Raw genomic sequence first — 72,089 nt, 5'->3', positions numbered from 1 at the left:
GGTGGTGAGAGTGAGCATCCTTGTCTTGTTCCAGTTCTCGGGGGAAATGCTTTCAACTTTTCCCCATTCAGCATAATGCTGGCTGTGGATTTGTCATAAATGGCTTTTATTACCTTAAGGTATTTCGCTTGTACACCAATTTTGCTGAGGATTTTAATCACAAAGCGATGCTGGATTTTGTCAAATGCTTTTTCTGTTGCTATTGAGGTGACAATGTGATTTTTGTTTTTAATTCTCTTTATGTGGTGTATCACATTTATTGGCTTGTGTATGTTAAACCATCCCTGCATCCCTGGTATGAAATCCACTTGATCATGGTGGATTATCTCTTTGATTTGCTGTTGGATTTGGTGAGCTAGTATTTTGTTGTGGATTTTTGCATCTATGTTAATCAGGGATATTTGTCTATAGTTTTCTTTTTTTTTGTTTTGTCCTTTCCTGGTTTTGGTATTAGGGTAATACTGGCTTCATAGAATCATTTGGAGAGGATTCCCTCTTTCTCTGTCTTTTGAAATAGTGTGAATAGGATTAGTAACAATTCTTTGAATGTCTGATAGAATTCACCTGTGAATGCATTTGGTGCTGGACTTTTTTGTTGTTTTTGGCAATATTTTTATTACCATTTCAGTCTCACTGTTATTGGTCTGTTCAGAGTTTCTGTTTCTTCCTGGTTTAATCTGGGAGGGTTGTATATTTTCAGGGATTTATCCATCTCCTCTAGGTTTTTAGTTTATGTGCGTAAAGGTGTTCATAGTAGCCTTGAATGATCTTTTGTATTTCTGTGGTATTGGTTTTGTAATTTTGTTTTATTTTCATTTAGTTCTATTCTCATCTTGGTTATTATTATTTTTTTCTTTTGCTGGGTTTGTATTTGGTTTATTCCTGTTTCTCTAGCTCCTTGAGATGTGACCTTGGATTGTGTATTTGTGCTCTTTCAGACTTTTAAATGTAGGCATTTAATACTGTGAACTTTCCTGTTAGCACCACCTTTGCCATGTCACAGAGGTTTGATATGTTGTGTCACTATTATTGTTCAGTTCAAAGAGATTTTTAATTTCCATCTTGATTTCATTGTTGACCCAATGATCATTCAGGAGCAAGTTACTTAATTTCCATGTATTTGCATGGGTTTGAGGGATCCTTTTGGAGTTGATTTCCTATTTTATTCCACTGTGATCTGAGAGAGTGCTTGCTATAATTTCGATTTTTTTAAATTTGTTGAGACTTGTTTTGGGGCCTATTGTATGGTCTATCTTGGAAAATGTTCCATGTGCTGGTGAATAGAATGTATATTCTTCATTTGTTGGATAGAATATTCTGTAAATATCTGTGAAGTCCATTTATTGTAGGCTACAGTTTAAGTCCATTGTTTCTTTGTTGACTTTCTGTTTTGATGACCTGTCTAGGGCTGTCAGGAGAGTATTGAGATCTCCCACTATTATTGTGTTGCTATCTCATTTCTTAGGTCTAGTAATAATTTTTTTATAAATTTGGGAGCTCCAATGTTAGATGCATATATATATTTAAGATTGTGATATTCTGTTGGACTAGTCCTTTTATCATTATATAATGTCCCTCTTTGTCTTTTTTAACTGCTGTTGCTTTAAAGTTTGTTTTGTCTGATATAAGAATAGCTACTCCTGCTCATTTTTGGTGTTCATTTTCATGGGATATCTTTTCTCACGCCTTTACCTTAAGTTTATGTGAGTCCTTATGTGTCAGGTGAGTCTCTTGAAGATAGCAAATAGTTGGTTGGTGAATTCTTATCCATTCTGCCATTCTGTACCTTTTAAGTGGGGCATTTAGGCCATTTACATTCAATATTAGTATTGAGATGTGAGGTACTATTCTATTTATCATGCTGTTTGATGCCTGAATATCTTGGGATTTTTTTCATTGTGTTTTTGTTTTATAGGTCCTATGAGATTTATGCTTTAAGGATATTCTATTTTTGTGTATTTTGAGAATTTGTGTCAGATTTAGAGCTCCTTTGAGCAGTTCTTGTAGTGCTGGCTTGGTAGTGGCAAATTCTCTCAACATTTGTTTGTCTGAAAAAGACTGTATCTTTCTTTCATTTGTGAAGCTCAGTTTCATTGAATGCAAAATTCTTGGCTAATTGTTTTGTTTAAGGAGGCTAAAGATAGGATCCCAATCCCTTCTAGCTTGTACGGTTTCTGCTGAGAAATCTGTTGTTACTCTGGTATGTTGCTTTATGGGTTACCTAATGCTTTTGCCTCATAGCTCTTAAGAGTCTTTCCTTTCTCTTAACTTTAGATAACCTGATGACCATGTGCCTAGGTGATCTTTTTGCAATATATTTCCCAGGTGTTCTTTAAGCTTCTGGTATTTGGATGTCTAGATTTATATCAAGGCCAGGGAAGTTTTTCTCAATTATTCCCTAAAATATGTTTTCCAAACTTCTTCCTTGGGAGCACCAATTATTCTTAGGTTTGGACATTTAACATAATCCCAAACTTCTTGGAGGCTTTGTTCATTTTTTAAAAATTATTTTTGTGCATGTGTTTGTTGAATTGGGTTAATTCAAAAGCCTTGTCTTCAAGCTCTGAATTTCTTTCTTGTACTTGAGTCTATTGCTGAGACTTTCCAGTGCATTTTGCAATTCTCTAAGTGTATCCTTCATTTCCAGAAGTTGTGATTTTTCAAAATTTATGCTATTTATTTATTTCTCTGGAAATTTTTCTATTTACATCCTGTATCTTTTAAAAAATTTCTTTAAGTTGGCCTTCACCTTTCTCTGGTGCTTTCTTGATTGGCTTAATAGTTGAGCTTCTGATTTATTTTTCTGGCAATTTAGAAATTTCGTCTTGGTTTGGATCCATTGCTGGTGAACTAGTATGATCTTTCAGGGTGTTAAAAACCTTGATTTGTCATATTACCAGAATCATTTTTCTGGTTCTTTCTCATTTAAGTCAATGTAACTCCCATTGATTCAATTTGCCTCTATTGCAATAGATGTTAGCTCTTCCAAATTCTGGCAAATTTTATCCAATAATATTTCTTATTCATTCCTATAAGATTAATATTCTCTAGATAAATAGTTCCCTCTTCTGCTGTCCTAGCCCATTCATATTAAGAAAACTGCACTGTGATCGTTATATCATCAATACCTGTGAGCACTCTGAATCTTCCTATTTTACATGAAGTTTGGTCTTCAGGTGTCCCTAGTGAAATTTTTCCATTAGTAAATCATGATTTATTAACCAATATGAATCTTGGCTTGTCATGCAGAGCTCTAAGAGAACATCTAATTTCTTCAACCTTATACACCAACATGTTTTAGAAAGTTTGATTTTTTAAAATCAGAATAATTATCATAACATTTTGAGAGACACTGAAATATAGATAGGATTACTTTCGTGATAGATTGTCAGAGCAAAATTCAAACACACCTTCCTTCTTAAATTCTAAGTTTTTCTTATAACTCACTACCAAAAAATGGTGTTTAAATAAATTCAAGTTAAATTAATTGTTTTTAAATTAATTATTAAATGCTTTAATTAAAATCATTTAAGTAGCAGATTAACAAACCAATCTTCAACTTCTTTCTGCACAAACTTGATTATATTAATACATGAAGAATTTTAAACTCTTTCTTAGCTTTAGAATTAACAATCATCAGTTTGAGTCAAATTCAATCCTCATCATTTCCCTAGATATTGCAAGGGTGTTTAAACAATTCAAGGTATGCACCCATTTCAGTGGGGATGGGGATGATTAAGATCTGGAACACAAATCAGTGTATGTACTAACTTGCCAAAAATAAACAAATAAAGCCATCTGGTTGATAACAATGAGATCATATCAGCAACAAAATTGTATGTCAGATATATCCATCCTTCTATTGCCACAATGCCAGTTAGAGAAACTTCCTCTAAGCAATAAATGTCTCCCAAGATCAACATAGATATTTTAGCTGTTTGTATTTATCCTTACTTATAATTATAGATGTGCAAAGAATCAGAAAAACAGTCTTTTCAACACCATCTTTTATCAAAAAGAGAAACTGAGGCCTAGTGTTGTTAAATAACCTGTCTGAAGGCAACTGTTAATTAGAAGTAAGTCTTGGATGAAAAATTCTATCTCCAGGGCTGTTAAGCTTTATATTACTCTGTCTGACTGTATTATATTTTATTTTCACTATTGTCATCACTCACTATTCATGTCGGAACAGTGTGGTTAAAATTTATTCTTCTTTCACCCTGCAATTTTGCCATAGTATGCTTATTATTTCATTTTTCAAAGAATTATATCATAAACAAAATGAATTAATATAAACAGTGTTTTTAGAAAACCAGATTAACTTTTGGTAATAAAACTTTCATCAATATTTTTTAGACATTGTCAAACTTCCAATAAACAAAACCTTCAATGAAATTGTAATGATTTATCTCTTCAACATACTGATTTTAATTCCTTTGGATATATATACCCAGAAGTGAGATTGCTGGATCATATGGTAATTTTATTTTTAGTTTTCCATAATGGCTGTACCAATTTACATTCCCACCAACAGTGTAAAAGGGTTCCCTTTTTTCCATATCCTCACCAGGATGAACCTGGAGGACATTATGCTAAGTGAAATAAGCATGGCACAGTAAGACAAATACTGCATGATCTCACTTACATGTGAAATTTTGGAAATTTGAACTCACAGACATCAAGAGTAGAAGGGCAGTTTACTAGAGTCTGGCAGGTGGGGGGCAGTGAGGGAATGGGGAAAGGATAGATATTGACTAAAGAGTACAAAGTTTCAGTTAGACCATTGGTTCTGAAAATCTATTGCACAGCACGATAACTATAGTTCAAAGTAATGTATACTCCAAAATTGCTAATAAAAATACCTTTTAAATACTCCCACCACAAAAAATAAGTAGGTGAAGTGATAGGTATCTTAATTAGCTGATTTAATCATTCCACAATGTATACAGATATCAAAACTATATATAAATATCATATGCCCTATAATATATACAATTAATTTTTTCAATAAGAAATCAAATATTAAAAATTATAATGATTTAACTGACAACGCATTATTGGAACTGTATCTGATAAAATACACAGGAGAAATTGGAGTAACTAGAAAATTACAGTGCTTAAATGTCCTGATAAAATTGTCTTAGTAAGAGAAATAAGACAGATAATGATATAAACAATAAGTAAATAGACCATGAAGCATTATATACATTAAGAGATTTTGCTAATGAGTTTTAAACGATATTTTTCAGAAACTCAGAGCTATCAGCAAAATAAGATTACTGGGTAATTCTGCTAAGTAAAGCAATGCCCTCAATGCTGATAACATATTTATGGCATGTTTATGAAGATACATATTAAAATGTTAAAAATCATGATGCTGTAGCTGAAGTACACTTATATAAGTATTAAAAGCTGTAATTATGAAGGCCACAAGTGAAATAATAGATCTTGTTGATTTTCAAGGTAACATTTGCCAACATAACAATTTAGTTTATTCCTTAAGGCACTTCTATACTGAGGTCTGCAATCTTTCTCCCTCTCTCTTTCCCTTTGGGCCTCTCAAATCACACAGGGAGCTACCAGGCCGAAAACGAGGACTACACTTTCAGCAGGCTTCCAATGGCGGTGCTCTAACATTGTACACAATACACTGTTGAAAGTTCATGGCTGTTCCATACTTTATTCAACAGAAAGAAAAAAAAAGAAAGCACATTAAATCCACATGTCCACATTACTCCCCTCTTTCCATTGCTATGTTTATCCAGGATATTAAGCAAGAATAAATCCATGTTATCATTGTAAGAATCATGAAACTGTCTTGAGGCATCTAAGCAATATAAGATCAGGAAAATATTACACTTCCATCCCAGGCTTTACACCTTTTTAATAATTATATCCCAGTTTCCAGCTACATATTCCAAGTTATTTTTTGAAAAATCACAATATACATCCAGGACAGCACGTTCTCATGTTAAAAAACGGGAACATAGGCCAGGTGCAATGGTTCATGCCTGTAATCTCAGCACTTTGGGAAGCTGAGACAGGAGGATTCCCAGGAGTTCAAGACCCCATCTCTACAAAAACTAAAGAAATTTAGCCAGGAGTGGCTGGGCGTGATGGCTCACGCCTGTAATCCCAGCACTTTGGGAGGCCAAGGCAGGCGGATCACATGGTTAGGAGATCAAGACCATCCTGGCTAACACGGTGAAACCCCGTCTCTACTAAAAATACAAAAAATTAGCCAGATGTTGTGGCGGGTGCCTGTAGCCCCAGCTACTCGAGAGGCTGAGGCAGGAGAATGGCGTGAACCTGGGAGGTGGAGCTTGCAGTGAGCTGAGATCGAGCCACTGCACTCCAGCCTGGGCGACAGAGTGAGACTCCATCTCAAAAAAAAAAAAAAAAAAAGAAAGAAAGAAATTTAGCCAGGAGTGGTGGCCCTTGCCTGTAGGCCCAGCTACTTGTGAGGCTGAAGTGTGAAATTCAGCCTGAGGTTGAAGTGAGCTATGATTGCACCACTGCACACCAGACTGGGTGACAGAGTGAGACTTTGTCTCTTGGAAAAAAAAATTGAGACATAATACACATTACTGAAGTGTTGTGATAATTAATATGGAATGGTCTTAGCTGAAAAACATGTTATAATTAATCAATAATTAATAGTATGTTGAGGGGTAGGGAGAGAAGTGAGAGTGTGCTTAAGGTAATGGGCAAGATATTTTATTTGTAGAGGTATGAAAATCTCAGGACTTTATATTCTGTGCATGAGAGATCTTTAATATGTTGCAGAGTTTTAATTTTAAACCGTAATTTCTATACACATGCCTTTAAATCTTTTACTACACAATTCTTGAACTTTCTATAGGTAGGGTAACAACCTGGTTACATGTTTTCTGCCTCTTGAAGTCTGCATGGTTTTTTTAACTGTGATTTTCATGGTCAACATTTACAATCTGTGCTTGTGTAGAGAGCACTTTTTCCTGTCCAAACCATTTCACACACAGTATTTAATATGATTTTTCAAAAACTTTTGTAAAGTAGAAAAGACAGGTATTCCTATTTTAGACATAAGCTTTGGGAAGATTAGAGTGTAACTAAAATTTACTCAACAAATTCTGTCAAATAGAAATATAATTTGAGCCATATATGTAATTTAAAATGTAAAAAGAAACAAGTGAATTTTAGTACTTTTTATTTAACTCAATATATCAAAACATTAACAGTATAAATTGTATCAATGAGATATTTTATACTTTTATATTCATATCATCTTTGCAATTCAGTATTTTATACTTACAGCATATCTCAATTTAGATATTACATTTGCATCAGAAATAAATTTTTTTCTGTGCAAATTAAGTAAATTCCCTAACTCTTGAGTCACACAGTATTAATATTGAATTCAAAACAGTATTATATTAATTAAAAAGCAATGCTACATTTATACATATCAATAAAGTGTTCAAATTTTTCTTGTAGATTTTCACAGCAAATTTAATTAATGCTGCTGATCAAAATTAAAATATTTTGCAGGTTGATGTTAGAAAAGGTTTAAAATTTTTTATTATGGAAAGTTTTGATGTCAACATAAATTCCTGCACCTAGTAAGTCAAAAATAAGATGTCCCTTTTCATGGAGTTTCAGTTAGCTTATTCATCTGCAATGTGATAGCAGGGCAAAGACAAATTTTATCACCAATTTTGGGGCCTTTGAATATTGAATATTTGTCAAGCATCTGTTTACTTTCAGGCAAATTTTGTAAAGCTCTTTTGATAATTCATCAGCATGGCAAAGAATACGAGACCATTAAATAAATCATCTTCTATTTCTTTCAATAGCTTCATAAACTGGAGATGATTCAAATCATTTGCACGTGTATACTGAACGATTTAACAAGTGTATTTAAGACATTTTGCATGGGTTGTTTCAGAAAACGGAGAACAAATATTTTGAATATGGATCACATTGTGAAATATAGCATTAAGGGAGACATCAGTGTTTTGTTCTAAATTTCATTAAGTAGCTGGAACATTATCTGCTGGGATAAAACTCACTTTTTCATATATAGCTAAAATTCTTCTTTGATAATTGTAAGAGATTAAAAATTATCAATGATGCAGGATAATCAAGCCCCTAAATTGAGGCTTATTCAGGGAGGGTTCTTGGCTTTGCCCAGGAAAGATTTCAAGGGCAGGCTAGTGGTGGTAAACAGCAACTTTTATTGAAGCTGCAGTGTAAAGCAGCAGCAGAGGTACTGCTCCTTGTGGCAGGGCTACCCCACAGGCAGTGTGCTCAGAGTCGCAGCTCAGAGGCAGTTCTGCACTCATAGTTATGCGCACTTTTAATTATATGCAAATTAAGGGGCAGTTTATGCAGAAATTTCTATGATGAGGGTGGTAACTTTGGGTAATCCCACGGCAATAGTAAACTGACATGGCACACTGGTGAGCGTGTCTTATGGGATGCTGCTCCCCTCACTATGTGTTAGCTAGTTCTCAATTTGGTCTGCTGTCCGAGCCCCGCCTCCGGAGTCTAATACCGCCTCCTACCTCACCTACCATCATGAGTTCAATATTTTGGGCCACAAATTGACATTTCTCTATAAGTAGGCAAGTCCAATCTGGTCAGGTCAGAGACAAAATTTCAGAGGGCTTCCTGGACCCGGCAGCGAACAGCCCAGAAGCAGGGCCCGCCTAGCCTCGGGAGCCTTTGTCCTGGGGCAGATGGTCAGCGCGGGCAGGACAGGAGGGGCCCTCTGGACCACTCCCCGAGGACCCAGGGCTCCCCTAGAGACAGGGCCTTGGATCCTGGGACAGAGGGAAGCAGAGGCCTTGCGAGTTGGCGATAGCGGCGTCCGTGACCTCCACCCCCTGAGCTGCGGGACCCGGTGACTCCCAGGAAGAGCGCGAGCCTCTGCCGGCCGCTCCAGCAGCCGCTCCCTTCCCGCCTCCCGCTCCCTGCCGCGGGCGGCAGGGGACTGAGGGTCAAACCCGAACTCCAGCGGTTCCCCTCAGGTAGTGGGACCAACCCGGAGCCCCAGCGCGGCAGGACCCGGCCCGGGCTGCCCCAGCCGCGCCTCGCTCCCGGCCACAAGTTTGCCTCGTGCCGGCCAAGTTGGTGAGTCTGGAAGCTTCTCTTGGGCTCCAGGAAGAGGGTCCCTGCTTCTGCTTCGGCTCTTCCCCGCACGGCCAAGTCGGGGGCGTCACCCCCAGTCTGTAGGTGTCGCTGGATCTTGCGCCCCCTGCAACACCTGTTTCCCAGAGCGTCTGGCGGGGACTCCGCGTTAGCGAAGCGGCGCGCACACGAACACACACGCCCTGACCACACAGACACACACACGGGCCAGGCGAACACACACGCCCTGACCACACACACACACAAACACACACACACGGGCCAGGAGAGAGGCGTAAGGCCCCGTTTCACAGACGTTTGGTGGAGCTGCAGCGGTATGCTTTAGGTGAGTGAGGTCCTGGGGCTGGCACAGCCCAAAGGAACATTTTGGCATCTACAGTCGAAGGGATTGTTTATAAACAACCGGGTGGAGGATTGAGTGCGAGGCAGGGAGATGAAGGAAATTTTATTTTTATTTTTTTCCTTTTAGACTCCTTAGTCCCATTTAGTAGATCTCAGGCTTGCCTGCTGGAAATTAACCCTTAGTTTCTAACTGAAACTTGTGGAGCGATTATGACAATTATTTTAAGGGAAAAGGCAATACATATCATTAAAGTGAAGAAGCACAAAGAGGGAAAACATTGTAGTTACTGATTGTTAATGTTCAGTGTAAAGGATGATAGTGAAGATTGTTTATTCCGTAGTAAAAATGTCAGTTTAGACACTGTGTGTGGGATTGTTTCACAGTTGAGCGTCTCCAGTATGAAAATAACTGTTTATCCACAGATCTGTTGAACCAAATAAAGTGTAAATTTTACCCTCAGCTTTTTGGGTGAGTGAAAAGGAAGTTTAGTGTGTGATAAGGAATGTTGTATGCTTACAAAGTAAACTTAAGTTTCGATTTAGTTAGTTTTAATTTTCTCCCTAGTGGCCATAGGGGGCACGCTAAGACCGACCAATGAAAGTCTTGCGCTCATGTTATTGATCATCTACTAGTGAAATCTGTAATAATACTGTATACCGTGCTGTCGGATCACTAGATAAACATTCATTTACTCTAACAATACAATTTCATTTTAAATTACCTATCAGGCATAACTTAGTAAGTTACTTCTACTAAAGAAAAGCATCTCTAAGTGCTTTGACAACCCAATGTGGTCAAAAGGTTTAAAATAGAGTGCTTGTAAAGCTTGTATTGCATGTGTTGGCCAATTATATGAGCAACAAACTCTTGAATGTAAAGTGACCTTATCATCAATTTACTCTGAATTTTTCCAAGGAGTTAGTTTGAAGACTATGAGTGCAGGAAATCTGTCCGTCTATCAAGAATTTGATAGATAAATGACACTGGTAGAAAACAGCAGAAACAATTTATCTCTAAATGCTTAAAAACATTTCCTGGCTATGTATGGCACAAATGAATTATAACAATGTACGTTCTCTATCAAAAGTGTCTAAACTTGCTTTTTCTAAGATAATGGGCAGTTGCTATATTGTTGAAAAAGAGAACAATTACTACAGGATTGTATGTAAACTATTTTATATTAAAAAGCATAGTTTGCTTTTCTCTTCAAATATAGTGTGAACGTTATTTTTCCAAAGTAACTTCAAACCGATATACCTTTATGATTGCAGCTTGTCATATAAAATGATAATTTATATTGATATATGAAATGTGACCACGTTTGGCGATTCAAAAAATCTAACTGCTAAATGAAATTGATGTTTTTTTTTTAAAAAAGAAATATATTTATTTTGTATTTTACTTTAAGTTCTGGGATACATGTGCAGAATGTGCAGGTTTGTTAATAGGTATACATGTGCCATGGTGGTTTGCTGCACCCATCAACCTGTCATCTAAGTTTTAAGCCCGCATGCATTAGGTATTTGTCCTGATGCTCTCCCTCCCCTTGACCCCACCCCCCAAGAGGTCCCGGTGTGTGATGTTCCCCTCTCTGTGTCCATGTGTTCTCATTGTTCAACTCTCACTTATGAGTGAGAACATGTGGTGTTTGGTTTTCTGTTCCTGTGTTAGTTTACTGAGGATGATAGCTTCCTGCTTCATCCAAGTCCCCGCAAAGGACATGAACTCATTCTTTTTTTATGGCGGCATAATACTCCACGATGTGTATGTGCCACATTTTCTTTATCCAGTCTATCATTGATGGACATTTGTGTTAGTTCCAAGTCTTTGCTATTGTGAATATTGCTGCAATAAACATGTGTGTGCATGTGTCTTTATAGTAGAATGATTTGTAATCCTTTGGGTATATACCCAGTAATGGGATTGATGGGTCAAATGGCATTTCTGGGTCTAGATCCTTGAGGAATCACCACACTGTTTTCCACAATGGTTGAACTAATTTACACTCCCACCAACAGAATAAAAGCATTCCTATTTCTCCACATCCTCGCCAGCATCTGTTGTTTTCTGACTTTTTAATAATTGCCATTCTAATTGGCATGAGATGGTATCTCATTGTGGGTTTGATTTGCCTTTCTCTAATGACCAGTGATGATGAGCTCTTTTTCATGTGTTCGTTGGCTGCATAAATGTCTTCTTTTGAGAGGTGCCTGTTCATACCCTTTGCCCACTTTTTGATGGATTTTTTTTTCTTGTAAATTTGTTTAAGGTCCTTGTAGATTCTGGATATTAGACTTTGTCAGATGGGTAGCTTGCAAAAATTTTCTCCCACTAACACTTTTTCTAATCTTTAGTGCCTTCATTTTAAAACATCGTTATTGTATTAGTCTTTATTCAACTCTAAAATTATTTGGCTACAATTTCAAGTTATGTTTATTCCCTGTTCTGAAATTTCATTTATTTATCTGGAGGTAATATCCCATTTGAATAGTACAGGAGTGTGTCTTATATTCCAGGTTTACTTTCTATTTTTATTAGCACAACTATGGTATTATTTTTTGTTTAAAAAGACTTAGCTTATTACAATGGATAATTAATGCTGGAATAAAGTAACCTCAAAGTTGATTGAACACATTATTTTAAGTTCCAAAAGGGAGTCATCCATAAGATATGAATTTGTACAGAACAGAAGTTTAATATACAATAAATAGTGAATAGTCTCACAAGATACAGTAATTTAAGAAACACTGAGGTGAGGATGGATGAAGGGAAAAATGGGGCATTCACTTTTAGATAAGATGTTTGAGTAGCGTAGTTGAAGAAATCTAAGTGTAGTTGGATATATTGATAAGAATTTTATAAATAAAACTGGATTCAAAACATGGATTTAAGGTTTAAATTCAATGGAAGTAGCTGAAACCACATATGTGAATGAGATTATTCAAGAAGAGTTTGAGCAGGGGAAGTTTGGTCAACTAAGTTGTGTTGGAGAAGCACGCAGACTTAAATTCTGTATAATTGCTGATAGATTAGAAACAAATTTGCATCCGCTGTGGCAATTAGCAGACTACATTTTGGGTAATTGATGCTCAGTAAAGTTTTGAAGGAGAAAACTTGTAGTTTTTCTATGTAGAGAAAATTTCTCCTCCTCAATCTCATGTAAAATTTAAGTCTCTAATCATTTCAGTCTTTATTTTAAACAGGTATTTATGTCCCAAGAGAAATGAACAGCTAAAGCTAAGTACAGATGATGGAGCTGGACCAGCATATATAGCATGAAGACGCACAAACAGTAATAGTTGTGTGCCTCTGGAAGAGCATCTCTTCACATTTTAAAATGCCACTCTTGTCTTTAAACTCACATGCAGAGCAAACTGATGAGGTTTTACCGGCCCAAACAAAGAAAATCAAAGATTTCAAGAAAAGAAATATAATAAACACAATGGCCCAGACTATGGGCTATACTGTTAGACAGTTGAATTTTAGAGTAGTTGTGCCACATACTAGTGATGAATCTGTATGTTACCTAACCCCTCCAAAAACTCAGTTCTTCTTCTGTAAGGTGCTAATGGCAAGAGAAAATTTCATTGGAATGCTGTGAGGATTACATGAAACGACCCATGAAAAGTATTTAGTCAGTGCCTGCTAGGTACTAATCATATAGAAAGTATTAGTCATTATTAATCACTATCATTATCATTTCTCTTTCATATATTAATTGGTTTTAACCAGTATGAAAGAATTCTCTGTGTTATTTTATTAATATTGATCTAACACCCAGCACTGGTCTATAAAAAGAAGAAAAAAGAGATTTCTCTTTCTTCCTGATATACATAGTATGTATATTGCTTATTTATATTTTTTCTAGTCTTATTGCTTTGCTTTGGTAGGACTACAGTACAATGTTGAAATGTAGTGATTACCATGGGCATCTTGATCTCTTTTTTACTTTAGTGATAGGATTTCTAAAATTATACCATTAAATATCATTTAAATACTTTTGCATACTTTTTTGGTAGCCATAATATCATTTTTATACCTTATTTGGCTAAATGTAAGAGAAGTTTTGAATTACTGTAAGACATACAATTTTGAATTTAAAATTTGTAAAATTTAAGTTGGAATTACAAAAATGCATCATGTTTTGAACCTAAATGATTTCTATTACTTATGTAAATGATATTGTGCTTCTACTCCAGATTTTGAGCTAAGGGCAACAGTTGATTCTTAATAATTTGTTCACTGTGATTGGCATCTTCTAGATGCTTATCAAATATTAGATGAGGTCTGTATGACTACAGCTCTAAAGGCTTCAGATTGACAGTTTTTGACTATATTTTTTAGTAAGCTCAGGCTGCCATAATATAATACCACAAACTGAATGGCTTAAACAGAAATTAATTTTCTCATGGTTCTGGAGGCTGCAAAGTTCAAGATCAATTGCTAGTAAATTCATTTCTGGTGAAGGCTCTATTTCTGAGTTGCAAACGGCTGCTTTTTGTCTGTATTTTCATATGGTAGAGAAAAAGAGAGCTCTGGTGCCTCTTCATCTTATTATGAAGGCATCAGCCCTATCTGTTTAGTGTCCCACCCTTATAACCTCATTTAACCCTTATCATCTCACAGTTCTTGTCTACAAATGCACCCGCATTGTGGTTTCAACATATACATTTTGATGGGACACAAACATTCAATCCATAACATTAGCAAATGGATATGAAATTCTTGGTAATGATAAGATACAGATCAGTAGAAAATTAAAATACAGAAAACAAATCAACAAACAACTCTAAATACTTTTTGACTCTATAGTTAGCTGGTAAAATAGGTATAGATCTTAAGTGTAAAGTGTCTTTCATGAGAGCCTGTTGCCTCTACTTGATTTACAGCAAACTTGTGCAACCCACAGCTTGCAGGCCACATGTGGCCCAGGGTGGCTTTGAATATGGCCCAACACAAATTTGTAATATTTCTTAAAACATTATGAGTTTTTTGGCAATTTTTTTAGCTCATTAGGTTTTGTTAGTATGAGTGGCCTGAGACAATTTTTTTTCCAGTGTGGTTCAGGGAAGCCAAAAGTTTGGACACCCCTGATTTACAGTAAATTATGAACTAATGAAAATTTCTTAATAATTGTCACTTGCATTACTTATCACTATACATGTCACTTGCGTTACTTAAGTGGTTAGGTTGGCTCTATTTTCTATTAGAGAGAGTTTTTGGGTCACTTTTATTTGGTTCATATTTGAACTAATTGAGTGGGCATGAGATATATGTGAGCTTGCATATTTTTCTGCCTACACTACAAAGAATGTAGTTTCTACAGTTTCACAAAGATGCTCACACATATAATGAGTTCCTTGTTGTAGGAAGTCAGGGACCCTGAACGGAGGGACTGGCTGAAGCCATGGCAGAAGAACGTGGATTGTGAAGATTTCATGGACATTTATTAGTTCCCCAAATTAATACTTTTATAATTTCTTATGCCTGTCTTTACTGCAATCTCTGATCGTAAATTGTGAAGATTTCATGGACACTTTATCACTTCCCCAATCAATACCCTTGTGATTTCCTATGCCTATCTTTACTTTAATCTCTTAATCGCGTCATCTTTGTAAGCTGAGGAGGATGTATGTCACCTCAGGACCCTGTGATGATTGCGTTAACTGCACAAATTTTTTGTAGGGCATATGTGTTTGAACAATATGAAATCTGGGCACCTTGAAAAAAGAACAGGATAACAGCGATGTTCAGGGAACAAGAGAGATAACCTTAAACTCTGACTGCTGGTGAGCCAGGTGGAACAGAGCCATATTTCTCTTCTTTCAAAAGCAAGTGGGAGAAATATCGCTGAATCCTTTTTCTCAGCAAGGAACATCCCTGAGAAAGAGAATGCGTCCCTGAGGGTAGGCCTCTGAAATGGCTGCTTCGGGGGCGGCCGTCTTTTATGGTTGCAGCTGTAGGGATGAAATAAGCCCCAGTCTCCTGTAGCACTCCAGGCTTATTAGGACAAGGAAATTCCCGCCCAATAAATTTTGGTCAGACCGGTTGTCTGCTCTCAAACCTTGTCTCCTGATAAGATGTTATCAATGACAATGCATGCCGGAAACTTCATTAGCAATTTTAATTTCGCCCCGGTCCTGTGGTCCTGTGATCTCGCCCTGCCTCCATTTGCCTTGTGATATTCTATTACCTTGTGAAGCACGTGATCTCTGTGACCCACACCCTATTTGTACACTCCCCTCCCCTTTGGAAAATCACTAATAAAAACTTGCTGGTTTTGCAGCTCAGGGGGCATCACGGAACCTGCCGACATGTGATGTCTCCCCCGCACACCCAGCTTTAAAATTTCTCTCTTTCGTACTCTGTCCCTTTATTTCTCAGACTGGCCAACACTTAGGGAAAATGGAAAAGAACTTACATGAAATATCGGGGGCAAATTTCACCCGATATCTGGCTGAATTTCCCCCAATAGTTCCTAAATGTAACTTCTAGTCTCATCACATATTCTGGCAGTTCATTTCCTGGATGAGTAAAATCTGCAAGACAAATAAGTTTTTAATAGCCTGTGGTCATCATGTACACAAAACTTCAGTTCCTTTTTTATATTGACTAATATGGCCTACAGATATCTGAAAGCCTGAAGAAATCTTAAATAGAAAGAATGTTTACAGCATTCTCTGGTACTTTTCCTGCAAGATAAAAAAAAAAAATGTCTAACAAATGAACTCCAAGTACTTTGTACAGCACCGTTACGCAGCAGATTGGTAATATTAGTAAAGGAATTAAGTTGATAGGCCTGTTGCCTTTGGTACCACACATGGAAGTTGTCATATAACTACTTGTGTCACAAATCCTTGAAAATGTATTGTATCTCTTAAGTTACCTGATGGCTATAACCTTGGCTTTATCCATCTACCTTCTGCCATGGTGCCCATAGAGAGTGCTTTGCTATATGTGTGTGGAATGAATGAACTCAATTGTCCTTGCCAATGCAGCAGTTGAATTTGGTCTAGGATGTAGGTAAACAACTGGCTAAAGGATTTTCCTCATGTAAAGTTCTTTTTTACGTATGTCTTCTAATTTTCAAAACAACAGATATCTATTAACTAATATTAAAATACTTACAATAGTTTTATAACATTGTTTTTATTATTAATTTATGCTTAAATGTACCTTCATATAAAAATAAGCATTTATATTTGCTGTCCCATAAAATCAGTACCTTTCCTTTCATGAATGCTGGTTTATGAGGATTCCCTTCCTCCAAAAATTGCTAGTTGATGGGGTACTTTGATCTAAAATGAAAGCCTAAACCAGAGCATTTTAAAATCAGTCTTCTGAATTTCAACAAAGAAAATATTGTAAATTTAAAATAACAATTATTTTCAAAATTTCTGGGCCTCATAAAAAATAATTTTAAAATATTAAAAATTTGAATGGAAATTTGCTTTCTTCAAAAAAAGTTGTAAGTTTAAAAGCGGCAAAGCCTCAAGAAGTTAAACATTACCTTCCAAAGTTCAAGACTATCTTCAGAATGCATATATAAAACACATTTTCAGTGAAAAATAGATTGATAAAATCTCATTTTGAAGAAGATATTCTAAAGGCCGTCTCGTCTGCCTTCTTATTCTGAGCTCCAAGAAGGTTGGGACCAAATCTGTTTTGTTTCAGATTTTGTCTCCAATGCCTAATATAACAACCTTCCACAACCATTAATACTTATTAGAGTAACTACATTTCAAGCATTGTTCTGGATGCTGAGGATAAAGTGGTTAGCCAAAGCAGACATAGCCTCTCTTCTCATGGAATTTTAGGCTAGTGTGTGAGACTGACCTTAACCAAATGTTACCTGTACTGAGAATCTGTGTTTTTCCTGTCCAGCTGTTATTACCCTAGGATGTCCCCCTGATTTAGTTTTGGGCATCTACTCTGATTCCATGGATAGGGTCTTGGTGGATCTGTCAAACAAAGTGCCTTCTCTTTCCCTTCCCTGAAAATGAGAATATGACTCAAGGTAAGCCACTCAAAACCACTCTTCCTGGAATTTTCATTTTGAAAAAACATGGTAATATTGAAGCTTTAAAATAATAGGGTATTAACATAATAATAAGGTACCGAAGCTGCTTCCTAGAAGTGTTAATAAGCTAGGGAAGCGTAAGAATGAGCTGGAAGAGAGGGAAGTAGAACATTTCAGGCAGAAGCATGTATAAATATCCTATGGCAGTAGTGAGAATAGAGATAAAAAGATCTGTAAGATGAGTGTTGTAGAAGCCTGAAGAGCCATAGGGAACCTGGTACAAAATGAGGCTGAAGGGAAGGGTATGGGGCCAGAATTTGAGGCCCTGTAGGCCACTTAAATATGTTTGATTTTTTATCTAAAAGCAACAAGAAGACTTTGGAGTGTTTCACACAAAGGAGGTGAGGGAAGCCAATGTACATATCCAAAAATGTTCTTCCAGTATATGGAATATAAATGGTCAGAAGGCAATAATATAAACTGGAGCCAACTTTATTGAGGGCAGGCCATGCTCCAGGCACTATTCAAAAAGATTTGCAAATAATAATTCACTTATGCCTCATAACAGCCCTATGAGGTAAGCAGTATTATCATCTACATTTTAAAATTCACTTATGCCTCATAACGGTGCTATGAGGTAAGTAGTATTATCATCTACATTTTACAGAGAAAGAATCTGAAGCCCAGAGGTTACTGAATTTGCCAAAATTCTCTACACCAATACGTAATAGAGCCAGCATTTGAACTCAAACAATCTGACTTCAGATCCTGACTTCATAGTTATAAACACTAAAAAATATGTATAGTCTTATTTGAGGTTATTATTGCTATTATAATTGGCATTTTTATAACCTATGAAATTAAAAAAATTGTGATAAAATAAGCGTAGCATAATATTTAACATTTTAACCATTTTCAAGTGTATAGATTAGTGGGATAAGAACATACATATTGCTGTGCAACTATCACCATCATTCATCTCCGGAATATTTTTTCTTCTTCCAAAGTTGAGGTTTTATGCCCATTACATAATAACTCCTCATTCTCCTCTTCCTCCAGACCCTGGAAACCACCATTCTACTTTCTGTTTCTATGATTTTGACTATTCTAAGTACTAAGTAAGTAGAATCATACAGTATTTGTCTTTTTGTGACTAGCTTGTTTCACTTAGCATAATACCTGGAAGGTTCATTCACGTTGTAGAATATATCAGAGTATCCTTCCTTTTTAAGGCTGTATAGTATTCCATTTCATATCCATACTACATTTTGCTTATCCTTCCATCTACCCCTGAATGCTTGGGTTGCTTCCACATTTTAGCTATTGTGAGTAATGCTAAACATGAACATGAGTGTGCAAATGTCTCTTTGAGACCCTGCTTTCAATTCTTTTGAGTATATACCCATAAGTGGAATTGCTAGATCAAATGGTGGTTCTATTTATAATTTATTGAAGAACTGCCATACTGTTTTCGACAGCAGCAGCACCGTTTACATTCCCACTATGGTGCATCAGGGTTTCAAGTCCTTTACATTTTGCCAACAGTTATCTTCTGTTTTTTGATAGTAGCCATCCTAATGAGTGTGAGGTAGTGTTTCACTGTGGTTTTTGTTTGCATTACCATAATGATTAGTGATGTTAATCACCTTTACATGTGCTTATTGGGCATGTGTATATCTTTTGTATCAAGTGACTTTTGTCGTCATTGAGTTTTAGAAGTTCTTTATATATACGGCTACTAATTCCTTGTCATATATATGATTTGCGAATAGTTGTCCCATTCTTTCAGTTGCCTTTTCACTTGTTGATAATGCCCTTTGATGCATAAAAGTCTTTAATTTTCACAAAGTCCAATTTGTCTTATTTTTTCTTCTGTTGCCTGTGCCTTTAGTGTCATATTGAAGAAATCATTGCTGAATCCAATGTCATAAAACTTTTGCCATGTTTCTTTCTGAGTGTTTTATAGTTTTCACTCTTAAAGTCTATAATTCATTTTAAGTTAAATTTTGTATATGGTGTTAGGTAAACATCCACCTTCATTTTTTTGCATGTAGATATCCAGTTTTCCCAGCACCATCAGACTGTCCTTTTCTCATTGAAAGGTCTTGACACTCTTCTTGACAATATATTCAAGGGTTTATTTCTGGGCTCATTATTACATTCCAGTGTTCTGTATATCTGTCTTGATGCCAGTACTACATTGTTTTGATTACTGGAGCTTTGTAGTAAGTTTTGAAATCAGGAAGTGTGGGTTCTCCAAATTTGTTCTTTTTTTTCATGGTTGTTTTGGCTATTCATAGATCTTTCAGATTACATATAAATTTAAGGATGGATTTTTTATTTCTGTGAAAAACATCATTGGGATTTTCATAGAAATTGCATTGAATTTGTAGGTTTTTGGGGGGCTAGTATTGACATTTTAACAAGATTAAGTCCTCCATCCCATGAACATGAGGTGTCCTTTTATTTATGTCTTCTTCAACTTTTTTCAGCAATGTTTTTTAGTTCTTATTGTCCATGTCTTTACTTCTTTGGTTAAGTTAATTCCTGACTTTTTATTCCTTTTAATGCTATTATAAATGGAATTGTTTTAATAATTTCCTTTTTAGATTGCTCATTGTTAGTATACAGAAATGAAACTAATTCTTGTGTTCACTTTGTATCCTGCTACTTTGCTAAATTTGCTTAGTAGTTCTAATAGTTTTTTGTAGAGTCTTTAGGGTTTTCTATGTATAAGATTATATAATTTGTGAACAAACATAATTTTAATTTTTCCATTCTAATTTAGATGTGTTTCATTTCCTTTTGTTGCCTAATTGTTTTGGCTAGCACTTCTAGTACTATTTTAAATAGAAGTGGTGTAAACAGGCATCCTTGCCTTCTTGATCTTACCAGAAAAGCTTTCATTCTTTCACCATTGAGTATGATGTTCTCTGTGAGTTTTCCATGTATGGTTTTTATTATGTTGATGTAGTTTGTTGTGTGTCTTTATCATAACAAGGTGTGGGATTTTATCAAATGTTATTCTGCATTAGTTGAGATGATGACATGTTTTCTTCCTCCATTCTGTTACTGTGGTGTATTATACTGATGGATTTTTGTATGGTAAATCATCCTTGCATATCAGGAATGGATTCTGTTTGGTCATGATATATATTTTTTTTAATATACTGATGGATTCAGATTGCTAATATTTTGCTGAGGATTTTTGCATCAATATTCACAAGGCATATTTGTCTGCAGTTTTATTTTCTTGTACTGTTTTTGTCTGGCTTTGGTGTCAGGGCAATGATGGACTCATACAATGACTTAGGAAGTGTTCTCTTCTCTTCAATGTTTTGGAAAAGTTTGAAAAGGATGGTGTTTGTACCTCTTTATATGTTTGATTGAATTCACTATTGAAGCCATCAGGTTCAGGGATTTTCTTTTTTGGGAGATTTTGATAACCAATATAACAGGTCTATTCAGCTCTCTTATTTCATCATGATTTAGCCTTTGTAGGTTTTTTTATTTCTAGGAATTTGTCCATTTTATTTAGGCTATCTACTTTGTTGGTATATGGTTGTTCATGGTACTTTTATAGTGTATCTCTTTCTTTAGAATCAGAAGTAATGTCTCTACTTTTATTTCTGATTTTTGTAATTTGAGTCTTTGTTTTATTAGTCTAGCTAAACGTTTGTCAATTTTGTTGTTCTTTTTCAAAGATCCAACTTTTATTTTTCTTTATTTTCTCTATTGTCTTTTATTTCTCTATTTTGTTTATCTCTGCTTTAATCTTGATTATTTCTTTTCTTCTGCTAGCTTTGAGTTTAGCTTGTTCTTTTTTCCCCTAGATCCTTAATTTGTAAAATTAGGTTGCTGATTTGAGATATTTCTGTTTTTAAAATGTAAGCAATTTTCGCTATAGATTTTCTTTATAGCACTGCTTTCACTATGTCTCATAGGTTTTGGTATGTTGTGTTTTCATTTTCATTCACCTCTAAGTGTTTTACAATATATTGTCTTAGTTTGTTTTGTGTTGCTATAACAGAAAGCCACAGGCTGAGTATAATGAACAAAAATTTATTGGCTTAAAATTCTGGGAACTGATAATTCCAAGATTGAGGAGCTGACATCTGGTGAGGTTCTTGCTGTGTCATAACATGGTTGAAGGCATCACATGGGCAAGACAGACAGAGAGAAAAGTGGGCCAAATTCATTCTTTTTAAAATAACCCACTCTCACAATAAAGAAACCACTCCTGTAATAATAGCAATAACCACGTCTTAAAAGTCCCACCTCTCAACACTGTTGCATTGGATTACATTTTCAACATATGAACTTGGGGGGATACATTCAAACCACAGAATTTATGTTGTGTTTTGTTTGGTGATTTATTGGTGATTGATAGGGCGCTTTGTAGTTTAAAAAATGAAAATTTTCTATTTTTCCTTCCGTTAGCAATATCTAACTCCGTCTCCTTGTGGTCAGAGAAGATTCTTTGTATGACATGTATTTTCAAAAATATATAAAGACAACTTATGGCCTAACATATAGCCTATCCTGGAAAATGTTCCATTTGCATTTGAGGAAAATGTTATATTCTTTTTTTGGGTAGAGTGTACTGTATATATCTGTACAGTCTACGCAATAGTTGGTCTATTGTGTTGTTCAAGCCCTTTGAACCTGTGTTGTGGTTATTTTATCCTTTATTGAGAGTGAGGTATTGAAGCTTCTATTATTGTAGACCTTTCTACTTCTTCTCTCAATTTTGTCCATTTTTACTTCATATATTTTGATGGTCTGTTATTAGGAGCATAAATATTTCTAATCTGTATATCTTTGCTGTATTTAACTTTTTATTAATATGTCTTGCAGGTTCGTTACATAGGTAAATCTGTGCCATAATGGTTTGCAGCACCTATCAACCCATTACCTAGGTATTAAGCCCTGCATGCATTAGCTCTTTATCCTGATGCCCTCCGTTCCCTCCTGCCCCCTTCCACAGACCCCAATGTGTGTTGTTCCCCTCCCTGTGTCCATGTGTTCTCATTGTTCAGCTCCCACTTATAAGTGAGAACATGCCATGTGATGTTTGGTTTTCTGTTCCCGTGTTAGTTTGCTGAGGATAATGGCTTCCAGCTCCATCCATGTCCCTGCAAAGGACATGATCTTAGATCTTATTCCTTTTTATGGTTGCATAGTAGTCCATGGTGTCTATGTACCACATTTTCTTTATCCAGTCTATCATTGATAGGCATTTGGGTTGATCGCATGTCTTTGCTAGTGTGAATAGTGCTGCAATGAACATATGAATGCATGTATCTTTATAATAGAATGATTTCTATTCGCTTGGTTATATAACCAGTAATGGGATTGCTGGGTTGAATGGTATTTCTGGTTCTCACTTTCTTAATCTGAAAATAGAAATAATAGTGTTCAGCATAAAGCTGCTGAGGGTTTATTAGATTAAATGGTTTTGATTTTCTGCCCTTATCTTCAGGTATATAAAGCCAGAGTGAAGTCTTAAAACTATCCCAAAGGCAGGATCCTAGGGAGAGGGCAGTTACTGGGCTGTGGTAAGTCCAGTGTTGAGAGAAAAGCTAGGACAACTGAAGAACTAATGAAAAACAAGGAAAGATAGCATTTCCTGGAATAATATCTGAATATCAGTTGCTCCTCTAATATCAAATATTTTCATGTATAACCAAATAGATAATTTCATGTTTTAAGATAAAAATGGGTTTGATCTACTTCTAAACACAACTGTGTTACAATGTTATTAATAGAATTCTATAATGGAATCTCAGTATTTTTAGAGACACTGTAGAGAGATAAATTGTATTTCCCATAAGGAAGGAGATTACTGAGATAATCCCCAAACATCAAAAACTGAGAAGGAAAGGTGGAATCTAATAGATTTATAGCCTGTGAATCATTGCCCAGTTTATATTCACTCAATATGTGTCAATGTGTTACCTTCCTTACAGCAGAGAGCCCTATTAACAGAGAATATTACAGTTTCTGCAAGGACGATCAGTATCTTTTAAAGTTTTGTTTTCGTACTTGTGTTGGGTGAAAAATAGATATCTATATGTGACTCTAAAAAATATTAAATAATGCAATTTCTCACGTTTTCACATCTCAAATTTATGGCAGCCAAAATCAATCACTCAAAAATATAAATTTTAACTTGCATTGACAAAGTACTTTGTTATGAAGGATGTATTAATTAAACTATGGTTTATCCACCTGATGGGATCCTGGGTAGCTGAGTTCTGTATGGATGTGAGGAAAAAAGTAGAATAAAATGTTAAATAAAAAAACATACTTTACTGATAATGATGTATTTTATGTTTTTAAATAAAGGTAATGGAAATTAAGAATATGTATTTTCATGTGAATGTGTACAACTAAAAGACAATAAGTGAATACATTTTTTAAAACTAATAAAATAAATTACCTATCTGAGACTGAGCTAAAGAGGTAGACAGGAATGCAAATGGAATAGAGCATTCTAAATTTACATATATATTTATGTTTATATATTCTGATTTTTGAAATATTACCTATTACAAATCTTAACTTAAAAAAAGTAGTTATCCAATACCTTTTGGGTGTATTAACTAACTCAGTAAAACAATAAAAAACATTTTATTGTTCTTAAATGTTTCATTAATACCATGTGACTTGCTTTAAAATTTTCATCTAGAATAAACAAAAGTCCACTGTAATTTATCCCTGATAATTGTCTTATAAGGTTTCTTTACTTTTGCCATTGTTACCACTGAAGTGGCTTATTGAAAGAAAAAAAAATAAAGACTCTCATTTATTTGTCTAAATTCCTCAAAAAGGCAAATTAATGTTTTAGATATAGTTAGTGTTTACTTTGTGCATTTATTTTAGCTTAAAACCTAAGGCCATATTGGATGGCAATGAGTCAAACTTATTTTGAATTCATTTCTATTTAATCTAAACAAATGTTTATTTAGCATGTAATGTGTTCCCATGGATATATTCTACTGAAATAGTTGCACTTATGAATCTTATAAGTGGTTGTGTGTGAGGGTGAGATGGTTAACAAGAAAAACAATAAATAAGTCAATTATACAGTGTTAATATTAAGTAAGTCTCAGAGGAAAATGAAAAAATAGTATCAGAGTTTAAGTTAAATTATTCAGAGTGCCAGTCAGTGTGAGTGTGGGGGTGAGGGGTTGATTAGATTTTTAAATATATTGGCCAGTGTGGACCTCATTGAGAAAATGATATTTGAGCAAAAACTTAAAGGAGAAGAAATAGCCAAATTGATATTTGGGGGAAGAATATACCAGGCAGATAATATTAGTTATCTATAGCTTCAAATAAATCCACCCCATAAAGCAATTCATATGGTTCATTTTAGTTGTTTTACTGCATTTTCATGTCAATAAAAGAGAAAGCTTCTGAAACTCTCCCCTCCCTTTTTTTCTTTCCTTTCTTTTTTCTCTTTCTCTTTCTTTTCCTTCTCCTTCTCATACTGTATGTCTGTTACATACTGCAACATGCTAAGCACCCAATAAGGAGGGGTTTGGAAAGATAACATATAGGGAAATAGAAGAATATATGAAAATGAAGACTGATAATAAGATCCAGTGTAAAACATTGCTCAGAATTCCATTTGATACATTTTTATTAAAGGGCTAAGTGGATTTGTCACCAAGAGATATTCTGCAGAATCACTCTAATACATGTGTGATTATAATAAAAAAAAAAAGACAAGAGTGACTTATATTTGCTGCATTGGACCTTATTTCCTTGTATTTTTAAATCATAAAGTGTGTCTGCAATTCAAAGGAAGATAAAAACTACATATATTTTCTGTCACCTGATTCTCAAAATATTTTCACTGGATTGTCCTTAATCATTCTCTATTGTTTGAATAGAAAAATATGCCAACTTTTGCATACTCATGTCTCTCAAAATATTATCAACACTTTGAGAACAAGACATTTCATACTATTAAATAATATAGTATTCAGTATACTTGCACATTTTCATCGTAAATTAGTTTACTTGGTAATCTCTTGATTTTTTTTTTTTTTGCTTTTCTGATCTTTTCTTAGATTATGGTGGCATCCAGTTTTAATTACTAGGATTTAGGCTTGCAGGATCCAGAAGGAAGGCCAGCTGTTGAAGTGCCGGTAGGATTAATCTGAAGACTAGAGAAAAATCCATCTTAAGTTATTTCTTAAAACAAATCCAAGAGAAAATCAAAGTACACTGAAGAAGTTCTCATTTTAGAAGATAACTGGCTTCCATTCTTAAAAGTGAGAAATAAAATATGGAACAATTTTAGAGAAACTAGCTTGCATATTTGCTGAAGTACTCTCCTATCAAACTGGAACAGATTCATAGTAAGGGCTCAAAACCAGATTCTGGATAAAGGTATAAATGATAACATATTTTTATTTTTCAGTTTGAAAATTGCAAAATAATATCACATCCCCTGACATCCAACTATATCCCTGAACAGACATCACTGATATTAAAGCACATTTGGATTATCTTCAAAATTCATTTAATGGAATTTATTTTATGTTTAACTGGATTTAATGCTAATGGTAATCTTATAGCACATATGTTTATGAAGAATTTTATTTTTATTTATTTGAAGTTTGTGTACATAGTAAACAATTGTTTTAAGAAAGAATGAATCAGATATGTTTCGATACTGTAGAGGTATTGCTCTTGTGTTTATTCATGAATGACAACCTGATTGTCATAGAAGTATTGACTCATACTTCGTCATCAAACTCTGAACTGGTGAATCCTTTGTCTTTTAAAATTTAGTGTTAAGAATCTAAAGCAGGCATGATTTTGGCTCTTTTGTGTCTATTTTTTTCTAGCTTTTTTTTCCCTATAGAATTCTATTTTTTCGTTCTAGTGTGAGGAGAACACTTAAAATTGAGATCTAACCTCTTACCATTTTTTGAAGTGCACAATACCATATTGTTAACTATAGGCACTATGTTGTATAGCAGATTTCTGGAACTTATTCGTCTAACATGACCAAAACTTTACACCTGTTAGACAGCAATTTTCCATTTTTCCCTCCACCCAGCCCTTGGCAACTACCATTCTGCTCTCTGTTCATGAGTTTGACTATTTTAGATATCTCATATAAGTGGAATCATGCGGTGATTTCCTTCTGTGATTGTTGGATCATATGATAATTCTGAAGTGAAACTGTAAAACTACTAGAAGAAACCATATGGGAAAAGCTTCATGACATTGGGCTTGGCAATGATTTCTTGGATATGACAGCAAAAGCTCAAGTAACAAAAGCAAAAATAGACAAGTAGAACTACATCTGCTATGGTTAGGGTCTGATTTGTCCCTGCCAAAACTCACATGGAGATTTAATCCCCAAGAGGCAGTGTTGGGAGGTGAGGCCTACTGAGAGGTGATTGAGTCATGGGGGCAGAACCCTCATGAACAGATTCATGCCTTCCTGCCAGGGCAGTGACTGAGTTATCACTCTTGGGAATGGATTAGTTCCCAGGAGAGTGGGTTGGTAAAAAGAGTCCAGCTTCCTCTGCTTCTTTCTTCTGCTTCCTCTCTTGCCACAACCACTACTGCAGGACAATTATAATTCCTTTCATGAATATAGTGGTTTAATTGATGCTGGTGTGATGAATTAATTCAAGTAGTTTGTTTTTAAACAAGACAGATGTGAAGAAGTTAAGAAATGAATCAGACAGAAATCAGAATTAACACGTCTTTTAAATCTCAAAAGTCAGTGTCTTTGTGAGGCAAGGCAATGGTAATTAGCAGGAGTGGATGAATATATATGAAAGAAAATGCAAAATCTAACAGAAAAGAAAACTTGCTGTTTTTTTTCGGTTTATTTAGATGTCAAGTAAGTGTTAAATGAGAAAACATGACTTTTTATTTATGTATTTGGTATAAATTCATCCTTTATTATATAATATTATAACAATAAGCAAATTTTAAAGCTGATTCTATCACTTACTTTTTGACTTTGGACAAGTAATTACCATCTTTCAGCCACTTTGCTCATCTGAAACAGAATCTTCACGTAGTTGTTGTCTGGATGAAAGGAGACAAAGGCTGTAAAAGCTAAAATACAATATCTAGTACCTGTGCTCAAAGGGCAGCAGATTCACTAATTGAGAACCTTCATTGTGACACATACTGTTCTAGATACTCAAGAGGAAAAGGTAAAAGGTGAATAAGACATGTTTTTTATTCATGTCTTTTAAAGATCCCACAATCTATCAGAAGAGACAGAGAACTACTCAGAACATTAAAGTAAATGAGGTATGTGTCAGGAAAGATGCATGCACAAATTGTTATGGAATGTGGAAGGAAAGACTAATTCACCTCACGAGAAGTCAAAAAGAGGCTTTATAGGAGTGATGATTTCTGAGCAAAATTGAGCCTTGTAATTTTCCAGGTCAAAACATTTCAACAGAACAGTCTAAGGAGAGATTCACAGTATTATTGGTTAAACAAGTGCAAACGTGGAAAGACATGAAGTTAAAAGACTGCATTGAAGTATTACTTTTCTGAATTATATCTGGGGATAAAATCTTTTGCATTCTTTGCTTTCCTGGCTTTGCCCACAGTCACAGAGCAACCTCCATGTTTTCAGTTGAACCCAGAGGGCCACTTTCACTCAGTGCCCTGCTGAGTCATCTCATTAGGCAGCTGTGCCTTTTCAGAGCTGGGTACAAAGATGTGGGTAGTTGTGTAAATGATGTGGAAGGGTGACCAGATGTATACCAACTAAGTCAGTGCCCAGGAGAGCCAAATGATGATGTCAGTAGGAAGATTTGTTTTAATGAATGGACAGACAATAACCAATGCATGTATTTAAGAGCTTGACAGAACAAGCTATCATATCCAGTATTTGACATTGAACCAAATTGGCTCCACACTTGTACATCTGTGGTTATTTCACATCATATGACTCATATAGACCATAGCACTTCCTGATCAAAAGACATAGAGTAGTTGAATGGATAAAAATGCCAGATGCAATTATATGTTGTCAAAAAGAGACTCACTTTTGATGTAAAGACACATATAGGCTGAAAGTGAAAGAATGGAAAAGGATATTCAATGCAGATCATAACCAAAAGAAATCAGGGTTAGCAATACGTACATCAAACCAAACAGACTTTAAGACAAAAACTATCACAAGAGACAACAAAAGGACATTATATAATAAAAGGGTCAATTCACTAAGAAAATACAGCAATTATAAAACGTATGCAACTAACTTTAGAGCACCCAAATATATGATGTAAATATTGGCAAAATTGAAGGGTAAAAAAGACAGTAACACAATAATAGTAGATGTCAATACTCTTTTTTCAATAATAGATAGAATAACTAGTGAGATGATCAATAAGGAAATAGAAATCCTAAACAATAGTATAGACCAAATGGACCTATCATACACATATAGAACATTCCACTCAACAGCAGGAGAATATTTTTCTCAGATAACATTATGCTAAATTTAAAAAGCCAACCACAAAAGACAAATAATGCATGATTTCACATATATGAGTTATCTAATGTAATCAAATGCACAGAAACAGAAAGTAGAATGCTGGTTGCTAGGGCTTGGGGCAAGGGGTAATGGAGGATTGTACAATAGCTATAGCGTTTCAGTCATACAATATGGAAAAGCTCTAGATATCTGTTGTACAACAATGTGCATATAGTTAACAATACTGTACTATAACTTAAGAGGGTAAATTTATGTTACGTGTTTTTTGATCAGAATAAAAAAGAATTTGCTAGAGCATACTGATATATAGAAAGAAAGCCCAGAAAATTTCGTATTCTGGCTAATGCTTAAATTGCATTCAATTAAAAATTCTGTCACATTGGAAATAATTATATCCTAAAACCTAGACATATTATTTCTAGATACTTATAGTGGATGGGTGGGATTGGATGAGATTGAGAAATAGAAATAAAAGGGAATAAACAAGTAAGGTAAGGAAATCTTGCATAGGCTGATGATGTAAATGGGCCATGAACCGAGGATGGAGGTGAACTTTGCAATGAGAGAGAGAGTGAGTGAGAGAGAGGGAATGAATTTGAAAGCAATGTAAAACACAGTCAGTCCTGAGGCACACAATATAATAATTTTCCAAGTAAACACACTGTATCAAGCCCAAACTACTCCAAACATATATGAGTATTTTCCATTCCCTCAGTTTCAATAACTCTCTTAGTACACTAATTTCTAGGGCTTCTCTAAGTACATGAGTGAGAGCAGTGTTTACCAGGTCTTTGGTAATATTGCAAGGCAGTATCTGCTGGTCTCCATGGTAAATACTCCAACTAGATTATTTTTTCTAGATCTAGCCTAAGACCAATAAGATTACTGATATTTTTTGGTAGCATTTAACAGAAGAGCTCAGTAAGTAGGTTTTCACTGTTACATGAAAGAGAAAAGAATACAGGCAAAACTAATATCCTATAATGTATTATACATAAGAAAAAATGATCCTCATTTTGTATAGCCTAGCCAAAAACTGACAGAATTAAAGTGAAAAATATAAACATAAACATAACTCATGTTACAAATTAAATATAAAGATAAAATCAGAACATGGCTTATGTCTTTCTGGTTTGAGTAATGAATGATACTTTTAGAATTATTTTTTTAAAGGTTGTCTAATCAATAGCCTCATTCATATGTTCTCTTTTAGCACTGATTTTTGAGTTGCCTAGTGTAAATGGAGAAATCCTGATAATTTCCTATGTTTCTGGGTCAGTGACTTACTTTCTTCTGCAATGCACATTAGTTAAAATTATCCAAAGACATTTTGTATATAGTTCCAGATCAGTCAGACAGTTAAAGAAGTATAATGTGATTGGAAAGATTCCCCAATATACTGGTAAGTTTAAAAAGCAAATTCCTGAGTGATTTGCATCATATAGTTCCGTTTTGGGGGTAAAAATGTGTACTTATAGGTTCTTAAAATTCTGGGAAGTAAATAAAACAAAATACTAAAAATGGCTATATCTGAATTTTTTAGATTATATATAATTTGTAATCTTTTGTGTAGTAAAACCTAGATTACTTATATAAAATATATTTCTTTTTAGAAAATAAAAGGCAAGACCTATATTAGTCTAGCATTTTTGTATATATAGGATAGCATTGCTAAAAGGTTTTGTGATATATACCTTCAAGAATAACAATAGAGACTTCTGTAATTTCTTAAGACTAAAAGTAATAAGAGAAATAAACTATGTATTTAAATGCATTATGTCATTGTATGGGAAGTGGAGGTATCTGTCTTAAAGAATTTACCCTGATATTCTGATCAAATATATAGTAACAAAGTATTGCCTAGAAGGACATTTTGTACATGAACAAAACTAGGGCTGACAGTTTGTTCAGTTTGTAGCAGTTTGGATAGTTTTATTTCAAGAAAAATAAACTGGTTTTTTTTTTTACATTTTTTAAAATTGTCCTTTAAGTTCTGGGATACATGTACAGAATGTGCAGGTTTGTTACGTAGGTATACATGTGTCATGGTGGTTTGCTGCACCCATCAACCTGTCATCTACATTAGGTATTTCTCCTAATGCTATCCCTCCCCTAGCCCCCTACCCCCTCCAACAGGCCCTGTTGTGTGATGTTCCCCTCCTCATGTCCATGTGTTCTCATTGTTCAACTCCCACTTATGAGTGACAACATGAGGTATTTGGTTTTCTGTTCCTGTGTTAGTTTGCTGAGAATGAAACTCAGATCCAATGTGGCTGAAGAAATAAACAAGCCCAAAGGTAGGGCAGACTTAGGGATTTATTGATAAAAATGGACCAAGAAGGGCATCAAGAACCCAGATTCTTTCTATCCCTAGGCGATGCCATTCTTAATGGAAATTTCTTCCTCACATGGATTGGAGGATGGCTGCAGCAGCTCCAGGCATCATAGCCTGATACAACAGGGTCCAAAGGCGTTATATCGTCCAGCCCTACCTGTGGCTCTTTCTTGGGCGTGAAGGAAAACTTTCCAAGAAGTGGCCAGAAAATTTCTCCACATCTCATTTGCCCTTCTTGAACCACACTCCAAGAGTGGGGGTGAGTACTGACAATATCTCTGAAATATATTGCTTACATATGGGCCCTCTTTGAAAAATTTGGAAGCCACTGAGTTGCAAGATGAGTTCTTCATACTAGAGTTATTTTCAGTTAGGGGTATAGTCAACATTTCTGTACATATCTCCCTGGGTGCTTATGTTAGTAGTATTAAAACTGATAGGCAGATAGCTAATGCTGCTAATGCTAACAGAGCAATTGTAACAATTTACACTCCACTTATCATTGTATCAAGGCTCTATTGCCTCCAATTTTTACAAACACTTGATAAAACAAGACTTTTAAAATTTTAACCCACTTTCTGTATAATGATATCTGATTGTGATTTTGTTTTCCTGGGTACTAATGAATACAAGCATCTCATTTCCTTTATTAGCCATTTGTTTGTTTGGTCTTTCAGTTCTATGTTGTATTTCTTCAAAGCCTTTGACCATTTCTTTATTGAGATGATTTCTCCTTACTTATTTGTAAGTTCTTCTGTATTTTCTAGGTTCCGTATGCCATATATATTCATATATATGCATATTATCTTTGTATATTTTCTTTTTTCTTTTCTTTTCTTTTTTTCTTTTTTTTTTGAGACAGAGTCTTGCTCTGTCAACCAGGCTGGAGTGCAGTGGCGTGATCTCGGCTCACTGCCACCTCCACCTCCCGGGTTCAAGTAATTCTCCTGCCTCATCTACCCAAGTAACTGGGATTACAGGCATGCACCACCACACCCAGCTAATGTTTGTGTTATTATTAGAGATGGGGTTTCATCGTGTTGGTCAGGCTGGTCTTGAACTACTGACCTCAAGTGACCCACCTGCCTAGGCCTCCCAAAGTGCTGGGATTACAGGCATGAGCCACCGCACATGGCCTATACCTTTTCTTATACTATCTTATTTATTTTAATTTTAAAAATTCCGGTAAGTAAAATTCACTTTTTGAAATAGAGTTCTATGCATTTTTAAACATTTATAGTTTTTTGTAGCTACCACTACAGACACAATAGAGAACAATTGTAATATCACAAAGAATTCCATCATGTACCCTTTTGTGTTCAGACCCTTCTTCCACCTCCACCCCTGGTAAACTGCTGATATATTTCCTGTTTTTATATGTGTGCCTTTTCCAGAATGTCATATAAGTGGAATCATCTATAGATAACTTCTTTGGGTTTGGTTTCTTTCAGGCAACAGAATGTATTTGAGATTCATCCATGTTGTGTGTATCAATAATTCATTCTTTTAAATTGCTGAGTAGTATTCCATTGTATGGGTGTATCATGGTGGGTTGACCAATTCACTTGAAGGACATTTAGATTATTTTCAATATTGATGATTGCAAATAATGATCCTACAAATATTAATTTATAGGTTGTGTGTGAACAATACCATATATTTTCAATACTCTGGGATAAACACCTGGAAGTGGAATTGCTGGATCATATAATAAGTGTATGTTTAACTTTTAAAGAAACTCTTATGATGTATTTTGATGAAAATAAGTTTATAAATGTGAATTTGAGAATCTTAACTATTGGTGTTATGTGTCTTGTTTAATAAATTATTTCATTCCCTTGAAAGAAGAGGGATATCATGGAGATTTTCTGCTATATTATTATCTAAAATCTTTATAATTTTGCCCTTCTTGTATAGATAGTTAAGCCGCCTGGAATTGAAGTACAAAACTTCAAGGCCACCATCTCTTTAAATGTTCTGGCAATACATTGGGCTAATGTTTTGGTTTTACTTTTTGGCTATTTTCCCTATAATAATAATGTTTCTGTCCAATGCAAAAACTATTTTAAAGGGAAAAGACAGTCAGAACAAATGGGACTGTGAATCTCACAATATTATTGTCATTGAATTGAATTGAGTTAGAAATTCTTACAAGTGATTTGTTTATTTCTTTGGTTTTTGTGTAAATATAATGATAGCAGATACAGTCATATACCTTTCAAAATAGGCAACAGAAGCATGACATCTTCAATTTGTATCTTTCCCAAGGAAAAATAGCATTAATAAATTAGCACTAGACAAATAAGAAAGTCAGCAGGAATAAAAAAGTATGAACTTGATTGAAATTTAACAAACTCTGAATTGAGATTTAACAACAGCATGGAAAGAAGTTACTTTATCATTGCCCTTTAAAGAGTTATCCAGTGTGAGACTGGTTTACAGCAATAGAATCTTTCCTAGTATTTGTCATGGATTTTTTTTATGAAGCATTTTGCTGACTTTGTACCTTAGTATACAGACAGGAAAATGTTAATCTGCAGCTCTCTCCATGAAACATCTTGAGGGCCATTTCTGACATCTTTCCAATGGAATAAAATAAAATGTTTCTTATCTTGAACTTGTTTTTGGGATCTATACTACTTCCTAATACAATCTTCATAGATTGAGTGTCTTCAATAAATGGTGTTGGGAAAATGGGGTATGCATATGCAGAAGAAAGAAATTAGACCCTTATCTCACACTATATTAAAAAATTAACTCAAAATTAATTAAAGACTTAAATGTAAGGCTTTTACATAGGCAAGTATAGGGGAAATGCTTCAGGATATTTGTCTAGGAAATGACTTTTTGGATATGTTCTCCAAAGCATAGGTAGCCCAAACAAAAATACACAAATGGGATTATAGCAAACTAAAATTCTGCAAAGCAAAGGAAGCAGTCAACAGAGTGAAGAGACAATCTATAGAATAGAAGAAAATGTTTGCAGACTATACATCTGATAAGGGTTAATGTCTAAAGTATGTAAGGAGCTCAATTTAATATCGAGAAAAAAAATCACCTGATTTTAAAATGGGCAAAAAACCTGAGTAGACATTTCTCAGAAGAAGACGTATAAATGACCAACAGATATATGCAAAAATATTCAGCATCACTAATCATCGGGGAAAACAAATCAAAACCACAAGATATCATCTGAGACCTGTTAGAATGGGCATTAAAAAAAGACAAAATATAACAAATGTTGATGAAACTGTGGAATTAAGGGAACATTATTTGCCATTATGGAAAGCAGTGTGCGAGTTCCTCAAAAAATTAAAATAAAACTACTGTATAATCCAGTTATCTCACTACTGGGTATATATACAAAGGAAATGAAATCAGTATGTTGAAGTGATATCTGCACTCCAGTGTTTATTGCAGCACTATTCACAAAAGGATATGGAATCAGCCTGAAGTGTCCATCAGCAAATAAATAAATAAAGTATGATATGTATACACAATAGAATACTATTAAGCCATAAATAAGAAGGAAATCCAGCTATTTAAAATAACATGGGTGAACCTAGAGGACATTATGTTAGGTGAAATAAGTCAGACATAGGAAGACAAACACCTCACAATTCACTCATATGTGGAATCTTAAAAAGTTGATCTCATAGAAATAGAGAGTAGGATGGTGGTTACCAGAGGCTGAGCCGTTGTGTGTTGGTGGGGAGAAGGGGCAGTTGGGGAGATGTTAGTCAAAGGATACAAAATTATAGTTCAATAAAAGGAATAAGTTCATGGGATCTATTAAACAGCATGGGAACTAGAGTTAATTATGATATGGTGTATTCTTAAAATACATAATCATATCAGAGTGGATATTAAGTGTACTTACTATAAAAATGATTATGTGAGGTAACCCATATTTAATTAGCTAGATTTGGCTATTTCACTATGTATATATACTTCAAATCATTATGTTATATAAAACAAGTACATAAAATTTTATCTATTTAAATAAATAGATGAAATACATAAATAAGTTTGAAAAAAATTATTTCTCACTCTTCTAAAGGCTAGAAGTTCGAGATCAATGTGCTAGCAGTTTCAGTGCTTGGTGAAGGTTTGGTCTTTGCTTTCTATTTTTTTTCCAAAGCCTGTGAAATTTTATTTATACAAAAGAATAAAAATAGCTATTTAAAAATGATTGATTTAAACAAATTTTTCCATTTTTCCTGTTCCTTGAACATGAATCTGCTTCCAACTCAGAAAGATTTAAGATAGGTAATTACTAAATACTTCCCTTGCAAAAAAACAAAGAGCCGAGTTTCCCATTTTACTTATGATAAACAAGATTATTTTCAGTTGTGAATATTGGGAACTGCATGAAAGAGATGATCAGATATGTCAGCAGGAAGGTGTGAGCTGTACAAAGGCATTACAAAAGGACCCCAAAGAAACTAATGTGATAAAACAAGAGAAAAATAAGAAAGCACAAAGCAATATAAGAAAATGCCAGATATTTACAGGCTTCATCTGAAATGTAACTTGTGTTCTACTTTCAGCATGAAACAAAACCAGAGAACGTTTCTTGATGCATATCACAGATGAAGCTGGTACCAGCCACTTTAGGGGGAGACATTCATCCTAAGACGGGAGAAATGTACAGTTAGCAACTTCCTGGGATTATATATGTCTTGATTTTCCTGCAGTTCTGTTACTAAAAGTGACATAATGTAAATGATCCAATGTATTATGGAAATGACTTGTTTGTCACCACATTTAGAACAAACTACTCAAAGTCACAGGCACTGGGTCTGGGAGAGCAGAGGTGGATGGCCACGAACTCAGGTGAAGGATGTTTATCTTTGTGAGGCCAGAGAAGGGAAGCAGGGCTCTACAGCCTGGAAACTTCTGCACTAATGTATCTTCTAATAGTCAGCTCATGGTTTTTTGTTTAACTTCAGATCAATCCTGTGTTGGTTTTTTTATTCTTTCACTTTTTATGGCTGCTGTGGTGACTCCCTGAGGAAGTAGAGGAAGCAGCCTTCTGAGGTTTCATTCCCTGCACAGATCCATCCAGATCCTCAGGGTCCTCCTGGCTGGGCTCATTTTCCTGATTGTGGAAGTCTGGAGAATGTCACTTTCCATCCCTCTTTCCTTCCTTCCTTGGCTCCCTCTTTCCTTCCTTCCTTCCTTCCTTTCTTTTTTTTGAAATTTCCACATTTATTTTTCTTTCATGTGCATAGAAAATGGCAGTGAAGTGTCCTATGAACGAGGCAAGGAATGGGCATGGCGCTGCAGTACCAGCCTGGACGTTGTGCTTCCAAAGTACACTATGCAGGGTGGAGACAAAGGGTGTCGTAGTTTGTTTTTAATCTCTCACAGTTCCTTGGGCTTCCCATTTGTTTTTGAAGTTGTCAGTTTCTTCAAATCTCTTTTCAAGTGACACACTGCGTTACAAATGATGGCACTTAACCAATGTGGCATTTCCATATTTACACCAACAAAATAAATTTACAAGACATAATAGCATACAATCTTGACATTTAGTAATAGCAATAAAACATGGGCATCATTTTATTTTTTCTGTACAAACTATCAGAACATGACTTTATTCACATTAAAAAATCATCTTTAATTTGATTTGACCTACACATCCCCATTTCATTTCACCCATTTCTCAAACCTCTCATCACGTCACCCACACCTTCACCAGACTACAGAATCTACAAGTAATTAGATCTAACACCTAAGTAGAGCTTAGAAAGTCCTCTCCCAAATGTTTCCTCACTTCCCTGAGAATTCCCTAAAAAAGAAAAAAAATGCACTTCACTCATTCCTTCCACTTCACTTTCACATTTCAATCATCAAATCAGCAAGATGGACTTTTCACCTCAATCCAAACAAGGTTAGAAAGAAAGAGTTCTGTCGGGCGTCTTGATGCTGCAGCCATGAGTCTGGGGATCCTGGGTACTGTTCTGCTCTATAAGAAGGTCATTTAATGGAATAAAAGTCTACATAATTTGTGGTCAATTTCAGTCCATACTTGTTGACGAATCAGTAGAAGCTGGAAAGTGAACTTGGTCATCAAAATAAGGGTCTTCATAGCTGTGAGGAGACTGCAAATACAATCTGTATGAATCAAAGTTATTTTGTTGGAGTCATCTTGACTATAATACAGCTGTTGATGCTGTAGCTGTCTATTTAGTTCTCTTGCTGGTGAGGAATATGAACTGATGTAAATTGGTGAAGGTTTGCTGGAGCCTGACTGAATGATGGGTGACATCTTTTGGTTGGTGGTAGATAAGGAAGGATGTGATTTGAATCAGTCTTGCTCCAATGTCGACACAGGTGTAATAAAATGGTTCTGATTACCCCCATCCTTTTTATAAATGCTCCAGAGGTCCCGATATTGCCATAATGTATTCAAGACCTGGGCTGCTGCCTTCACTACTTTCAGAGATGATCTGTTGCCCCTGCCTTTGGTTATGTTCACTAGCTTCTCTATGCCTCCCGAGTTGGCCAGGGCTTTGGCATTCTCCATGTTTTTGCTGGTGACCTCTTGCAGAGCACAGCAGATGGCTGCATGGACTCATCAGACAAGACACTGGGGCCGTTGCCACAGGGAAGCCGGTTGACCAGGTCTTGCATGGCGTATTTGCCTATGAGCTCCCTGTTGCAAACATCTAGTGTCATCTTCCTCAAGGCAGTTGCCATGGAAGAAACAACTCTATCATTATCCATTCTCAGAAGTTCCACAGGGATGGAGAGCCCCTTTTATTTTCGGACGGCTGCCCAGATGTATCCTGCAAACCTCCAGTTGCCAGCAGAGAGGTTCTGGAGAGATCTGGCAGAGCCTTCCAAGGTGGCTGGGTTGGAACTTTCTGCTAGAAGAGTCAGATATAGCTTCACCACCGATGGGTCCCACAGCATCTCAACTCCTTTGGGGGACTTCGACAGTCCTGGGATAGGACCAACTCCATCCCGTTGATTTTCTTGCAGAGTCCTCTTTTTCTTTTTCTTCTCCCAGAAGCTTGGCTCAGAGTCTTTGCTGGAAAACTTTTTCTAGTAAGTCATCCCATTCGTTCAGTCCCAGTAACTGGGCCTGTGGCACCTCCAGCTCCAGCCAATAGGACAGGTTCCTCAGGGTGCACACGCAATTCTCCATCTTGCTGTCGTAATCAGATGTGTTCATACACCTGTAGATTACATACAACAGCGAGTCCACCAGCCCCTCGCAGGACCGCATTTGCTTCCGAGCTTCTTACCCGCGGAGCTGAGGTTCCTCAGGCAACCTGTTGTACTACGCAGAACTAGTGAAGTCTGAAATTTAATTTTATGGCCATCATCAAAAGAAGAGTTATTCCATCCAGAATGTGGAATGATCACAGTGTTTGTTAAGGTTGAGAGAATATCTAGAATAATTGTCATTTTTACAGCATCACATGAGGATAAATTCCAAAGAACTCCTGTAACAAGCTCCCTTACTTCTGCATCAATATTGATTTTGTCAACAGTCACAACAAGGCAGATATCTCACCAACATCCTTCATTGCTATTTTATTTTCATCTGTAGAGTTGCCGAAAAAGAGGTTTCGAAGGGCATCATAAGCATTCTTCTGAACTTCCAAAACTCTGTGGCCCAAAAGGTCAACCAGATGCTTGATTCCCCATAACCTACACACCTTCATCTTCACATTGTTGTCGCCAAACCACAGGTGCTGCAGGTAGGCTGCTGCATTTGCCTGAACAGATGGGAACTGGTGCTGAAGGATGTGAATGACCTCAGGCAAGTCAGGATCACGCCAGGCAAACTTGCTGGGGTCCTTCTGAATGCTGTCTATTGATGGGGATCTTGTGGTGCCATCATTAGCCCGCACTGCGTGTTGAAGCCTGTTATAATTACACTCTTGCACTTGGTATTGTATGGGCCTGGGGGGCTCTGCATAGGTAGCTGTTGTATTCAGAACATAATTATTTCTTTGGTACATACGGGTACTTCGTTGGCTGGACATCCTTTGTAGATTTCCAATACCTACTGCCGGCTCCCTCTTTTAAATTAGTTAGTCCTGAACTCCTGCCAATGCACTTAATGCAGCTGCTGAGGTAACTGAGGATTTACTGAAGAGCTGCTTAGCTTCCTTAAACTTCTGGTTCCTTCTATCATTTTTGCTATAGGAGTTTTTTTGGTTGGTCAGATACCGATCCCAGTCAGGAGTGATATTGCCATACATCTGAGTGTCTTCCAGGTAGCTTCCCTCAAAAGCATAGATCTGCCACTCCAAGTCTGCCAGTGTTTCCCATGAAGGCCATGCCCTTATGACTTACTCACCTACTAAGGGTCACATCTCTTAATGCTTTCACATTGGCCACTGTATTTCAACACATGAATTTTGGGGACACATTCAGACTACAGCATATCTATTCTTGCATTTCATGTATCACTCTTGAGACTGCACATTCCACCATGCCTATAACTTAGGTGTAGGTTGAAATATGATGGCTGGTGGACTAGCTCTCTGAGAAACATGCAGAGGATAAGAAACTACTCTATTTTTATCACTCTCTAGACCTAGGATAAAATTGAATGGAAATAGTTGGGTGACAACTATATTCCCCTTTCTAAAGAATTCTAAACATGTTTGAAGATAACTGGTTAGAAAACAAGACTAGAATGAAAGTGGATGAAACCATAACAGAGACATATAAAAACCATTAAAAGTTCTTAGAGAATTTATAACTAAGTCTTCAAAAGCAATTGCAACAAAAACAAAAATTGACAAGTGGGACCTTATTAAACTAAAAAGCTTCTGCACAGCAAAATAAACTACTGATAGAGTTAAACAGATACCCTTCAGAAGGAAAGAAAATATTCACAAACCAGGCATCTGACAAAGGTCTAATATCCATTATCTATAAGGAACTTAAACAATTCAACAAGCAGAAAACACATAACCACATTAAAAAGTGGGCAAATTACATGAACAGACACTTCTCAAAAGAAGGCATAAAAGTCCAGCAAATGTGAAAAAAGGTTTCACTTCACTAGTGATCAGAGAAATGCAAATCAAAACCACAGTGAGATACCAGTCAGAATGGCTATTAATCAAAAGGCAAAAAATAACATACTGGCCAGGCTGTAGAGACAAGGGGACACTTATACACTATTGATGGGAATATAAATTAGTTCAGCCACTGTGGAAAGCAGTTTGGAGATTTCTCAAAGAACTTAAAACAGAACTACCATTTGACTCAGCAATCCCATTACTGGATATATAGCTAAATGAAAATAAATCATTCTCCCAAAAAGACACATGTACTTGTGTGTTCACTGCAGTACTATCCACAATAGCAGAAACAAGGAATCAACCCAGGTACCTATTAATGGTGGATTGGATAAAGAAAATATGGTACATACACACCATGGAATACTACACAGCCATAAAAAAGAATGGAAGCATGTCCTTTTCAGCCACATGGATGCAGCTGGAGGCTATTATCCAAAGTGAACTAAAGCAGAAACAGAAAACCACATACCTCCTGTTCTTACTTATAAGTGGGAGCTACACAGTGAGTACACACGACATAAAGATGAGAACAATAGACACTAGAGACTACTAGAGGGGAGAAGGCGGAGAAGGGGTTGAAAAACTCTTATTGGGTACTATAGTTACCACCTGGGTGATGGAATCATTCATATCTTGAGTCTCAGTGTCATGTAATATGCCCATGTGACAAACCTGCACATGTACCCCCGGATCTAATATCAAAGTTGAAATTTAAAAAAAATTCTTTGAATAAGTGTTTTTTTAACCCACTTTCCCCTCTCTTTCTTTCTTCTACTTGTTTTACTTTTCCCAAAGACTTAAATGAGTTCTTGTCTTTCATAATGAAAAGTAATTTTTTCACTTTATTATTTCAAAGTTAATAATTTTTTAAATGTATTTAAACATAAAATTGAAGGTTGTGTGATACTAATTATATTTGTTCAACTGAGGCCTCTATGCCTGAAATTCTGTGTGTGGGAAGAACACACTGTCAAAAGGGTAGAATAACGAATCAATGTGGGAAGGCTGAAAATTCTCTGAATCTATCAAAATGTCACAACCAAATTAGGTTTAATTAAAAGCTAAAAAAAAAAAAAAAAAAAACCCGGTGTTGAATCCCACAAAATTGTTTTAGAAGATTACTCTTTGCAATATTAGTACTCAGTATTTTAGCTTCTTTCTAATCCACGTTACAAACCTGAATTTCAACTATGATGGATGCTTGCCTTTTTGTGAGAATAGGATACTGGAAATATCTGGAATTTCATAACTAGAGATTTAGTATGTTATCCACCTCTGATGGCATGCTCTTGACTCAGCTGGTCAATAAAAGTCAGAGAATGTTCTCTGCGTAAGATTGGGGGCACTTACAATATAGTAGCCTTGCCATCAATGCTTTTTTTTTCTCCTTCCGCCTCACTCTGTTCTCACATATACTACAAAGTAATAGGATGGATCAATGCAATGACCATAAGATCATTATTCACACTGCAGATTCCTCAGTAGCAGGAAGCACACATCATCATATTTGTGTCCCCTCAGCTTGCACCAATGAAGGAGTAAATAAAATGCTAAGAAAATTCCAAGAAGAATATAAGTACTAAAAATACAAATAAGTATAATATTTAGCAATATCCCTCTTTACTTTTTCAATAAAATTGCATTTTAATAAGGTCCGTAGTATCCTCATATGATTTGGGGCATATCTGATAAAACAACATTTGACACACTCTTGAAATGCCTCCTTCACTTGGCTTCTAAGATAATACTCTCTTCCTTCCCTCCTCCTCCCTCCATCTATTCTCAGTCTCTTCTGCTGACATTCCCTCATTTCCCTGCCTCTATACATTGGAGAAGCCAAAGAAGTAAATCCAAGATTTCTTTTATTTTCTATTTAGTCTCACTTTCTTGATGCTATGACTCTAAATACTATCTACATGCTGATGACTGTCAAACTTACATTTCTAATGTGAGCTTCCCTCTTGAACTCTTGATTCTTAGAGGGAAAATTGACTGCTTAACATCTTCATTTAGATGTCTAACACACATCTTGAACCTACCATTTCCTAACCAGAACAGTCTTCACCTTTCAATACAGGACAACAATGTTCTAGTTGCTAAGGCAAAAAACTTTGTCATCCTTAATGTCACAATTTCTCTTTCTCCTTCCATTCAAACCCACAGCAAATTCTGTAGCATTACATACAAAATATATCTATCATGCATTCATTTCCTGTGTTTCTGCAGTAGACTTTTGACCTCACAACTTGGACCTTGCAACAGTAATGTCTTTTCTCCAGATAGCAGCAGAGTAGTGCTGCTAAAATATGTTAATCCGTGACAATTCTCAAATCAAAACTCTCTAGAGCTTTTCCATAGCATGCAGAATGTAAACCAAAGTCCTCATAGTGGTTGAATTTTCCTACTGATCTGGGCCCAGTCTTATCACTGATTTCCTACAACTTTCTTCTTTGCTCACTGCACTCCAACCATACTGGTCTCCTTTCTGTTGTTCTAGAATAATAGGTAAGCTTTTACCCAAGGCCTTTTTACCTGTTTCTTTGGCTAGAATCCCTCCCTCAAGTCTGCATTTAATTCACTATGTCTCTTTCATCAGGTATACTCAACATCCACCATCTCAAAGAAAATATCCCTAGACATCCTTAACTAAAAGTGCAACTCTTTCCTTTGCCCTAAACAACTAAAAAAGTTACTATCCCATTTTCCTTCTTCATTTTATCCAAAAGAATTTACCAACATCTAAAATACCACATGGCTTACTCACTAATCTTGTTTGTTGCATTTTCCCCACTACATCATAAGGTTCATGTCATATGGCTCTCCTAGGGTAAGGCCAGCAAGGCATCTAGGTTGCAAAATTTAAGGAGACAGTCACTCTCAGGTCATGCAAGTGCATTCATGCTTGTCACAGCCCTGCTTTCATAAAGGCAAAGATTTTAACTTATTTATTAACTGATACTTTCAAAATACCCATCATAGCGCCTGACATATAGTGGATGTTTACTAAATACTTACTAACTTAATATATCTCAGATACTTAATAATAATTTTAGAAAACCCAGTATGTCCCAATTAGTATCTGCTGATCAGTATTGGAATTTAATAAGAACTTAATCTGCAGTGACCCACTTGGTTAAGTTCTTTCACATTAACAAGTTGTAAAATGCCTGGTAAAATACAGAGGTTCACCTTTTTCTGAAGAGCATATGTTTCAAGACCCCCAGTGGATGCCTGAAACCATGGATAGTACCTATATATACTATGTTTTTTTTCTTATACATGCATACCTATGATAAAGTTTGATTTAAAAATTTGACACAGTAAGACCTTAACAATAACTATTACTAAAATAGAAGAATTATAACAATATACCTTAATAAAAGTTACAAAAATAAAAGTTTAATAAGTTATAAAAATAAAAGCTATTTGGTCTTTCTCTCTCTCAAAATACCTTTTTTTTTTTTTTTTTTTCTGAGATAGGGTCTCGCCCTGCCACCCAGGCTGGAGTGCAATGGCATGATCTCAACTCACTGCAACCTTCACGTCCTGGGTTCAAATGATTCTCCTGCCTCAACCTCCCCTCCCAAGTAGTTGAGATTACAGGTGCCCACCATCATGCCCAGCTAATCAAAATATCTTACTGTAATGGACTAACCTGTTTCCAGACTGTGGTTGATCCCAGGTAACTGAAACCTCAGAAAGAAACTGTGAATAAGGAGGGGCTGCTATATTAAAAACTTACCTGTGGCTGGGCGCAGTGGCTCATGCCTGTAATCCCAGCACTTTGGGAGGCCGAGGTGGGCAGATGATGAGGTCAGGAGATCAAGACCACCCTGGCTAACACAGTGAAACCCCGTCTCTACTAAAAATAGAAAAACATTAGCTGGGCATGGTGGTGGGCACCTGTAGTCCCAGCTACTCTGGAGGCTGAGGCAGGAGAATGGGGTGAACCCGGGAGGCGGAGCTTGCAGTGAGCGGAGATCGCGCCACTGCACTCCAGCCTAGGTGACAGAGCAAGACTCCATCTCAAAACAAACAAACAAACAAAAAACTTACCTATATAGGCATATGTTTACACCCAATTTAGAAATGGAGTTGATAACAAGTAATTCCTTACCCCCTAGATAGATACTTAAATCTCCCACATCCGAAGATTATACAACACATAACTGCACTGACCACAGGTAAAATTCAAGGTATTTACATTTTGTTGAGACATAATATATGAGTAAAAAAGAATAATTTTCGCTAGTGTACTGAAAAAACTAGGGTATGACATTACCAGAATAGAAGTGCAGAATGTTTTTTAAGGACTTATCAAAACTGCAAAAATATAGATTTGCAGGGAAACTATGTGGACACAAGTTCTATTATATCCTGTTTACATATCTGGCATCCTACTCAGGATCTGGTTGTGGGAGAATTATCAGGGTAATCCCCCTGAAGAAAGGGGAAGATACTGATTAACTGATGGAGCCTCTGAGGACCTGTGGCCTCAGAGTTTTTCTCTGTGACTAGTATGAACCCTGAACACTGAAAGGACACATGCTTCCCAGGTAAGAGAGAAATCTGTAAGAAATACAGGCATATTGACCAGGTGCGGTGGCTCACGCCTGTAATCTCCGCACTTTGGGAGGCTGAGGTGGGCGGATCACCTGAGGTCGGGAATTCAAGACCAGCCTGCACAACATGGAGAAACCCCATCTCCACTAAAAATACAAAATTAGCTGGGCTTGGTGGCACATGCCTGTCATTCCGGCTACTCAGAAAGCTGAGGCAGGAGCATCGAATCGCTTGAACCGGTGAGGCAGAGGTTGCGGTGAGCCGAGATCGTGCCATTGCACTCCAGCCTGGGCAACAAGAGTGAGACTCCGTCTCAAAAAAAAAAAAAAAAAAAAAAGAAAAAGAAAAAGGAAAAGAAAAAAAGAAATGTAGGCACATCTGAGAGTTATTGCAGGTCCAGTTACACACCACACGGTAAAGCAAATATTGCAATAAAGTGAGTGGCATGTTTTTTTTGTTTCTCAGTGCAAACAAAAGTTATGTTTATACTATACTAACTAGTTTAAGTGTGCAATAGACTTACATCTAAAAAAAAACACAGACCTTCATTTAAAAATACGTTATTGCTAAAAAATGCTAACAATCATCTGGCCTTCAGCAAGTCATAATCTTTTTTGCTGGTGAGAATTTTGCCTCAATGTCGATGCATGCTGACTAATCAGGGTGGTGGTTGCTGAAGGCTGGGGTGGCTATGACAATTTCTTAAAATAATACAGCAGTGAAATTTCCATTGTTCGACTCTTCCTTTCACAAAAGGTTTCTCTGCAGCATGTCATGTTATTTAATACCATTTTGCCCACAGTAGAACTTCTTTTAGAATTGGAGTGAATCCTCTCAAACCCTCCACTACTTTATCAACTGAATTTATGTAATATTCAAAATCCTTTTTTATCATTTCAACAATGTTCCTAGAATCTTCATCATGAGTAAATTCCATCTCAAAAAACCATTTTCTTTGCTCATCCATAAGAAGTAACTCCACCCATTAAAGTTATATCATGAGGTTGCATCAATTCAGTCACATCTTCAGGCTCCATTTCTAATTCTAGTTCTCTTGCTATTTCCACCACATCTACAGTGACTTCTTCTATTGAAACCCTGAATTCCTCAAAGTCATCCATGAGGGCTGGAATCAGCTTCTTCCAAATTCTTGATAATGTTGGTATTTTAACCTCCTCTCTCATGATCACACATATTCTTAAATGGCATCTAGAAATGGTAAATCTCTTTCAGAAGATTTTCAATTTAGTTTTTCTAGGTACATCAGAGGAATCACTATCTATGGCAGCTATGGCACTGCAAAATGTATTTCTTAAATAACAAAACTTGAAAGCCAAAATTACTCCTCGATCCATCGGCTGCAGAATGCCTGTGGTGTTAGCAGTCATAAAAATAATATCGCTTTCTTTGTATATCTCTGAGATCAGGGCTCTTGGGTGATCAAGTGCATTGTCAATGAGCAGTAATGTTTTGAAAGAAATCTTTTGTTCTGAGCAGTAGGTCTCAAGAGTGGGCTTAAAATATTCAGTAAACCATGCTGTAAATAGATGTGCTGCCATTCAGACTTTGTTGTTCATTTAGAGGGCACAGGCAAAGTAGATTTAGCACTGGCTTCATGTTAAAGTCACCAACTGCATTAGCCCTTAATAAGAGAGTCAGCCTGTCTTTTGAAGCTTTGAAGCCAGGCACTGACTTCTCCTCTTTAGCTATGAAAGTCCTAGATGGCATCTTCTTCCAATGGAAGGTTGTTTCATCTACACTGAAAATCTGTGATTTAGTATAGCCACCTTCTTCAATGATCTTAGCTAGATCTTCTGCATAATTTGTTGTAGTTTCTACATCAGCACTTGCTTCTTCACTTTGAACTTTTATGTTATGGAAAAGACTAATTTCATTAAACCTAATGAACCAACCTCTGCTACCTTCTAACTTTTCTTGTGCAGCTTCCTCACCTCTCACAGCTTCATATAATTGAAGAGAATTAGGACCTTGGTCTAGATTAGGCTTTGGCTTAAGGGAATATTGTGGCTGGTTTGATCTTCTATCCAGGCTACTAAAACTTTCTCCATATCAGCAAGAAGACTGCATGGCTTTCTCATCACTTGTGTGTTCACTGGAGTAGCACTTTTAATTTCCTTCCAGAACTTTTCTTTTGCATTTACAACTTGGCTGTTTGTTGCAAGAGGCCTAGTTTTAGACCTATCAGGGCTTTTGACAGGCCTTGGTCACTAATCTTAATCATTTCTAGCTTTTGATTTAAAGTAAGAGCTATGGGACCCTTGCTTTCACTTGAACACTTAGAGGCTATTGTGCAGTTATTCTTTAGCATAATTTCAATGTTGTAGTGTCTCAGCAAATAGGGAGGCTTGAGCAGAGGGAGAGAGATGAGCCTGGTCACTGGAGCACTCAGAATGTGCACAATATTTCTCAGTTAAGTTTGCCATTTTATATGGGTACGCTTCATGGCATCTCATAAAAATTACAATAATATCAAAGATCACTTATCACAGATCACCGTAACTGACATAATTAATAATAATAATAAAGTTTGAAATATGAGATTATCAAAATGTGACACTGAGACATGAAGTGAGCACATGCTGTTGGAAAAATGGAGTCAGTACACTTGCTTCATGCAGGGTTGTCATGGACCTTCAATTTGTGAAAAAAACATACTATCTGTGAAGTTCAATAAGGCAAGAACCATAAAACCAGGTATGCCTGTGGATAGAATCCATGAAAACATTTTTGAATAAACTTGAGAAAAAGTCAGGAGAAGAAAATGCATCACAAGGAGAAATAACTGACAGGGAAGGTACTTGACCAGTAGTTCCACATGAACTATTGGAGGAACTATTCTCTATAGTTCCACATGAAATATTGATCAAACAAAGCATCTATTAAAGCTCAACAAAAGTGTAGTGAAGTTCAAAGAAATGATTAGAAGATAACAAAAGAAATGAAAAGCAAACTGGATTATTTCTGTGGGGAGGGATAATATAATGTAAAGTATTCCAGAGGCAAAGCAATGTTACAAGCCATAGGGAAAATTATACTAGAGTGAAATCATAGTCAGGGTGGCAGTAGAAAGAATTGAGGAAATTTTGCAATCCAAACAGGTAAAGACCTAGTACAAAATATAAATGATAAACATTATACATTTGAAAGATAAACAGTATCCAGCATAAACCTAAGTAATTTTCCTTATGTGCATCACCAAAACATAAATAATAATTATCATAACATATATTGGAAGAAACCTTTCCCAAAATAATATGTGACTCTGTAGATGAAAAGAACTTTAGGTTTCGCAGTAAAAATATTGATACAAAATAATTAACACAAAGAGATAATCCTGTAAAGCTCATTAAAATTCAATAATGAAGAAAAAAATCTTAAAATATCCAGGTAGGAAAACATAGTGATGTACACAGGAGAAAAATTTCTCCAGTGAAAAACATATTGTAACATATAGTGGAGCAATAAACATATAGTGGAGCAATAAAAGATCTGAGTAACATGATGCCTTTATATACTCTTACCATAAAGGTGAAGATGTGCATTCTGAAACACCAATTCAGGAACACAGCACTCTTGAAATCCTACTTGATCATATCCAAATATTGAAGAAATAGGTCAGAACAAATAACTCAGATATATTAGTTTTGTATTGCTGCTATAACAAATTACACAAACTTGGAGACTTAAAACAGCACAATTTTTAAAAAATCATCTAGTTTTGGAGTTCAGGAGTCCAAAACGAGTGTCACTGTACTAAAATCAGGGTATCAGTGGGACTTCTAAGGGTCTAGGGAAAAATCAGTTTCCTTGCCTTTTTCAGACCCTAGAGATTAACAACATTCCTTGGCTCATGGCCACTTCTTTCATTTTCAAATCCAACACGATAGTATTTTCAAATCTGTCTCTGACTTTTACATTATTAGCTTCCTCTGTTGCATATAAAGACTCTGGTGATTTAAATTGGAGCAACCCAGATAATCCAGGATAATCTTCCCATTTCAATATTCTTAGCTTAATCACGTCTGGAAAGTTCTGGAACATAATGTAACATATTCACAAGTTCTGGGGATTAGAATGTGAATTTCTTCAGGAGTTATTCTGCCTACCACATCAGTTATAGGGAAACCATGGTAAAGGACTGATGTAAATATTAAATCTGTCTAAAAACAGAAATAAGACATATATTGTATAATTTCAGCAATAAATTAAAATATACATATTATAAATAGAACGGAATGTACATATAAATTTTGAACATATAAAATATAATTTTTTGATAAAATGAATAAGTAGTTAACATATTTTTAAACAATTGAGAGATATACAATAACAATGTAAACAATGATTGTTTCTCAGTGGTGGGATTTTGTGGCTTTTATTTATACTTTTCTTTATTTTCCCAATTTCTATAACAGATATGATATTTGAAATCAAAATAAATATATACTAAAATAAGTTATCTTCAAACACACACACTTATATATACAAACATACATAAATCCATCATATAAGTACTAGTCCAGACACTTAAAACATCCCTACATTGTAGATATAAGCAAAAAAAGAATAATGTAGAATTATAGTAGAATGATTTATATTGCTTTGGGTATTATAAAGACACATGCATGCATATGTTCATTGTAACACTATTCACAATAGTAAAGACATGCAATCAACCTAAATGCCCATCAATGATAGAATGGAAAAAGAAAATGTGGTACATGTACACCATGGAATACTAGCCATAAAAAAGAATGAGATCATGTCTTTTGCAGACACGTGGATGGAGCTGGAGGCCATTATCCTTAGCAAACTAATGCAGGAACAGAAAACCAAATACTGCCTCTTCTCACTTATAAGTGGGAGCTACATAATGAGAACACATGGACACATAGAGGGGAACAACACACACTAGGACCTGTCGGAGAGCAGAGGGTGGGAGGAGGGAGAGGATCAGGAAAAACAACTAATTCAGTACTAGGCTTAATACTGGGTAAGGAAATAATCTGTACAACAAACCCCTATGTCACAAGTTTAACTATGTGACAAACCTGCACATATAACCCCGAGCTTAAAATTAAAGTTAAAAAAATAAATAAATGTCAATAAATTAAAATAAAAATATAAAATAAAATAAGAATGATGTAAAATTATTTTATATAAAATTTAAACCATAACATCAAACACTTTTTGTTTTTTTCTGATTTGATTTTTTAAACGTCTCTTCATTTTATTAAAATTATTTTGTTGGTTTTAGTGAAGTTTGTATTAAAAGCAAAAGAAAGGGTAGAAATGGGGAAAGTATGAAAAGTCAAATGACTCGTGGAATAGAAAGAGATCAGAGAGTGCAAAGAGACATCTTTGCAGATAAGAAAATAAGACTAGATGACTCATGTAGTTTAATCATCCAATATCTTGCTTTGCATCAGGATTCGGTAAAGTGGGTGATAAACAATTGTCATGAGTTGGGTATTTTTATTTCAAATTCATTGGTGTATAGATAAGTCTCTATTAGACAGTCTATTTGAGATACAGGAGACGGTAGATGTATGTGTCAAGTAGGCAATATCCTACTATCAATATGGTTCCATGAAGAACACATATTCTAACACAACTGACTCTAATGAAGTATCACAATTCAAGTCTCTATTCAGTACCATAGTACCTTAACAAATAGCTACTTTCCTTGGTTCAATTATCATTCACTAGGCACTGCTCAGTAAACAAGTGAATTATCAATGACCAAAACAAAAGCTTCTGTCCTTATAGAGCTAATTTGTACTGGGTAGTAAAGGCTACAAGCAATAAACACAGTAAATAATTTAGAAATATATTAGAAAGAGGGAAATGCTATGGGTTAAAGAAAGGAAAAGTAGGTTTGAGTAATGTTGACAAGGAGTGCTAGGGTAGGGGGGAATTGGAAATAGATTGCAGTATGAAATGGGGTAGTCAGAAGGTTATATCTGAGCAGATTTGAAGGTTATATTATTGCTAGACAAGAAGCTATCTGGAGACCATAGCAGGCAGAGGATACAGATACAGAAAAAGATTCAAAGTAAAAATTGCTTGGGAAGTGATGTCAGCAAGATGGCAAACTGGGTGATCCCAATTCTCACCCCTAAACAAAAACAATGATAAAATCAAATATTTGTGGAAAAGGATAGCTCTGGGAGAAGCCCTGAGGCAGTTAGGGGGAAGCAGCAATCCATAGGAGTGCAGAGACCAGGAATGGCTAATAGAAAGGGGTAGGAAGCATTTTTTCTGTGTTGCCGCATCCCCCACATTGGCACAGAGCCACAAGGAATCCCCTTGGTCACTGGTTCCCTCATGGGGGAACAGGGAGAGTGGGTGGACCTCAGCAGCCATTGACACCAAGAATTCCAGTGGCCCTAGCTACCGTTGCAGAGGACTTCTGCGGTCTTCTCTGACATGGACCCCAGCTGCTGCGTCACTGATGCCACAGATGCCAAGTACCACCCCTTCCCCACTGGACTCAGAGCTGCTGGAGTTGCAGCCAAAGCCAGGCTGCACATGCCCATGCCTGAGAATAGGAACCTGACATAAAGCACATGCCTGTGCACGGTTCCTGACACTTAGTAGTGCCACCACATGCATGCTCAGGTGCCTACTGGACCAGGTCTGCACTACAGCTGTGCACATATGACCAAGGGACCAGACACCTGCTGAAGCTAAGCATATGCACCCATTGGACCATGTGCCCATTGCAGCTTTGCCCAGTGCCCACCAGACCTGATTATTATGTGCCTGCCACCTCCATGGGACATGCTCCAGCATGCTCAGCAGACTAGGCATTCACTGTAGCTGTATGGATACACACACATCCACCAGACTTAACCTCTGTACCCCTGCCCCCGAGACAGTTCCCTGATATGCCTTTAAAACTTGTGTCCCTGTGCATTACTGAATACATATCTGGATGTAGAACAGCCACACACTTCACCGCACCTGCCCACAAAAGAAAGATTTTTCCTGCCAAGGCCAGTTTCTGAAGTTTGGAAGGGATAACCGCTTCTTCAAATGTGAAGACAACACAAGGCTACAAGGAACATGAAAAACCAGCAAAACATGGTACCACCATAGTAACCCAATAACTCTCCAGTAACCAAACCAAAGAAATAGATATTTGTAAATTGCTGGACAAATAAGTATAAATAATTGTTTTGAAGAAACTCTGAGCAGTGAGAGAACACAGACAGAGACATCAAGTAAACCAGGAAAGCAGTACGTGAACAAAATAAGTTCTACAATGAAATAGAAATAATAAAAAAGAACTAAACAGAAATTCTGGAGCTGAAGAATGCAGTGACAGAAATAAAAAAAATACAGTATAGGGCTTCAACAGCAGACTTGATCAAACAGAAGAAAGAACAAGCCAACTTGAAAACATACATCATTTGAAAACATCTAGACAGAGGAGAGAAAAAAAAGAATGAAAACGAGTAGAGAAAGTCTACAGGATATATGGAATATCAACAAGCAAATCAATGTATGCATTATGGGTGTTTCAAATAGAAAAGAGACAGAAATGGGGTAGAAAGCTTATTTAAAGAACTAATGCTGAAAACTTCCCAAATCATGAGAGGAAAATTAACATATAAGATTCATGAAGTTCAAAAGTATTTAAGTAAGATCGACTCAAACAAGACTATACCAAGCCACATTATAAACAAATTGTCAAAAGTCAAAGAGAGTTTTAAAAAGTATTATTTTTATTATTAATATTATTTTTGACTAAGTTACAATTATATGCATGTATGGAGCAAAACGTGAGGTTTTGATATATGTATACAATGTGGCATGGTTAAACCAAGCTAATTAACATATCCATCACCTTACTTATCTTTTTTTTAATAACAAAACATTTGAAATTTACTTTATTAGTTATTTTGAAATATACAACACATTATTATTCACGATAGTCACCTGAGACTATACCTGAGATCTATTACCCTGATAGGCAATAGATCTCAAAACCTATTTATCCTATCTAAAACTTTGTACCCTTTGATCAACAGTTTTCCACCCCTAGCTTAGACTGACTGGAGGCATAATAATTTAAAGCAGATAAAATCAGATTGTTGTTTTGGTTGTTGTCCTGCAAATATAACAGCATAAGTATATGTTTTTCATAAGCCTGAATACAGTATGTCTCTTCTGGGTGTGCATTATTATTGACATGTCAAATGCATTAAAATTTTCTGCGGTGGCATGGATTATAAATTTGCTATATTGATTAATTTAATAGCTACCAATTTTTTCTTTTTTAGTCTATATTGTTTTGAACTTTGAATGTGACTTTGAATGGATCTAAATTTAAAGGAATATAGAACCAAAATTTAGAAAAGGTTTTCCCTCCTATCTGAACTTGATTTTTACATGGTTTAAACTTTCTTAAGTTACAGATGACTCTCAAGTTCATCTATTCACCTATCTCATTGTAAAGATGAAGAAACTGCAACGGGAGGTCAAAAACTCCTGTGGGGTTACAAAGCACTTTTGTGATAGCAGATTTCTGGCTTCTGACCTTCACTTTCATTAAAATATGATCCTGTTTTATTCCTTTGTCTCCAGGTTGTTCAATTTTTGTTGTTGTTAAGATTCTTGAATGTATTATTATTATTATTATTATTGCCTTTGATTTAGCCCCAACACACATTTTCTCCACAAGAATTTAACTCTGTTTCTTTGGGAGTACAGCATCTTAATGCGGGTTAATACCAGGTCCTTTGCCATAAAACAGATCTACATTTAAATTCTAGCTCTACCACTTACTCACTACGTAATTTGGGGCAAATTACGTTTCTTAGTTTTACTATTTTCAAGATAATGATAATGACATAGGGACTTTGTTTTTTCTGAAAAAAATAGGAGGTGTTATATCAATTGATTAATGGTAAGAAAAAGTAAACTTTCTATAAAAATGAAGATGATTATCAGATATTATGTTAAAGAAGTTAAAGAAACTAAACATTTTACATGTCTTCAAGAGGAGCTTTTGTAAGTAAAACTTCTACAAAATTTAAACTAAAAAAAAACTCTGTTTCTTGAAAAAGCAATAATTGAATCACATAGACATGAAAGGAATATGAATTTGGAAGCCAAGAGTAGAATTTTTTTTAAATTAAGAAGGATTAGTTTGGAAAAGCTTTGTGAAGGATATGAGTTGAAAACCAGGTTTTGAAGTAAAGTGCAACAAGATTTGGCAGCTTAAAGGGTGAAGGATATTTTAGATGCAATAATAAGGGAAATAGGTTAAAATGTTGACAAGGGTATGGATATAGCAGTTTTTTTTTTTTAAGGAGCAATTTGTCACTGTATGCTACCTCTTGCAAAATCTGTTTGTAAATTCATTTATACTCTCTTTCCAAAATTGCAGTGAAACTGTTAAGACTAAAAAAGTACAGACACTATAAAAACAAGAAAGACAAGAATTAAGTTTTTTTTAAAAAAAGAGTTAAGAGTGGAGAAATTTTAATTCCACATTTTCTGCCACAAAATATCTATTCTGTCCAAAGACTGCTGAGGTGAGAAGCTTTGTTACGTTATGATCAACACACTTCATTTTCTTCTCCAGCTTAGTTATTGGTCCCTCCTTTTATTTTCCTTCTTGCTAATAAACATTTTATGTTCCAAATTTTAATCCCTTACTACATGGTAGAGATTTGAGGTTGAAAAGGCAATGTATATAGCTTCCTTTTAATTCTAGTCATGAGAGACCACCAGTGTTTAACCTGGACATTGTCAATTAGCTAAATTGTGAAGCAAACACACAACAAAGACATAGCCAATTGAAATGTGTAAGCAAATATAATAAGAAGTTCAGTATTCTCTTCTGATGTTCAAGTGGCTGGCCTTCCTATGGGCAGTCTTCTCTCTTCCATCATCAGTCACAATATGTGAAGTTAATGGCTACAAAGCAGTATCTGCATTTCTCTTTAGTTGATTTTAATAAAAGTCAAGCCATGGTCCAAAAAGAGGTGGGTCCTCACTGGTAGAAATATAATTCATTTTGTGAAGAGCAATTAGGAAGACAAAGATGTAAGTCTGGGAAAGTTGAGAATTTCCAGTGCCAACAGTATAAAAAGCAGGAGAATAAAAACTCACTGCACACTAGAAAAGACCAGCATCTTCAGTAATAACATTCTTGTATCTTTACTATGGAGAGGAAGCTCTTCTCATTGCCAGAGATCAAAATCTAAAACATATCTCAGAGCCTTTATGGGGAGATAAGACAAGAGAAATGTGAACAGGAACAAGAAAACAAAAAATAAGTCAAAGAAACACCAAACAGAGAAACCTTTTGGGAAAGTATTTGCCTTCTTTGTCTGTCCTCAACCAGAGAACATTCCTTTTCCTCTGCAGAATTCATTTGATTTGATCTATTAAAAGGACAGAGGTGATTGAAATGAGAGTTTAAATGTGTCACTAGAAAGACCTTTCAATCTTTGGCTCCTCCAAGTATGCTTCAGAGCACTCTGTTCTTTCTGTCCTCTTTTCTCACCAGTATTTCTTTATCCCAAAGAGTCAAGTACCAAAAGTAATTTTAAAATAGATGAGTGCAAGTGTTCCGGGACCAAATTGAGGTTTGGGCGGCTATTTCTCATGGCCCAATAACAAGATGCAGATGAAGAAGAGAATTTTTATTTCTGTAACGGGTTACAGGGAGAAGGCCTGAAAAATACCACCAGACCAACTCAAAATTACAAATTCTCCCAGAGCTTATATACTTTCCAAGCTATATGACTATGTGTAAACGTGCATTCATCTAAAGTCATAAGTTATTAACTTCTTTTAATCTATAGCTAATATCTGAGTCCTGAAGATCTTCCTCTGGAGCCTCAGGTAAATTTACTTAATCTAAATGGGTTCAGGTGCTGGAGTGATTGCCTTTCTCTTGTCTGCTGCTAACTCATGGAGGTTTGGGGAGTTCCTTCAGACCCCCAATAAACTTGTTTGTGGAGGCCTGGGGAGTTTCTTCAGATCCCTAATAAAACTTGTTTAATGCCAGATGGGTCCTGTTAAGAGTTTATTCATTATTTTGTCATGATTTAAGGCCCAGGAAAGGCCTAGGCAAAATGCTTGGTGGGCTTTTGTTACATTCCAGCCTTTGCATAAGGGCACTGGCTCTTTCAGCTTTTAATATTTAACTACTCAGTCAGTACTGAGACAGTTGTTACGGAGGCCTGTGTGAAACCTGGCCTGCCACACAAGGTTAGGGAAAAAAATGGATTCAACCAACAGATTGTGTCTTCTCCCTAAGAAATCACTTTTGCAATGAAGAACAAGAAAGAAGCCTTTTTAAAATCACAGTTTGAGGTGAGAAGTGATTCCATTTAACTTTGAATTGAATGAACTCTGACATGTTTGTACTGCATTTTCCAACAATTTGGGGTAAAATTTAATAGTTTTAAAAAATCTTAATATTGCATCCCTACTACTACATTTCCTTGCTTTTTAACACCAATTCCACTGCTTTAGATTGCTAAGAGATCAAGTTCTAGGTTAAAAATTAGAAAACCAGGCTTCTGTTTGCATGTCTGTTACTGACTGTGTAGGACTTGGTAGAAATTCTGCACATGCATTTGTTCAGAAAAATCATTTTTTAAACAACCTCACTGCTAAAGAATCAAATATAAGAACCTATTGTCAAGCATGAAATTAAGGAAAATTACTAGTAAGAAAAGAAAAAAATGATTTGGAAAATTTTAAAATTATTTTATTTATAGAACTGTGAGCCATAGATCCCAAAGCCTTCCTCTGTGTTTTCGTTTAATAGCTTTGTCAAGATAAACACATATATTACACCATCTCTCCATACACCCTAGCCCTAGGCAACTACAATCTATGTTCTGTCTCTATAGATTTGCCTTTTTGGGCATTTCATATTAGTAGAATTGTTACAGGAAAGGGGTACCCATCCAGACCTCAAGAGAGAGTTCTCATGCTAGAAAAAAATCAGGGAAAGTCCATACAGTAAAGTGAAAGCAAGAGCAGCCCCGAATGCTACTGGATGCCCATTTTTATGGTTATTTCTTAATTATATGTTAAACAAGGGGTGGATCTTTCATGCCTCCCCCTTTTAGATCGTATAGGGTAACTTCCTGATGTTGCCAGGACATTTGTAAACTGTCATGGTGTTGGTGGGAGTGAAGCAGTAAGGACAACCAGAAGTCACTCTCGTGGTCATCTTGGTTTTGGTGGGATTTGGCCAACTTCTTTATTGCAAGCTGTTTTATCAGCAAGGTCTTTATGACGTGTATCTTGTACCTCCTGTCTCATCCTGTGACTTAGAATGCCTTAACTGTTTGGAAATGCAGCCTAGTAGGTCTCAGCCTCATTTTACTCAGCCTCTATTCAAGATGAAGTTGCTCTGGTTCAAATGCCTCTGACAGAGTAATATAATATATAGTTCCTTGTGATTGCCTTCTTTTACATAGCATAATGTTTTCAAAGTTCATAAATGTTTTAGCATATACCTACTTCTTTTTATCATTGAATAATATTCCATTCTATTAATATTTATTGTCTGTTCATCCATCAGTTGTCAGACATCTGGGTTGTTTCCACCTTCAGCTATTATGAATAATGCCACTGAGAACATTGGTTTGCAATCTTTTGTGTGAATATGTGTGTTAATTTTTCTTGGGCAAATACCCAGCAGTGGAATTTCTAGATAATGTGTAAATTTGTTTAAATATGTGAAGAACTGCCAGACTGTTTTTCAAAGTGGCTGTACCATTTTATACCCTTAGCACATTCTCTCCAACACTTGTTATTATCTATCTTTTTTTTCTTTTTTTTTTTTTTTACTATAGGCATTCTGGAGGGTGTGAAGGACATTTTGGGTTTGCATTTCCCTAATGGTGAATAATGTTGAGCATTTTGTAATGTCTTTATTGGCCATTTGTGTATCTTATTTGGAGAAATATCCATTCAGATTTAAATTCAGTTATTTGTCATTTTATTTTTGAGTTGTGACAGTTGCTCTGTTTTTTCCAAAGCTTCCAAGTCCTGTAACTCCTGGCACAGGGCTGATTTTACTTGATTACACCAAGTATCCACTTGTTCCCAAAAAGCCTTCTCCTGACTATCCATTCTAGAGCACAAGTTCCTTGATTTGTAAAAAAGGTCTTCATGGTAAATGTAAGCTGGGGATTCGGATAAAGCAAAGTTTAGTTCCAGAGATGAATGAACCCACTTTACATTGTCAGAAAATAAAAGCTATGCAGGCTTTCTTCATTTTCAGCAGATGCCAGAGAACTTGGAGACGATTAATTTACTTCCCCAAAGAGCTTTAAATATATTCAACTACAGGGCATTTTGTTAGTTTCAAATGGGATTTGGTTTATTGTCTATGTAAATGCCTCTTTTTCCATGTATTTTAATCTCTATGTCATCCCAGGTTTCTTTCAGAAACAGGAATAACAGATCTTTGGGGAAATAAATACAGGAAAAATGTGAAAATGGTACTTACAAATTTTTATCTACCAAAAAATTTACTTTTTAATATTTTCATGCCATAGAAAATGATCAGTGTCTCTGGGAATAAAGCCTAAGGCTACATGTGGTATATCAAATTTTAAAGGTACAATTGTCTTCACCAACAAAAAGGAAGTCATAAAGTCTTTCTAGATGAAAGAAGGTAAAGAGTAGAATGAATTTTTGAGTTAATGAAAGTTACAGTAATTTCCATCATTTACAGTGACCTAGAGCTGCATCTCTCCCCATTACCTGCCAGAGCCTTTTGTTGTGTGGTGGTATCATGTAGTATCCATTCTTCTCCTACACTGTAGGAAAGGTCTAGACAAGACTTTAGGTTAGATTCATATTTTTTGGGGGTGGAGGAATGGGTTAGATACAGCCTCTCCCTTTTAACAGTCACTTGTGTCATATTATCTCTTCCAGTTCCTATGTTCTTCACCAGGTTACTTTTAATCAAGTATTCATTTATCAAGTTACTCCTCAACCCTCTCAGAAATATTTGCATTTTCACATAACATTATAGAAGAAAAAGCTTTCATAACCAAGAGAATGCATTTCTCATACTACATTAGCATTCTTCTAGGGAAATTTTTATTGGTTTGTTGAACATTTTTTCCCATTTTTTTGAAGATGGTAGCAGGTATTCTTCATAGTCCCACTCAAAAGAAAAAATTATTCAAAATTGGCTTGCATACATAGTTTTTTCATAGCTTACCTTTATTATTTTTTTAATCAAAAACTGAGGCTCAATTTGACAACTCACCTAATTCATCCCCCTAATCATTAGTTTTGATGAAAAAGCCAGTTTTACATTCCATAGGAAATTTACCATCATGGATAAATTATGAAAAGAATATGTCAAATGCTTTAGGGGGTTTTAAAAAGAGAATAATAAAAAAACTTTTTTTAACAATAAAAGCATCACAGTAAAAATGCAAATAACCCCCTAGCACAATTACTTTGAAGAAAACCCACACAAATTTTAGTGTTTAATTATTTGTTTAAAATATGAGTCATGATACTGTACAAATAAAAGTTTTGCAGGCAGTAACTTTGGTTATTTTTCTAATGTTTAACATGAACTGTATATTTCTGACCCTCTCTGAGACAAGTGAAAACACATGATAGCAGCTGTGATTAAGATAATCTCTTACTTCTGTAGCTTGTCTCCTGGCGTCTTGGAAAACTCGGTAGGCAGCTGACCAATCTGCTACTCTCTGTGCATTAATTTTGTAAGAAAGGGACTCTAAGACAGATTCTCCATGGATTGTAAACTTTAAGAAGGAATTTCTTCACATTGGTTTAATTTCCCGGTTGGAGATTTATTATTTTTTTAATAGGTGGGTTTCTGGCCTTTTCAAATCCTGAAAATCATTTTGCCTATAATTATAGTCATTAGAATGTTGACTACAGACACAAAAAATTAAAAATTCAACCAGAAATATAATCAAACTAGTATTTTTTTTTAGAGACAAATCTCATGTAATAAGCTTTTAGTTACAAGGAACAGAAAGTTCAACCCAGAATGGCATGAGGAAAAGGGGAATCATTGGTTTAGTGTAGACTCCAGAGCTATGTGCATCTTCATTTATATCAAGAGGGAACTCAAAAGAAAGTTCAGTTCCCTAAAAGTTTCAATATATTGATTTGAAGCTCTTCAACGATGATGAGTCAGAACCAATCATGTGACCAAACCTGAACCACCTGGTATCTGAGGTTTGAAAAAATGTAATTGGATTAAGCTTATGAGATCACTCTCAGAAGCTGGACATAGAATCAGACTTTATGTCCGTTTCAACACTTTTGGCTACATGTAATAGAAACTCAACCTCATATTAGCTTAACATCTAAAGATACTTAGTTAACACTAAATATCTTATTTATCTTGTTACCTTCCTTGTTATTATCTTGTTATTTATCTTCCTATTATCTTTAGATGTTATTATCTTAACATCTATCTACAGTTATCTTTAGATGTTATTATCTTAACAACTATCTACAGATAATGTAGATGTTATTATCTTAACATCTATAGATAATAGGAAGATTAGAGAGATTACAGTTTCCAAGCATAGTGAAATAGGATTCCAGCTTCTCTGCAATTTCCTTGGTCTTGGTTTCCTCCATGCATAGTAAAGTGTTCTACCATGAATCACCAGTTAAGTAGAGCAAACAATTTTAGTGAGAAAAATAAGACACTCACAGTTATTTAACACCCAGTCTTTACCTGGCTCTGTACAAGGCAAATACATACAATACCTAACCCTCCCAATTATACCCACAGAGAAAGCAAGACATTGAGAGGTTTGGTAGTATGCCCCTACTTGCATGTGTGTGCACCAAGAAGCAAGAAGCCAAAGACAGATGCTTCTGACTACAAAGACCTTTCTCACTTTACCATACCATGCAACAACTTGGACTATCAGGTAGGTATACATATATATATTGAACCTAAGCTATTACTAATTGAGAATATCATTTTGCAAAAATACAAAGTACATAAGCCTGATTAAAGACAAGGATATGGGGAAGGCATGTCTTTTTATATAGACTGAAGAACATGTGACATCCTTCTCTCTTCTACTGGGTGTTCCAAGGGCAGTGTGCAGTCTGAGTTTCTAAGGAAGCAGTTTAGAAAATTCTCCACTGCTTTCATTTTCACAGAATAGACATATAAACTACAAAGTAGTAAAAAAACTGTAATCCTGCAGACAAATTCTGCTTTCTGCATTCTTCACTTTTTTCTCTAATTTGTTTGGATAGTATCTGACATAAACTTGTGAGTGAACATAATATCTGTGTATCACACAGGATCCTCTTGTGTGAAATGCACATTATTTGTAGGGTTGAGCTATTCATGTGTATTTCTTATAAATCAAGTATGTCAGTGGTCTCATTCCATTTCATTAATAAGATATTCAGTTCTTCTACTGACCAGGGCAAAGGGTTTTTCATAAAATTAATCTGTAGCTATAACCCAGTAACTTTTTTACCTCTCAAGTGCTGTAAACAATTTATCACTTCAGAGTCTCTTATCAAAATTCAAGAATTCTAGGTTTCTTGACTGTGGAGAATTCCCTCAGACAGTAAGCCTGACAACAAATATCTCTATGGCTACAATGTGTCAGGGTAAAAATAATTGCACGTTCAGAACAAGCATCCTGGAAGCTTTCCACAGGGCTCATCCTGTTAAAGAAACTACTTCGACTGAGTTTTGAAAACCAGCACTTGACTGAAACAAGAAAAAGAATGATCCCTTTTGGAGGTGCCTTTTTCTTTGCCTTTGGTCTATGAGCATTTTGTTCACTAAGAGCAACATACAATATTCAGATTTTCTGCTGGACCTGTTAATACGCAGTTCATAAATTTTCCCAATTCTCCAGGTTTTGTTTTCAAATTTAGTAAAAAGCTACTCTCACCCAACCACTTGATATTTTCAAATGTTGCTGTGAAATATGAGGTCTTGCATCTTGAATGACAAATCTCTCCCTTTTAATTCCTCTGTAACTGACATGCAGGATTTTGTCTCATCACCTCAATTTAAATCCATTCTTTGGACCTAATAAAGACCTATGGATGGATCAGGGCCACTGATAGGTCAGGAAGCATCTGGGGCTTCTCTTGTTAAATTATCCTATCAGACCGTATATGCCTCCTTTAAGTTTCAGGGTCTATTAAACTGGATTCTATCTTTTCTGATTGTTTTCAATAGTTGAAAAGGTAAAGTGAATAAATAGGAAGGATTAGGAGGAGAATGGGATGGAGATAAAACAGAAGGTGCTTACAGAAAAGGTATCTGAAGTATCTTCTTCCCTCAGGTGTGGATGTAAATTGCAGGCAAAACAAGGCCAGGTAAGTAATTGAGGCAGGATAGTGGCCCAGCTACTCTTTGATAAGTAGCCACTTCCTGCCTGCCTGCCTATAGCTCTTAGTAAAAGATGTTTTGCTTTCACCTTGAAGAATGTGCTTATATAACATCTCTATGAATAATGAGCTGGACATGTGAGAAATCATCCATAGTAAGGGACATTCCAGAGCCACCAGGCTGTGATGAATGTAAAGGACTGATTCCCAATGATTGTCCTTTATGAAAACCTCATAAGCCTGCTTGTTTGTTGTTTTGTTTATTTGGTTTTGTCGTTGTTTGCCTGAGGTGTTCATTTTTAGAGGAGATTTTATCTGCTCAGAGATAGCAAAAGAGAAGCCTTAGGCTCAGCTAAATCACATTTTCCATGTGTTTTAAAATTGTTAAGTCACAATGCTTTTAGTGGGAACATGTGCTCTCAAGTTAGTTACAGACCCCCACCCCCAACACACACACACCATTTCTTACCAGTATATACCAGCCACTCCTTACATTCCCATTACCTTCTTGGCCACTGAAAGCATTTAGGTTTCCCCTTCCTGCCTCAGTTAGGTCAAGGCACTCTTTTTCCATAATCTAATGTTTTATATGAAACTATCTTATCCTAAATCCTCCAAAACCATTGATTCACGAATGATTCCTCCTTTTATGAGTGCATTCATTCAACACTGTTGGGCTTGCTTTGTGCCAGGCACACTCTGCTACATCCTTGAGAAGATACCAGTGTGTTTGAGACATTATCCTTATTTGTAGAAGTTTAGAATTTAGTATGGGAAGCAAATCATTTGTCTCCAGAAGGAACATTTCATAATTGAAGGGTCATCATTGGATAGGGAGAGGGAAAGTGGGTAGAATTCGCTAAGAAGTGACTGGTGCCTGAAGAACCCGTGTGTATTGTTGAAATTTTAATTTGTTGTAGCTAATGGAACAACCACATAAGGAGACAAGGCTTGACCTCACTCCTTCCCCATAGCCTCAATCAGTAACAGCTGAAAATTATAATTTAATTGAACATCTCATAGGAGGGTAGATTTCAGGATTTTATGTAACTTAATTTTCAGGATAAAACATCTTGAACTAAAATGCTGAAGGCTGAGCTGTATCTGAATATAAATTGCAGGTATTCCTTTTTCGTCTAGGTATCTTGGTCAGTACCACCCAATAGAAATAGAGTCATAAATGTAATTTTCAATTTCCTGGCAGCTACATTAAAAAAGTTAAAAGTAGCTGGGCGGGGTGGCTCATGCCTGTAATCCCAACACTTTGGGAGGCTGAGGCGGGTGGATCACCTGAGGTCAGGAGTTCGAGACCAGCCTGGCCAATATAGCGAAACCCCATCTCTACTAAGAATACAAAAAATTAGCCAGACGTGGTGGCGGGCACCTGTAATCTCAGCTACTTGGGAGGCTGAGGCAGGAGAATCGCTTGAACCCAGGAGGTGGAGATTGCAGTGAGCAGAGATTGAGCCATTGCACTCCAGCCTGAGCAACAAGAGCGAAACTCTGCCTGAAAAAAAAAAAAAAAAAAGTTAAAAGCACAAGTAAAATTAACTTTAACAATATATTTAATTTAACCTAATATATTCCAAAATTTATTTCAACATTAAATTCTGTGACATGATAATAAAGAGATATTTGCACTCTTTTTCGTACAAATTCTTTGAAATCTAGTGGGTATTCTACATTTAAAACATTTTCATTTGGACTAGGCCCATTTCTAGTGTTCAGAGCTACATGTGGCTAGCAGAGCTGTTCTAAATGCTCTTAGAGCATCTGCAAATATCTTGGAGCATGCATATGTGTGAGGTAAGTAAAATGTTAGACCTAAATAATTTAGCTACTTTATCCGTTTAATGTTCAGAGTTTCGGAAGTAACGTATTTGGTAGCTGATTGATATTTTTACTCCAGCAGAAAATAGTTTCTAGTGGTTCCATCTTAATCATGGCCATTTAATTCATCATAAACTTATTTCAAGAAGAGGTTGCCATTTGCGCAGTTACAGCAAACTCTTAAGCTGAGAAGAAATTTGGTTTTTCTTGATTACATATAAGCATGTACAATTTAGGATTTGGACTTAAAGAAAACCTTTTGGTATGATAGAATACTGAAATAGATTTCATTTGATGAACTCTATCTTTGTGCAAGGATATTGAACTCCGTTACAAAATTAGTCCCCATAAATTTCCTTTTTCTTTCTTATTGTTATGATTATCAAATGCTGATTCATAAACTAGATGTCATAAAGATTTATTTAAGTTTGAGGACAATATCGTCACAGCCAATGATGAGCTTTTCATTATTGAATTTTATTTTCCTGGTCATGTACCCTCTGCCTTTACTACTGTACTGTGTGCTTGTTTTTACCACTGCACACTGCCTGAGTGTTCTGTAGCTCCCTTAAGGAGAACTGTATTTTGAAGAGTTCCTTAAGGCTGTTTATTAAGATGGCACTTTCTTTCTTTATTTGTGCTCTGGACACATAAATATTAATAAATCTATTCAGTCAGTCACATATTTTTAGACCTCAGATGTGTCAGACATGGTATCTTAACAAATTTATCTCTATCCCTATCTCCCTCTGATGCAATTTCACTTAGCCAACCTACTTAATGCAATTGCCTAAAGGGATTTCTACTAAGAAACGAGTACCAAGGAGGGGACTAGATGTTTCACAACCAAGCTTACAGAACAGCTTCCTAGAAATGAGCATATGCAAAGCTATAGGAAGTGATTTAAAAGTGTTAACTCATGTAATCCATTTAACCTCATTAATAAGGTTTAATCTCATCACAACCTTGTGAGAGGAAGAGTATTATTTCCCCCATTTTTACATATTAGGAAACTGATGGTCAGAGATGCTAAGTAACTTGCCCCACAACTATAACTAGTAAGTAGAGTTGGGCCCGGCATTCTGGCCCCAGAGGCTGTGCTCTTAACTGCTGCCTCACACCCTCTTTCCACTGATACATGCAAGAAAATCCACATGATTCCCAGCATGATTTTTGCTGAGCCCTTCCAAGGAGGCTGAAAGGAACAGAGGATACATTACTGCATGGAACACACAGGAAATATTTTATTAGTTTCCAGATGGAGCAAAGGATAGAGTACAAATATTTCAGTAGAGCTCCACAGCTCTCCTTAGGGAGCCCACTCTAGCATCCTTGGCCCCCCAGTCGAGGTACCGCCTGTAGTCCCCCGACCTCAGCAGGTACTGCCGCCCCCAGTAGTTGGGCAGCTCATAGAGGACCCAGGAGCCCTCCAGTACATTGAAGGAGTGGATCTCACTGAGGTGGAAGTGGTCGTGAAGAGAGGAGCAGTCCTCAGTGATCTCCACCATCTGGCCCCTATAATCCTCTTGCTCATAGATCCTGAGCCTGTGGGAGCTGACCTGGGGGTTCAGCAAACAGCAGATGAGGGAAAGTCAGAAAACCTGACCTCATTTCAGCAGGCACCCCTGGGGAATGGACTTAAAAAAAATCTTTGCTGTATCAAAGGTGAGCAAACTAAGAGAAAGAGATTGCTAATACCAGGGGTGCTATGTATAGCTGGGCATGTTATCCACTGTGAAATTCAAGAGGGCATCATTCCCCATTCATTTGGTATGAATGATGCTCCCTAGGGCTTTTGGTACAATCTACATGAACAGACACACTGGTTCTGCTCAGGACCACTTTCAGGTATTTTATGTATTTGTTTCGTTCTCTCCTTTATAGACATGTGGTGGTTTGGGGCTCTCCCTGTAGGACATACAAAATAATCAGATTTTAAACAAAAAGATAAATGTGTCCCTGGCAACAGGTATTATTTTGAATCTCAGTAACATTAGGAGCTAAAGGGAGAGGAGGTTGAATTGCTTTTACCCAGGCAAGGCACAGATTGTTGGCAATTCCGGAAGAGAGTCCAGCCTGGGCAATCCCTTCATCTGTGCCTTTCTGCTTTAAGCCCTGCTGCTCTAACATGCTGAAAAGCAAGAGCCATCACAAAGACTAGGCTTCAGTTCTCAGCTCCAACATGTGCTCCTGCAAATCAGTTTTAGGTAATAACCAAAAATGGAAGTTCAAGATCTTGAAAGAGGCCTGTACAGCATCAAAGAGTATAAAATCTTTAGAAAAATGGAAAGTTAGGCTGTTTCTCCTGAGCTATTTCTGCCTTTCTCTCTTGAGCTGTTCTTCCTTCATCTGCTTGTTTCTTTCCCTTGTCGCAATATGTTTCCTCTTCCACCACTAAAACCCTCTTTAGGAGAGATTCTCAAAAGCAATTCCTCTTGTGGTATGCACAACTGCTAATAAGGTATTTTACATTGGTCAGCATTCTGTGTTTGCAAAGGACTGACATGTTGCTTCATTTGTTCTTCACAACACCCGGGAACATGTGGAGCAACGTTAAAGCCTTTTCCCCTTTTACTAGAAAACTAAAGACTGGATCTTACAGTCTGTAATTAGAAGAGTTGGAACTTGAAATTAGAAATCTAAGTTTTTGGGCTCCAATGCCAGACTGGGTCCTTATCAAGCTATTAAAAACCCTGTGAGGGGATTTCAGACTTCACAAAAGTGGTTCATTTTCCGGGACTCTGTCACAGTCAACTTAGGGAATCCCTAACTGTGAAATTCCAGGCTCCTGGGGCTTCATTTAGGTAACAGTGGGCCCTGCAGGAGCTATTGGAATCTCATTGTTGGTTACTGGTTTGCCCAATCGGAAGGCAGGACTTGAGAGCCCCTTGATGTTCATAATAATAGTTAATACTCGGGGGTGGGGATTGGCCTGTGCCAGGTGCCCTCCTTTCACCCTCATTGCAACCTCAGAAAGGAACTACTCTTATTAGTCCTAATTCATAGGTGAAGAGTACCGAGCATAGGTACTCTTCAAGAAATAGCCAAGTACCTAGTTTAGGACCACCTGAGAGCAAGGAATTCTGTTGCTCATTCATCACCTGTGGCATAGACGCTCTGAGCTAATGCCATGCACAACTTATTCCCAGTAGAGATGAATTTGACTTTAGCAAAATAAAATAAAATGTTCAGTTAAAAGCACTGCATCACATACTTTTTCAGTGGAAGGAAACCTTACGGATGTTAATAAAGGAAAAGAGAATATAGTTAGAGCCAGAAAAAAGAATGCTGCCATCCCATCCCATCGCCTGTCGTGTGAATCATCCATGTGGATCACTGATGCGACTCGAGGGCACGGAAGGGCCCGGGTGGGACTGCACTCACGTGGGGGATGAGGCGGCAGGAGCGGACCGAGTCGCTGAGGCCCATCCACTGCTGGTGGTCGACATAGTCGCCGCGGCGCAGGAAGTACTGGAGGCCCGAGTGGTTGGGCTGCTCATAGAGCATCCATCAGCCGCTGTCCACGCTCACAGAGTTGCAGCGGCTCAAGTAGGGCTGCAGGTTGGGGTGGTCGCTGCTGCATTCGTAGTGGCGGCCCTGGAAGCCCCGGTGCTCGTACAGGGTGATCTGCAAGGTAAGGCGAGGCAAGGCGAGGGCTCACAGGCCTGCCCCTACCCCAGTCTCCGGCCCCCGCCATGCAGGAAGCTCCCGGAGCCCTGGGCGTGGGCTGGGCTCACCTTCCCCATGGCTGGCTGGGCGCACGGCGGGGCAGAGCGGGTGGGGCGGCATTGTCGGGTGTTGTCATTGTTTGAAGATGGATTAAGGGATGATTGATTTATTTTTTAAAATCATTGATGATTAATACAGTTATTCATGATGCTTTTTAAATTTCAACTTTACTTTTAATCTAACGTATATAGCTTTGTGTGGAACAGATCCCTAAGTAAAACTTCCCATTAAGACTGAAAATAAATAGCATGTCTGTCTATATATATATGTGTACATATAGACGGATATATATAAATATATAATATATATTATATATTATATATAATACATATGTTAGTTAAGAAATCATGGAAAAAATTTTTTCGTTTTTTTGTATGAACAAAAGAAGATAAATAACATAAAATACATTAGGCACAAATCTTAGTAGGAATATTATTTTAAAATCTGGCATAAATCTTAGTAGGAATATTATTTTAAAATCTATATTTATCCTCTCCTCCCCAAAAGCTCTACTAAAGCACTTAAGCTTTTCCTCTAAGCTCTGGGGGTAGAGGGGTGGGACCCACAAATAGTCACAGAAAATAATGCAAAGTAAAATGAAGAATTCAACTGCTGTCAAATAAAGAATGCATTACTAAGTATGTTGGTGAAGAAAATGAAATACTTGAATCACCAGGGTCTCAAAAGTACTTTCTCCTAAAGGCTCGTAGCATGTTTACCCAAAGGGATTTGGGAAAACCTACTTCTTCCAACTGCTTTATTATTTGAAGCATTTGATCAATATTGAAACTATTCCCAAGACAAAATTCAAGTAATGAATTTCCTAATAACTGGATTTCTTCCTGAAGTATGTTTTTAAGCCATTCTGAGGATAAAATATTTAAAGCCATTATCTTCTCACTCTAAGTTATATGAACTCTGTAATTGAGTTTGTCTCAGTAAAAGGCAGTTGCAATTTCCTAACACTGATCATAGAAAAGTACCAAGGTTCTCAAAAGAGAACTAAAATTATAAAATTAAAAACATTGGTTTCTAAAAACACTGTAATAGAATATTTGTAATATATTTAAAATATTTGGTCTGTGAGTTTTTAAATATAATGTATAATATGCATTTACATATAATTAACCTTATGATAATAATTCACAAAATTATACTGGCATCCTTTTATACAAAATGAAGATGTTCAGTTTAGAGATCTCAGAGATTTTAGAGGTCGTCTTTATCATAAATTTCTATTTTTCACCAAAGAAGGAAAAACAGATATTAGATAGCAATTGCAAAAATAGACTGGCTTTATGTTTATTCTATTTTTAAAAACTGTAAATTAGGATACAGAAAAGTACGTCAGACTTGCTGTTGCATTCCCAAATTACCATTTAAAGGATAAAGCAACTGTTTGCTCAGATGTAAATTACCTTCACTATATTTGCTCCTTAGAGAAATTTCTTTCAAACGCCTATCTTAGTAAGTGTTTAGATAATTAAACCACCTTTTCTTAGAAAGCAAGGATGTAACACAGCTGCTTTGAATAAAATAATTGAATATTTCTTTCCACAGTCTTACTCTAGTTAATATCTGATTTCTAAAATTCTTCTCAAACACTGTCTTCTTCTTATTGTTCTTTTTTAAAACAGCTTTATTGAAGCATTATTGATGTATACAAAGAAATGTACATATTTAATGAGAATTTGATGAGTTTGGACATACACAGACACCCATAATACCATCACTACAATCAAGGTAACAGACATATCCAATACTTCCCAAAGTTTCCTCATGCCCCTCCTTTTTTATTTTATTTTCATGTCAAGAACACTTAACACAGTATCTTTACTTTTTTTTTAATGCACAATACCATATTATTAACTACAGGCACTGTGTTGTACAGTGGATCCCAAAAACTTAACTCATCTTGTGTAACTGAATCGTTATATTGATAGAACAACTCCTCACTTCCTTCACCTCCAAGCCCCTGGAAACTGCTATTGTATTCTCTGTTTCTGTGAGTTTGACTATTAAAGATACCTCATAAAAGTGGTTTCATGAAGTATTTGTTCTGAAACTGGCTTATTTCACTTAACATAATGTTCTCCAGCTTCATGTATGTTGTCACCAATGGCAGGATTCTCTTTTCTTTCTTTTTTTTTTGAGGCTGAATTATAGTCTGTTGTATGTATATACCACATTTTCTTCATTCTTCATCTGTGGAATGACACAAATTGTTTCCATATCTTGGTTATTGTGAATAATGCTACAGTGAACCTGGGAGTGCATTTTCTTTTCAAGATGCTGATTTCAATTATTTGAGATAAATACCCATAAGAGAGATTGCTAGATTATCTGGTAGTTCTATTTTTAGTTTTGTGAGGAAACTCCATACTGTTTTTCATATCTACTGCACCATTTCACATTCCCACCAACAGTGTATAATAATTCCAAATTTTCCACATCCTTACCAACACTGATCTTGTATTTTTTTGGTAACTACCATCCTAACAAATGTGAGATGATATCTCATTGTAATTTTGATTTGCATTTCTCTGATAACTAGTGATGTTTAACATGTTTTCATTTAACTGTTGGTCATCTATATGCCTTCTGTAAAGAAGCATCTGTTCAAATCCTTTTCCCACTTTTCCCGTGTTATTTGAATGCCAGACATTGTGAATTTTACAGTTTGACAGGTTGCAGGTTTTTTTTTTTTCTTCAGTCATTCTAAATAGTGACTTACTTAATTTTGTGGCACAGTTATGTTACATGATTCAGTTAGATCAGTTAGAACCTTTAAATGTTCTTTTATGCTTTTGGAATACTATACCCAATGCTGTGTGTGTTCGAGGCCTCTTTGCTCTGGCTGGTGGGAACAGGAATGATAGTGATAGCTAACCCTGTGTGAGCTCTGGGAATCTTGTTAGCCCCATGTTACAAAGTTACTAAATAGAAATCTGAAAGATTAATAGAAGTTGATGACAAAGAGAGTCACAGTAGGTCTAGATTATTAATGGGAACAGGGAGAGAACACAGCAAATGGAAGACATGCTCATGAGTGGATCACAATCACAGGCAAGATGCAATTGTGCTATTGCCATGTAAGCATCTCAGAGCACGAGTATGGTACCTAGCTGTCTCTCCTAGTTCTAACACTGACTAGCAGACAGTTTTGGAATAAACCTTCAGACTTGTTTCCTCTGGAGAATACATGTTAGACTCCTGCTAATTTACGTGCTTTACCTAAAGACTCTGCCTGAGTAACCTGGAGAAAGAAACTGCACAGAACCTATTGATGACTCATCTTATGGAGAGTCAGTAACAACTATCAGTTGATTTCCATTTTATAGATGATATTTGGCATTCTAGGTATTATTCAGATTACAGATTATTGTAGGTATTATTTCAGAGGAAAGTACTGCCAACAATTCAGATGAAGGAAGAATGTTGAACAGCAGAGCTTCTGTACTCAGCCAAGTAGTAGATTTTCAAATATAAGATTAAATAAATTATTTTAAGCAAAAGGACAAAGACAAACTCCTCAGATTAGACTAAAAGGAATATTCATGGCTTACCTTCACATAAACTAGGGCATTGAAATTTAAAGAGATTATTTAAAATAAGAAGGAAATACAGATGAGGTCAATTTCTCATCCTTGTCTTTCCTCCTTCACTTACACATCTAGGTTCATCCCTTCATGAGGAGATTTAAACCTTTTGTATGTAAGTTCATTCTGCCCTCTTTTAGCATCTCCTTCTTGCTTTTAGATGTGTCTGCTCAGATTTAATTTGAGGTGAGTTTCTAAATTATTATTCTAAGTTTAAGAGAACTAGAATTCTGAATCAACTGCTATTTCACCCAGAAGCCATAGGTACAGTCAGTTTCCTGGAGGACTGTGATACCACAAGATGAATTGTTCATGTGTGACTACAGCAAAAGATCTGGAACGATTCTTAACAAATTAATAGTAAATTAGGAACAAGTTCAAACCTGAGGCATTCTATTGCTTTGACTATTCCAGGGTGTTTCATTTGTTGAGTAATTACAAAGGCAGATTATTGAACCAATTCATAAAATGAAGACTAGCCTTCCAGAAACTATATTCTCTTCTCATGGAATTTTAAAATGAGGTTTCTTTCATTAATATACTTCACCTCTTTTACCCCAAAAGATAAGCAAGTAAAAAAACCTTACATAGTAT

The 72,089-nt window shown here is 36.1% G+C and overlaps 2 pseudogenes; both read right to left on the bottom strand.

Moving 5' to 3' along the window:
- Window positions 1-35,916: 35,916 nt before the first annotated feature.
- LOC129031604 (chromatin modification-related protein MEAF6-like) lies at window positions 35,917-51,693 on the bottom strand (annotated as a pseudogene).
- A 13,760-nt stretch (window positions 51,694-65,453) lies between these two features.
- LOC129031942 (gamma-crystallin F-like) lies at window positions 65,454-67,913 on the bottom strand (annotated as a pseudogene).
- Window positions 67,914-72,089: the final 4,176 nt, after the last annotated feature.

Source organism: Pongo pygmaeus, chromosome 11, assembly GCF_028885625.2.
Source record: "Pongo pygmaeus isolate AG05252 chromosome 11, NHGRI_mPonPyg2-v2.0_pri, whole genome shotgun sequence".
Classification (NCBI taxonomy): domain Eukaryota; kingdom Metazoa; phylum Chordata; class Mammalia; order Primates; family Hominidae; genus Pongo; species Pongo pygmaeus.
The sequence above is the reverse complement of the archived record's forward strand: the minus strand, read 5'-3'. Positions and strand labels throughout refer to the sequence as shown.